The sequence below is a fragment of the Mytilus edulis genome, chromosome 2 (genome assembly GCF_963676685.1).
Source record: "Mytilus edulis chromosome 2, xbMytEdul2.2, whole genome shotgun sequence".
NCBI classification, from domain to species: Eukaryota; Metazoa; Mollusca; class Bivalvia; order Mytilida; family Mytilidae; genus Mytilus; species Mytilus edulis.
The window spans coordinates 97461472-97512651 of record NC_092345.1 but is presented as its reverse complement, the minus strand read 5'-3'; the positions used below and the strand labels follow the sequence as shown (position 1 = coordinate 97512651).

General features: G+C 35.9%; 1 protein-coding gene across 1 annotated transcript; it reads left to right on the top strand.

The window, feature by feature from the left end:
• Positions 1-30550: 30550 nt before the first annotated feature.
• LOC139511108 (platelet binding protein GspB-like) lies at positions 30551-48898 on the top strand. The gene is made up of 7 exons (XM_071297679.1): positions 30551-30624; positions 31215-31234; positions 31641-31933; positions 33102-33243; positions 33988-34026; positions 34413-47726; positions 48750-48898. The coding sequence occupies exons 1-7, from the start codon at positions 30551-30553 to the stop codon at positions 48896-48898; spliced, it is 14031 nt and encodes a 4676-aa protein (XP_071153780.1).
• Positions 48899-51180: the final 2282 nt, after the last annotated feature.

Genomic DNA, 51180 nt, shown 5'->3' with positions numbered 1-51180 from the left:
GTAAATATTACCTTTTTGCACCTGGCCTAATCACTCTTTCCTTATTAAAATTAGTCTCGATCATCCAGACTCTGGTGTAACGAGACTATATTAAAATCAGTTAAAATAAAACATCCAAAAGTTTATTTCAGCTCTCTTCTTTCATTTCCACCCCAGAAAAGCTAAGAAATAAATAAGAAAGGGAAAGAAAAAAAATAAAGAAAAAATACACTATAATTAAAGGGAACTATATTCGTGCGGGAAATAGACATGATTACATTTCCGGATGCGGGAAGCGGGAATATAAAAAAAATTAAAAAATTCTGTTTTGAAAAAAATAGGTGCGGGCGGGTCCGTCGAACAAGGAATCAAATTGGTGTGGCCTTAATAACTTTAGTACAAGTAATAGAAATCTATGAAATTCAAACACAAGGTTTGTGACCAGAGTTTTGTTCAGAGTTTAGGAATTACATGAATTAGGGGCCAATAGGGGCCAATATTAAACTTTGTTTGATTTTATAGAAAATTGAATTATTGGAGTTCTTTGATATGTCAAATCTAACTGTGTATTTAGATTCCTAGTTTTTTGGTCCTGTTTAAATTGGTCTACCTTAAGGTCCAAAGGGTCCAAAATTAAACTTATTTTGATTTTAACAATATTTAAATCCTTGGTGTTCAGATTAATATGCTGAATCTGAATATTTACTTAGATTTTTTTATTATGAGCCCAAATTCAAGTTGATCCAAATCGGGGTCCAAAATTTTACTTTGTTTGATTTCAACAAAAATTGATTATATGGGGCTCTTTGATATGCTGAATCTAACCATTCATTAAGATTTTTGATATTTTGACCCATTATCAAATTGGTCCACATTGAGTTCTAAAAGGTCCAAAATTTAACTTTAATTGATTTCACCAAAAAATGAATTATTGGGGTTCTTTGATCATGTTGATATGCTGCATCTAACCATGTATTGAGATTTTAAATATTGGACCATTTTAGAGGTTAATTGTCAATTTAAAATTTTTAAGTACTTGGACCGCATTCATTCTGTGTCAGAAACCTATGCTGCATCAACTATTGAATCACAATCCAAATTTAAAATTCAGAGTTGTATTGAGCTTGAATGTTGTGTCCATACTTGCCCCAACTGTTCTGGGTTCAACCTGTAGGTTTGTATCAAGCTGAGCCATGCATAGCATTTTTATCTGATTTATATATTAATTTGAAATTTTGACAAGTGAGACACATACAGATTATACTGTTAACAATATTTCAGAGTTTAACGTAGTCAAGCAAAACAAATTTTAAAAGAATAGTTGAATCATGTCTTTGTTGTCAAATGAAAAATTAGTACGAACACAAAGAAAAAGTATGGGAATGTTTGTTTTTTAAATTATTGACCAGGGTGAAAGTCTTTGAAAGTCATGACTGGCAAAAAGTTTGTGAAATGAAATAGCACAAATATTCCATTCTTTTTAAATATAACTGAATATAAAGAAAAACACAAACTGATGTTTTATAATAGTTTTTACCCTTTTTATGTTTTATAGGACAAGAAATATAGAAAAATGATGAAAAATATAAACAGTTACAATAGAAATGAGCGCAAAACAAGATAAACAGAATACAACAAGGCCTAAATGGTAAGACCACTTCTATATACTGTAAATTCAGATTTTTCAGGGAAGGGACAACTTATTGTGATTACAAAAAAAATCTGCATAAAGATCTATATAGTTACATGATATATATATATATATATATGTTTCTGTTATCAAAATATGATTTCTTATTTTTGCGATACTCACCCAGTCACATTATTCGCATTACTAAAAAGTTTCGATAATTTCTGAATTACAGTAATAAAAGAAATTGCCTTTGAATGATGACTCATATAAAAATAAGAAAATGTGGTATAGTAAATGAGTGACTTATCCACCAGAGTTCAATGAAGCGGATGCAAGAAATTAAAGGCCAATCATGGGCCTGCCTTCAATAATGAGAAAACACTTCCTTTATAGGTCATCCATTAAAGATCTCAACATATAAAGATTTAAACAATCCAATTTAGTTCAACATGTTCAAAGTCAATAACAATTAATAAAAAAAAATCATGCCTAATATAAAATATTGTTTGTTTCTTCAATCCTGACCGACCCTGCAAAAATGGCCCTACTCATAAAATTTTATTGTCAAAACTAAGCCAAATATTATTTTATTCATTTCTGATTTTCGGGCTTGCCGGATCATCCGATAATATTCAGGCTTTTGGGAAAAATAAAATTATTTACCTACCTACCTACCCACACCTGGCTTGTCAGAATAGGGATTAGGGAAACAAACAAAATATTAATTTAGGCCTCATGTCTGTGAGCACTCAACCTGACCATAATATAGGACAGTGGTTCAAATATTAACACAACATATGAACATTCTATAACAACTATTGCAAGTGGCTCAACTTTAAATATCACTGCAAGGCACTAAACAACGAATATTAAATCTTGGACACAAAGCACTGAAATAAGAGAACTCATAAACATGACAAGTAAGAATATCAAATGAAAGTTTCTCAAAATGTTCATTAAAACATGATAAAATAAGCTTATTTATATTGCTGTTTTTTCTCCATTTATAACATTTTTTTTTTTATTTTGTGTATTTATAGGTCAGATATCTTGGTTTTTATGATCATCAACAGGTCCTGCAGGTCTATACTGAAGAGGAAACTTAATTGTTAATACTTTTCTACATAATGTGCTAATTGGATTATTAATGTGAAATGAACTCAACTGTGTGTTTTTCTGGAAAAAGAAATAGAAAAAATCCTACAAAATTGCTATAAACAAAATGGAGTACTATCAAAGAACACAATTGTGTAAAATGTAACAACCTACATTCATATTAACTGATGGATTATGGAGAAATTAAGAAAAAAAATAGTATCTTTGTCATGTTTGTTGTCGAAATAAACACCTGCTTTATCAATTCATGTACATGGCTCCATCATATCAAATATACAAAGAAGATGTTTGAAGAACATACGTTGCCAAAATTTATTCAACCAATTGAAGGAAGATGTCTTGTGGATTGAATTATTTATGCACTGAACTGTTATGTAGGGGGTCGAATACACAGCAGCTGAAACAGAAGACAAGTTAATTTGACATGAAAAGTGTTTATTTTATTTAATATGCAAATATGAGCACAATATTAATAACATCACAAATGGTATGATATTCATAGCATTTTGCTTATTATTGTATTGTCTTAAACATGCTAAACAGTCAGCCTTTTGTTTTTGTATGTTCAATACTCACCATGAAAATTTGTATTACAGTATTAAAGTTTTAATTATCTTTTGTATCAATAATTTAGTCTAGGAGAAAATATATTAATACTGTTTGTACTGTTATGAAATTTCAATAGAGGAAAAACATTTCCTTAAGGGAAATTTGATGTTCAGAAATTTCCCTAGAGGAAATTTGAAGATCAATGATTTCCTTAGAGGAAATTTGTTGTCTTGAATTTTCCTCCAAGGAAAAGTGTTTGTCAAAAATTTCCTCACAGGAAAAAGTATTTCCTCCAAGGAAAATTTGAAGCTACAAATTTCCTCACAGGAAAAAGTATTTCCTCCAAGGTAAATTTGAAGCTGCAAATTTCCTCAAAGGAAAAAGAATTTCCTCTAAGGAAATAGAATTTCCTCAAAGGAAATAATTATGCAGCAAATTCCCTAAGGGAAATCTTTTTCCCTTGAGGAAAAAACAATTTCCCTTGAGGAAAAATCTTTTTCCTTCAGGGAAATTTGATTTCCCTTGAGGAAAAGTACTTTTCCTCTGAGGAAATTGTTGAAAAAAGGGGCATAACTTTTTCAACAGTGGTGCTAGATCCAAAAAAATTTAGGACAAATATCAGGGAACCAATACCAACCAAGTTATCAACTTTGTTTTGACTTAACTCCAAAAATTAAGGTGACAACTTTTGCACTCAGCGGAATTGCAAACTTGTCCCGGAGACTGTTTCAACTTTGAACACGGGCCATCTGTATGGCAAGCGGATGAGGAATTCGTTCACTACTTTTAAATATCAAAAAGTAATTTTATGTATCAGGTCAAGATCTATCTTCTATGAAATTTTCAGACAAATCAGACAACCCGTTGTTGGGTTTCTGCCCCTGAATTGGTAATTGAAAGGAAATTTTGGTGACTATCTTGAATATTATTATAGATAGAGATAAACTGTAAACAGTTTTTATGTTCATCAAAGTCAAATCCACAAATAAGTTTAATTACTAAAACGGTCAATTGATCCCATAAGAAGTTTATGCCCTTTGGACATGTTGGAGTCAAATTTTTGTTAGTAATTTTTTTTTAATCTTTTACAAAAGTCTTCTCCTGAAACATCTGAGACAAATTAACCAAATTTTGCCACAATCAGCAATGGGTTTTTAGTGTGTCCGATGACCCTGCCTGCCAACCAACATGGCAGACATGGCTACAAATAGAATTTTATAGGGGGAAATGTAGTTTTTGACTTATATCTCTGAAACTAAAGCAAAGGTATAACAGTTGCATTATTTCATGCATCAATTGTAAACAAGAGAATTAAATGGAATATGGAGATTTTTGGTGTACAAAAAGTGCAAAATAGTATATAAAAAATCTTTATTCTCGACTCCTAGGAGTCGAGATTAAGAATTGAACGATGGACACTAAGGGCGTGAATTTTTCTTGCTACCTGATTGGAAGATATCACGAGACGTGAATGATTAAAATTTATTGATTGGTTAGGACAATCCAAACCAAGTAAATGTCCTTCAATCCCGTAGAGTATCGGATTTGTCGTCTCTATTTTAGCAATTAGATTTTACACAGGTAACTTTTATCTATAAATAGACGAATTTTCTGGAGTAAACAACAACGTTAAACGATACTACAAGTTCATACCGTGTGACCTCACGTGTGTGGTAAAATTTGTTGATTGATGCACGTGGCTATTCTAGTAAATGAATTAATCTACAAAGCGAGAGCTCTTTCCATTTTCATCAGCTAAGAGTCGAATTTAGCACTTTTTGAAAGGCTATCGCTTGTATTGAGGCCCCTCATGGGGGGGGGGGGGGGTCCTAGTAATCACATAATCACCATTTTTTTGCCAATATAATCACATAATCATTAAACATTTGCTTATCTTTAGTAATCAAATAATCATAAACTAAAAATACAGTCCTAGGTAATCAAATAATCATGAAATATTTGGCTTAATAATCAAATAATCATTAAAAAAACGGCCAAGTAATCACATAATCAAAAACCCCATGAGGGCCCTCTGTATTGAGTAGCCTAAAATCCTCAATTGATAGAACTGGTCCTATCCAATTATTTATGATAATGCTATAAGATATAACTTAAATGAGCAGTTTTTGAAATCGAATATCTTTTAAGATCAGTTGATGAAAAAGAATATCCTTTAAATCATTTTCAAGACTTGATTTTGAAACCCGTGTTTATCTAAGTTGCATCTACTAACAAAATATTTGTATTCCTCATCATCTCAGATATGAACTTAAACACAGCCTTTCATCTCATTTCCTCATCAATGAATTTTATGTCAAGATGACATATTTTTAGGACACTCGATTCTGACTATTACAGACGCATCTACTGACAAAATATTATTTTTCCACGAGTTGAATCTCAGATATGTACTCTAACGCAAACTTTTTAATCAGTCACTCATATGTGAAATGTAGGTCAAGATAACCTTATTTTTATTGGGACCCCTTGGTTATTCAAGACGCATCTATGAACAAAATTTCATGAACTACACGTGTATAACTATATCACAGATAGATTGGGAGTCGCGGTGTAGTGGTTAGTGCATCTACTAACACAAATGGTTCCCGGTTCGATCCCCGTTCCGGCTCTCCCTTGACATCATTTGCGAGTGTAGTCTTGAGAAACGATGATAGAATTATGATAGTCCGTCGGAAGGGGACGAAAAATGGCTGACCCGTGTTAAGAGAGAGCCATATCTCTTGCACGTAAAAGACATCCTTGTAGATTTCGAAAAAGAGAAGGCTTACTCCGATAAAAGGCAGCACTCGTACACGCAAAGTAGAAATTGCAATAACTTGTTTCCCAATCCACTATAAACAAATATGTTAAAACTAAATAGATGAACTCTAACTTTATGATGGACAGATGAAACACTAAATCCTTTATCAAACTTCGTTTGACAAAAGATATTAAAATCTTACAGCAAATAAATATCAAAGTATTCCTCTCAGTAAAGGTTGAGAAATCATAGACATAATGTTTTCGTTTCTATTCGCTTTTGGTGAAATTTAAAAGTATCAACAAACAATCATATATTTTTTTTTATATACTCGAAATGCGCATCTGGTGCAAGAAAATTGATACCGTTAATTTTATTAGACCGTTGGTTTTCCCGTTTGAATGGTTTTACACTAGTAATTAAGTGTGTGGCCCTTTATAGCTTGTTGTTCGGTGTGAGCCAAGGCTCCGTCTTGAAGGCCGTACATTGACATATAATGGTTTACTTTTATAAATTTTTATTTGGATGGAGAGTTGAATCATTTGCACTCATACCATATCTTCCTATATCTATCTATAAATAGAAATGTAGCTTTGTATGATATTTAACCATGAATTCTGTTCAAACCAATGCGAAGGGTCAACTTTAACTTACTACCGGTTATGAGAAATATTGATCATTGTTGAATGCCTCGTGGTGACTTGAAGATGAAGGACAACAATTAAAACGTTCTATATTTGGGTTTTACCATGTAATGATATTAATATTGTCTCATGTACATTTACTCCTTATCCCCTTCATTTGGGTATACGACAGACTAAAAAACTGCTTCATACTACAACTCAAAATCAGAAAGCTTCAGACAGTATAGCAAATTATTCTTTCGTAACAACTGACAAATCCTTGACAAAATGTTTTCATTTCAATCTGTTTGGTTGCAGTAAAATTGCAAAGTATTAACAAACGCCAAGTGCCGGAAATTTGACATGAGAGAGGTTTGAAAATCACTTTCAGTTACCTATAAAAACTCCCGAGATCGTTTACATTGAAAGTAAAGATACATGTATCTGTATTATGATTTTTTTTTCTAAATGATGAAAACCGTTTATACTATAATCAAAAAAGAATATAAAATAAGAAACTAACGCAAACTATAAATCATTTCCCATGTTCCGACGAAAAGTTGTTGTAAGAACATGGTACCTTCAAGTTGTTTATATTTCCAAAAATAACTTGGTTTGGGAAATCCCCAATCTAATTAAAAACCGATCTCTCATAGCTCCCGTTTTCTGATATGTCGCGTAATTAAAAACCGATCTCTCATAGCTCCCGTTTTCTGATATGTCGCGTGGGAGATCTAACGAAACCCGCTTTGAGGTCACATGTGAGTGACCTCGTAGGTGTGTCTTTTTCGATCAATGAAATTGAGTCTTCCACGATCTTGGAAGTTTAACGTAAGGTAAAGGGATGTAACTCATTTTATTTACGACAAAATCGTCAGTCAAAATAATTCATAAACTTTTTTGATTGGCTTATTAATAGGTCGTCAACTCATTTGCATATCATTATAAATTCATAACTTTTAGTTCACTCACATGTGACCTCAAAGCCGGTTTCGTTAGATCTCCCACGCGACATATCAGAAACAGGAGCGATGAGAGATCGGTTTTTAATTAGATTGGGAAATCCCCAAATACGGGTCACGCATTATGTGCATAATAAAACAATGAACATTCATTGTTATACATATTTGGCATCTTCTTCTTATATATATAAAGATTAATAAAAAGTGTTTTTTATTTCAATTACCTAAAATCTTTTATTTTCATATACCGCAGAAAAAAAATAATGCAGATCCGCAGAAACTTATGTAACAATCTCAAACCAATATCATATAATGGACCGGCTTAGTGCCGGCCCATAGTTACAATATCACATGAGCGACACTGGCTCCTTGGAGCCACTAGTTAAATAGGTGCTTAAAAGGTTATTTTATAATGATCTGTTAACCGCTTAGGCAATTGAAATTCGGTAAACTGATACACGACTTTTATTTCTCAGTCTATTTGGTACGGGGCGCCGAATGGGACTCTTGTGGTTTTGTACTCAAAATTCAATTTTGTACGGACAAAAGTGACTTTTGTTCAACAAAAATAAGTTCAGTTTAACAAAATTTGTATCATACTACAAATTTAAAATTTTGTCATACAAAATTATCTATCAGCGGACAAAAGTCACTTTTTGTCATGACAAAATTCCTTATTGTTACACAGACTTGAATTTTGTTACCTAATTTGAAAATTGGGCGACAAAAGTCAATTTTGTATTCAAATTAGTTTAGTTTGGTTTCTGTGAACTAATTTGCATACAAAATCGACTTTTGTTACACAAAATTGACAAAAATGAATTTTGTCTCAACAAAATTGACAAAATTGACTTTTGTGTCAACAAAATTCAACAAAATTGACAAAATTGACTTTTGTCTCAACAAAATTGACAAAATTGACTTTTGTCTCAACAAAATTGACAAAATTGACTTTTGTCTCAACAAAATTGATTTTTGTCTCACGAAAGTCAATTTTGTCTCACGAAAGTCAATTTTGTCTCATAAAAGTCAATTTTGTTGTTACAAAATTGAATTTTGTCGTCACAAAAATGAATTTTGTCGTCACAAAAATGAATTTTGTCGTCACAAAAGTGACTTTTGTCTCAACAAAATTGACAGAATTGACTTTTGTCTCAACAAAATTAACAAAATTGACTTTTGTCTCAACAAAATTAACAAAATTGACTTTTGTCTCAACAAAATTGATTTTTGTCTCAACAAAATTGACAGAATTGACTTTTGTCTCAACAAAATTATTAACAAAATTGACTTTTGTCTCAACAAAATTGACAAAATTGAATTTTGTCTCACAAAATTGAATTTTGTCTCACAAAAGTCAATTTTGTCTCACAAAATTGAATCTTACCTCACACAATTGACTTTTGTGATTTAATTTCCATATCAGGTAACAAAAGTCAATTTTGTATGCAAATATGTTTATATTTGTGCATAATGTTTATATTTGCATACCTTTTAGACAAAATTGACTTTTGTCAGGACAAATATGAATTTTGTCTACAAAAATGAATTTTGTCATGACAAAAATGAATTTTGTCTACACAAATGAATTTTGTCATCACAAAATTGAAGTTCTCACAAAACAAGTCTGTAGCACATAGTTTTGTAAGACAAAAATGATTTTGTTATGACAGAATTGAATTTTGTACAAAACCACAAGAGTCCCATTCGGCGCCCCGTATTTGGCGTCTACAATCATAACCATGTTTTTAGCTATACTTGTCACAGGCACTCGTTTCAGAAAAAAAATCCTATATACCTTTATGTTACATAAAGGTATATAAGGGGGGATCTGAGACGAGTGCCTGTGGTACTGATCTACTAATGTGTGGCAATTATTAGGGAACTCGTCCAAGTAACTAATGAAAAGATAACCGCGATATTATCCAACATTAATATCAAATAAGGAGCTGTGGTATAATAGGAAAACAAGACACTATCCAGATTTAAGTACTTTTAGGTCACCGTGTGGTCTTAATCAAGGAGCAAAACCCATACCATATAGTCAGTTATATAAGACCTCGACATGGTAAAATGAGAAACAATAAAACAAAACAACCAACGGTCTGATTTGTTACAAAACATTAAACGAAAAACAAGAGACATCGTCAACGACTATCATTGTATTATACGGAGTATATATCTCCCAGTTGATACGATATTTCAGGGCTTGTATTTCTTATCACAATTTCCTCGATAGAGGGTTGCTGCTCACATGAAAGTTATGAACCAAGAGTTCCAAGTGGTGAAGCTGAAATCATTCCTTCGTAAATTTAACGGACGACATCACGATTTGGTTGACCGTTATGGAATATCTGTTTCACATATGCCGACAGATATTTTCCAATTGTCGTTACTCGTCCCCTTTTCCCCGTAGGTGACCTACCCAATTTAACAGGTTTGTACTTACATGAGCAACACGACGGGTGCCACATGGTGAGCAGTATCTTTTTAACCTTCCGGAGCATCAGAGATAACTCCAAGTTGTGGTGGGGCTCGTATTATTCACTCAGTGTTTAGTTTTCTATGTTGTGTTTTGTGTCCTGTTGTTTGTCTGTTGGACTTATTTTTCTATTCAGGCCAAGACGTTGACAATCTATTTTCGACTTATGAGTTTGAATGCCGTTTTTGTATCATTCGCTTCTCTTCTTCTACTGGTCAATGAATTACATGCTCCGGACTTTCAACAAGAATATGTGGTGGGGTGAACATGCTACATGTATAAACATGCAATCCGCTCCTTACACCACCATGACAGATTCGTGTAGCCCGCAGTAATTTATAAGGAAAGCTCGAAATGTTCATGAGATGGTTATGCCTTCGATTTAATGTACTTGTCAACTATCGATTAGTTCATTAGAATAACTTCTTTGAAGATATACCATGCGGGCCAACAGTGGCCGAGTCTAATTAGTCCATCCATAGTATCACTAGCCTGTCAACACTGCGGTGGTGCGTTAGATCCTCGCAAGTGGTCGATGTGTTCAATTCGTATTTTAATAGACTATAATTGTCTTCTAGACCACTTGCGTCCTCCACCAAAACATACTGGCTACCGCGAAATAGCAAAGAGTGCTATATTAATCCATTACTTTTAACTAATGTTTTGGTTCAGATGGGGTTGGACAATATTTTCAAGCTTAACTTTTATGTTTCTTGAATAATTTATCATTTTCTAGCCTATCAAAATGATATAAATATATCGTACCCCCAATAAAAACATGTTTAACCCCACCATTTGCTGTATATGCCTGTCAAAAGTCAGAAGCATGTACTTTAATGTTTGTCGTTTTTTTGCTTTATATCATATCCCCCCTTCATTTGTTCTACATAAATCAGGCTGTTAGTTTTCTCGTTTGAATTGTTTTGCATTTGTCATTTCGGTACCTTTTATAGTTGAATATGCGGTTTTCCACATTGTTGAAGGTCATACGATGATCTATAGGTGTAAAAAGGTGAAATTTATAAGATGGCGTCGAAACTAATTTTTGTTGTTTCCATTTCACAGAAGAATCGTCTCGAGTAAAACATATTGATAGTAAAAAGCAAGGCTTATAATTCAATACAGCATACTTTACAAGACTCACTTGTGGCGCTCGAATGGAAACACAAAATGGAAGGCCAAATCCTTTAATTACGAAGTCGAACAGCACTCAAAACCAAACATCCCCCAAAAACATTTGCGAATGGTTTTAAAGTGTTTTCAACAATGTCATGAACACTTCAGGAAATGGCGATGGTTTTCAGTCATAAAAGAAGTACAGCTTAATTTTGCCTTCAGTTTTGCTGATATTCACATTTCCCATCAAACCTAAACCAAGAACATGCATTGTTCTACATGCTTCCTTGGGGTAAACTATCTAGAAAATACAAATATGTAGGCACAAGCATTCTATTGTAAACCAATACCCGAAATTTACAAAAAAAGTATTATTATAAAAAAAAAAGTGCCTAACAAGATTTTGTGAGGTAGACGAAATTGACTTTAAAACGATCGTATTGACTTTTGATGTCCAGAAATAGGCAGATCGAACATATTTTGACTTTATTTACTGATTTCTTAAGTTTGGGATTAATTGTAATTAACACTTTTCAATGAGACTGAAAAATGTTTTTTTTTGTTATGATAAATAATTATTTTACCTGCCGTAGTCGTGCGTAAAATATATTTCGGCATTTCTCTTAAAAAATGACTTGTTTAATGGAACAAAACGTCTTATTTGTAAACTTTCTCTTATATCTCCACAATAGGCTTTTAAAAAATAATCTTTCAACTGTGTATTCAGAAAATTTTGTGAAAATAGAAGAAGTGGCAATTCTTACCTTTCATACCTTAACTTTCATTGATAAAACATAATATTGACTCGTCCAGTGTCCAGTTTGAAGGTAATTTTAGTTACCGTACACATTCATGCACGTTCTAATTAATCAATAGTCATGTATGAAAGGCATAAACAAGTTTGAAGGTAAACTAATAACAACTTAATCCAATCAAATTGCCTACGATTCAATAACAATGACCAGTCCACATCATAAAAATGTATAGGGGTAAACTGGGTAGGGAGAAAATGTCAGATATTTTAAGTTCATTATTTTGCAACAACGAATAAAAATTTATTAACCAATAGATTTGCTATAATTTCATAAACATGTCATTCTGTATTGGTATAGTTTTTGGATCTTTTATTTGCGTATTTAAGGCTGTAAAAAGTTTGGCCTTCAAAAGTCAACATAATCATTGACTTTATACAGAAAATTCGCCTTTTTAAAACATTGTATGTATCACGAATAATACGCGACAAAAAAGTAAAATCATTTCTTAAAACACTGCAAAAAAATTCATTCTGATTGATACAGTGGTATTGTCATAAATTACGCTGGAGTGAACAGTGGTACAGCAAACGTCGAATTCCCTCACACAATGTTATCACACACTATAATTTAGATTGTCGTCACATAATCTAGCTATAGAGAAGGGAATTTAAGGTATTCTAATGTAAATAGAGACCTTAAAACCTGTACATTGTGTATTTATTATATTGAGGATGAAATACATTTTATTACATCAGGGGCCTCGGGTGTATTGCCATCGCCTACTTTTCAATTCGCGCAAAGATCAAAGAGATGCATATATAATTAGTTTTTGAATGATAACCGACATTATGGACCCGCGGACCTATATAGTGCAGAATAAAATTCCGTATCACTTCTTTTAAATTCATGTTTTCAATGGATACTCATTTTTTTTTAATTTTTCTTAATGCAAAATTTATAATATGAAAATGTTTTGTCGTTAGAAATATTTGTATTTTAATCAAACGATCTTCAATATCAAAAAATTGTTGTTGCGGATGAATACCACGAGTGCGCAAGAGGGCAAGAGCGAGCGTGTAGAAAATCGAGAGGAAATCAATTCACACATTTATACACAGAAAGGTAATTATATTTCAATTATTTGATTTGGAGTAACCTTTTTAAACCGTTTGTAGCATATATTTGTCTATAATATTAACGTAGCAAAACCAGGAAAATTTAATCTGTCATAATATTAAAATAAATTATCAGGTCACGTCCCCCGCAGCCATTTTGAAAATACCAGCAGATTGGGTAGGAGTAACAAGAACCTGCAAGGCCTTTAAAGATAAGGTTACTATTTGTGTATTTTTTATAACAACAATTTGTTTTTATAAAGATCTCAACAATTTTTTGAGTTAAATTTCTTTTCTTCGTAAATAACAAGTAGATTGATCACTTGGACACACACTTCTTCTTCTTCTCTCCGTATTAGCTTCCTTTATAAGGAACACCAAGGATTATCTCCAAATAAAAGTTTTATTTACACATTAAAATATATGTATGTTATATATATTTTAAAAGTTAATATCCACCAGTATAATACACAGTAAAAGAAAACTCTTTCTATTTACACATAAAATCCGAGTGTCTTTTATATAAAACGTTAAAACACAACTTATACGGTATAAAAACTGTTTGTTTCAGACCGTCAACCATCCATTGCCTCAAGCAACTTTAAGCGTTTGATATACAGTTTATAACACATCTCCCTTGTTTTGGTTTCTATCATATTCATTATCTTGTCGTCTCTTAGTGTTTGTGAGAAATGCCTACAGTCTATAATTAGCCTGATGATATTTGATTTAGATTGAAAGACACTGTGCCAGACTTCAGCTGTTATATGTTCAGTAACATATGTCTTGATTGGTTGAAAGTATGTAATTCTAGTATTTGATAAAATTGGACACTCCAGGAGAAAATGAGAGATATTTTCCTCAGAAAGATTACATAGTTGGCAGACTGAAGAAGGTGCTTGATTGAATTTCGCTCGATCAGAATTCAGAATAAAGGTTCCTGAAACTATTCTAGCTTTAATAATAGCTTTCCGAACTTCGGCTTTTGTCTTGTCAAATATAGTCCATACTGGATGATTTTTGCCAACAAGAAGATGTTCACTATCCATATGTTTTAGAGTTGATTTAGATTCTGCGTCGTCCCTTAGAGTATTTTGCCAGTATGTGTTCAGATGCTTCGTCACAAGAGATTTCCATTTCAATTTTGAGGGAAGAGTTTCTTGGAGAAGATGAATTGGAGGCAGTCCATACTTTAACAGAATTTCTCGAATTTTTGAGAAGAAGCTGTTCGGGTTGTCATAGTTGACCGACATTTGTCTGATGATGATATCATAGCCGTGCGTTGAGGAAGAGATTGAAAATGTCTTAAATTCTTTCTATGAAAAGATTCCAGCTGTGATATATTAGTCTTATTTAGAGGAATGGCTTCCAAACCATAAAGGAGTCTTGGTAGAACGTATGTGTTGTAGATTTTATAAGATGTTACTGGATCTAAGCCGTTTGTTCCATGCACCCCAGAGCCCATTAATGCATACAAAGTTCTTCTTGCGAGCTTTATTCTATTGGCCACATTTATTTCTCCTTCCTTTTTCCAACTTCTAGTTATACCTAAATGAGTTGCTTCTTTTGATATTGTAACCGGAGTATCGTATAGAGTCCAGTCAGCATTTGTAACCTTTCCACATGTAACAATTTTTGTTTTTGTAGGATGAATTTTGTAGTGATGTTGTTTAGAATATCTTTCCGAAACGTTGAGCATAATTTGAAGATTGTCTCTATTTGTTTCAATAAAAGCCATATCATCAGCACATGTAGGAGTACCAACAAAAATATTTCCAGTATTTAAACCTAGAGAGTTTCTTTCTAGTTCTAAAAGTAGGTCTTGTACAAATATTTTGTAGAGATGAGTAGACAAAATCCCACCTTGTCGTACACCTTGGTGGACCGAGAATTTTTCACTAAGATCGCCTTGCCATTTCACTTTTGTTGAGAGATTAGAATATAGATCTTTAATTACCAGCCAAAGGAAAGAAGGAATATTTAAGTCTAATAATTTATCTAGGATAATGTCATGCTGTACCACATCAAAGGCTGATTTAACATCCAAGAAACCCATATAAAATTCATTGTTTTTCCTTGTTTGATCATATTTTGATTCCGATATAATGAAGCTAGAGATGAGAGGATTTAGGCCTTTAGTAAAGCCAAATTGTAAGTTCGTAATGTTTTGCAGATTGAGTTTAGGTAGAATGCAGTATTCGAAAACTTTTCCTATGACTGGGGTTACTGTAATACCACGGTAACTGTTGACATCAGAGGGATCCTTGTCCTTTTTTAAAACGGGGAAGAGAATGCCAGTCTTGAAAGTGCCTGGAGTCTTTAGAGTTTCTATTATGTTATTGAAAAGTTTTGTAAGATAAGGAGCTATTTCATTTTTGGAGAATTTGAGATGTTCAGCACATAATCCAAATTCATCAGGACTTTTATTCATATTTAATTCTTCAATGGCTTTGATTATATCTGCTGATGTAAAATAGTCAGACGGTATTTCCTGGTCTTCGAGTGTTTTCAACATTTCTTTTTGACGAATTTTGCATAAATTTACATATAAATCATCAAATTGTTCCGGTTTAGGGGCACTCAAATCTTCATAATAGTTTGCGAAAGCTTTCCTTTGGTCTTTAGCCAGAAAAAGATATTCATTTTCATCAGTTTTTATACAGTTTATTGCGGATTGGGAGTTATCACCCAAATTTCTTCTGATGAGTCTGTGGAACATCTGTGAGCTAGAGGTGTTCATAATTTTATTATGGATGGTATTTCTGTCGATAGCTTGTTCCATTCGCTGACGTTGACGAAGCTTTTTTTTATGGATTTTTAATTCAAGAGATAAGGGATGGCCAATTGGTTTCCCTAAGTCTGCCCATTTGTTGTAAATAACTTTACACATCCTGAGTAAGACTGTAACTTCAGGGGTAGCTTTCCATTTAGGGCCTTTCAGCTGAGTAATTTTTGACGGAATGGATTGTTGTTGAGCGTTAAGAAGCGAATTTGAGATGATATCTATTTGTTTATCAATGTCCAGTGTTGGAAGATCTTTTTGAAGCAACTCATTCAGGATTGTTTCCCTGTATTTCTCTTCATCTCTTTGCTCCCATAAAACTTTCGTTTTAATGGTTTTCTTTTGATTTGTATTGCGGACAAGAAGAGGTATGCTGATATTTGTATGTAGAATGACTGCACAATGTGCCGAGGTGTTAGCATAGGATTTGTCTAGAATGGAATACTTTTTAGATAAATTATTCCTGTTGGAAAGAATATAATCTATCTGTGACGAACCATGGTGAGCATGATGAAAGAAGGTAGGTTGATTGCCTAGATCTGGTCGAAAAAGAGAAACTTCCTGAACAAATTCCTTCAAAAGTTTATCATGTTTGTTTGTTCTAGTCTGAAGAAGGGAGCCATTAAGATCACCAGCCAGAATTATAATATATTTGGATTGATGTTTTTCAATGATGTCGAAAATTATATCCAGACATTCAGAATATTGGATTTCAGAGTTAGTATTTATTGTAGGCATATATGCATTGATGATACAGAGCATAGGTTCTGTTGCTATTGTAATAGCAATGATTCGTTCATTTCCTACTTCAAGTTTCTTAATTTTGCTTGACCATTGTTTGGGCCACAAGATTGAGACCCCAGCTTGTCCTCTTGGCGCTTTAAAATTTGAAATAGGTTCACTAGTATCATGGCATCTAGTAAAATTATCCAGAGATGGTATTAACTTTGACATAGTTTGTTTTTTGGAATTCCCAGAGAAAGTGTTCTTGGAGGCACACGATTGTATTTTGCAGATCCAGTGTATGTAGGTATTGATGATTTGACTTGATACCTTCAATATTACAAGAAAGAATATTTATAGTCTCGTGGACCTCAGTATTACTCTTTGATCTGGAGGATGTTTGAGAAGGTCTGTTTGACGAAAAGGATGATCAGGGTTCCCTTTAGTATTGACATTAGAATTTGTTTGAGCATCCAAACTTGGCGATACTGGCGAATCCTGAGAGGTAATGTTTATAGAGGAGTGAGAAACTGTTACATCATGATTTGTATTTGTGTATAAGTCTATGGATTCTGAGAGCAGTTGTAAAGATGTCCCTTCTCCTGTACTTGGTGTAGGGAGGAGTGCAGGACGACACGTCGTGGATAATCCCACTATTGGTTGTCCTGACTTCCCTAACCTATCCCTTAGAGGCAATTGTTTAGTTGTAGATAGTTTTCTAGACTTTTGATGAGCAGTATGTTGAACTTGGTTAGTTTGATGAATAGTCCTTTTGTGTTGAGAATGAGAATCCATTACCTGAGAATTGTTTGGCAGATGAGAGGGCTTCCTTTGCGAAGATTGCGAATGAGATTGTTGTTGGGAATTCTTCACACACGGAACTATTTTCTGTTTTTTAAGATACTGTTTCGGAATTTTGCTCCTTCTCCGACTTAGTTTGTTGCATTAGTATATGTGAATATGTCCCCTTGACTGGAAAATACGCGGAATTTGTAATGACTTTGACTATGTCTATGTAAGTAATTCTAATATATAATTATTGGTTGAATTTATTGTTTATATAATATTCAGAGAAGACTTTTTCTTTCATCTATAGAGTTGGACTCTTTTTGAGTGTATAAAGACTCTTGCTCGTGAAATCAAGAGTCTTACTTTACACTGAAATGTCAGAATTTGGGTTAATCACATTTACTGAATTACTATAGATATATTGGGAGAAACCTTACAGTTTTGGAGATATAAATATAGATTAACTGTCCTGTTTTTTAAGTCTTCCTTAGCTTGTAGTATTGTATGACATGTATCGCCAAAATTATATGATAATTTGATGACATACTTGTGCTTATCATTCTCTACAGCATTATTTAATTTAAATGTGTAACCATATCCATGTAAAATTTTAGTAACTTATATTAGACATTTGTTCACACATACAAATGTACATGCATATGTGCATATGAGAACTTGAATTGAGCAAATATGATTAGTTATATCTATGAGAAATACAATCAGTTAACTTTATCTATGAGCACCCATGAGATCTTAAATTGAGCAAATATGATCAGTTATATGTTGAGTAAAATTTGAGCTAGATCTACTCAATTGAGTTAGATATATATCAATATTGAGACTAATCTTAATGGTTATTTAAGCACACACGAGCCTATTTATACTCAGTGGCGGATCCAGAACTTTTCATAAGGGGGGGCCCTGTGGTTGACTTAAGGGGGGGCCCACTCCAGTCATGCTTCAGTGATTTCCTATATAATCAACCAAATTTTTCCCATGAAAGGGGGGGCCCGGGCCCCCCAGGGCCCCCCCCCCCCTGGATCCGCCTATGATACTATTGAGAGCAATATTGGGATACTGCATGAGCAAACTAAGCAAATCTTTATTGAGACAAACCTATGAGCGCTATATTTTTAAATTTGTTCTTGACAATTTTTTGTTTATTTTTAAAAAAAATATAGGGACAACAGAGTTGGTGTATGTGGGTTCGATTCCCACCCTAGGCATTCATTTATATTGGCTGGTGCAAAGCGGGCAGTTTAGCTTAGTGGCCCCACACTGACTCTGTTGTTCATATATGTTACTTAAAAAAATTCGGCGGCATCGTTCAGGTCTTGCCATCTTTATTTTTCTATTCGAAAATCAGACACAACAAAACCATTGAATAATTGTGAAAATTATACCACAGATAACTATGGTAAAACTTTAATTGTTTTTGGCATAATTAAACTTGGCTGCCATCCAAGATCTAAAAAGTTTTTATATTGATGAATTATATATATCAGATTTGGATTCTTTTGGTTACAAAACATTTTGGATGGTACATGTAGGTAGCGGCCAAATCTTTATTCCTAAAGGCTTAAAGCTTTCAGGTCTGAAAATTGCCCAAAATCATCACATTTTGACAAATTTGGAACATAAAATGTACTTTTATGAAAAGAACTGATTTATTGAGTGTTAAGACTTTTGAAATAAACCCAAATTACGAACCAAATTGAGAACTTTTTGGAGTTTTATAGTATAGGCTATTTTGGGCAATATTAAGTGAAACTTGTCCTTTGAATCAGTGGTTTCACAATAACCATTACATACTAAGTATCTGTTAGAAGATAGCTCTTTCACAGTACATTGTTAAACTTAAAGATAAATATATACCGACAATGACCAATATTAATGATGGAATGAGATTATACATGTATATATACTGTTTTATATTGTTACATGTACATACATAAATGAAAATTAAAACCAAACTGTTGTCATTATTCATAAAAAAAGAAAAGGGAGGTATGATTGGTATAAATCAGACACAAGCTCTAGACAAAATGATGAAAAAGAAATAAAGCTTATAACCATACAACATTTTTACAATCAGAAAAAAACTATACATAAATCAGTTAGAAATAGCCATGAAATGTCAAATGTTAAACAATATATACAAGAAAACTAATGGCCACATCAATGTACAATCGGGAAATCAAGATATACACCAAAAAATTACAAGGCCTGTTTTACAGGTTTCTTACAAAGGACCGACACATTCATATGGTAGTTGTGTTCTATATGTATAGTGCAAAATGTTCTCATTGCTAAACCACTGGTATCCAAAGTATTAAATCCAGAACAAAGTAAAAAAAACCTAACAGTTGAAAAACTATCCAAATGTTGTGATATTCAATTAACAAAAATACCATCATTAGCAAATGGCTATCTACAAATAATACATTGTAATATTTACAATGAACCATTTAATAATTAAAAACCAATTGTTCAAAGAACAATTGAAGGTCTTTCCACAAGTGAAGATCTATTTTATAATCAAAATATTAAAAATCAATCTAAAATGTCAGTTCCTATGGCTTTATAATATATAAATATGAATTTAAAGCAAAGGTCAAAATCTAGAACGTGCAAATTACCTATGACCTTGACCTCAATTTCAAAGTCATAAACCAAGGATCTCAAATCAAAAGACCCTAGGTCTTTATTATGTATGGTTAATGAGTTATATGACTTTACGCATAATTCTAAATATAAGATGGGCAAAAACTCCTATTTATTGTTTACGCACCCTTTCAACAAAAATTATAAGTAACGGCATGTCGCAACTAACAATTTAGTGAAAATAAGATGTAGATATGTTATAAGGTTTTTAAAATAAGTAAAAATAAGCCAAAAAAAAATTAGAATATGACCTTGACCTTGACCTAATTTTCATTTTTTTTGGACCAAGGATCTCAAATTTAAAGACCCTAGGTCTCTATCACTTATGGTTTACCAGTTAGAAATGCAAATCACTTATATCAAATACATAAGGGGGAATAACTCTCATATAGAGTATCAGGATAGCTTCGGTTAAAACTAAACTCTGAATCCTCAAGATGTAACGAGCAATTTGGTAAAATAAATTTGTTGTAATCTTTTACGGTTGCGAAGGAGTAGTGGCCACAAGAAAAACAGTGTTTGGGGAGATAACTCTTACTGCGCGGTTGTCAGTTTTAAAGCGTATAAACTATACGATATCATATTCCAAATATCTAAGCGACATCTTTTGAAACAACAAAATTACGCAAGAAAAAAAATTAGGCGGAAGAAAAAAAAAATAATAATCAGAACAAAATCAATAGGTCTTTCCAAGGAAAGGTGGAAAGACCTTATTAGAAAACAGAACCTACAATGTACATGTATAGCTGCTAATTTAAAAAAAAATATAATGGATAAATGATTGACTGTGTTACAATAAAACCAAGATACAAATGTAACTCAGTGAAGCTATTTATGAACATTTAAAGAGTTTGTGTTGACTGCAACAAAAATCTAGAATAAGGGATAGTAATCTTGCTGTGTTAACATCCATTTAATTAGCAATTGATCCAAAAGCTAAATGTTTCAGAAAAAAGACCTGGATACTACATGTACAAACATTGTTAATTAATGCCATTTGTAGAGCAGGATCTACTTACCCATCTGGAGCACCTGAGATCACCTGTTTTGGTGGGGTTCGTGTTGCTCAGTCTTTAGTTTTCTATGTTGTTTTTAGTGTACTTTTATTTGTATGCATGTCTTTTTCAGTTTTAGTCATGGAATTGTAAGTTTATTTTCCATTTATGAGTTTGCTGTTCATCTGGTATCTTTAGCCCCAAAGTTTCCCCTGGGTCAATTATTTTTTCGCCACCTCTTTCGCCAAAACAATATATTTTTTAATTAGCCACAATATTACAATTTATCTGTTTTGATATGATTATCTTGAACCTCTTTTTCATAGTTCAGTGAGTGACTATATAGCTACTCGAAGAATTGTTTGCTATGTTGATTCTCTATTATAAATTATACGCTAACGATTTTTGTATGTGTGCATATATATGGTCATAATGCCAATCTAACAGTTCTCATTTGACCAAGTAATCATTGATAATTCACAAAGTTAAGTTTCCTAGTTCAAGTCAGTATCTCAGATATGATAGCATATTATATTTAATATTTGTACTATATTGTATGGTGAACATATCTGTCTGGTAGGTATAATATAAACACCTGTCATTTATCAATAATTCAACACAACTTGAGGTCCTCTGATGTTCAGTACTTCAGTACTTTGATTTTATCATGTCCTTTATATTGAAATTTGCGTGAATGTTTGATAAAACCATATCATGGGCGTAGGCCATCTGTTTATAAACTTTTACAATTATTAAGCACTACTAATGTAAAAGATCTTTGCAACTTAGGAAAAATATATATTTAGAGCGTTGAAGCTCAGAAATGAATGTTTTCAGTAAATTGATTTGTAATAGATGTGTTACATATATTTGCTATTTGGAATTATTTTAATATGTATTCATTTTTTTTTTGTATTTAATACTTCTGTCTGTTTTATAATTATCGTATATCCCTCTGTGATAAGATCAGATTTTGTTTTTAATATATATGATGAAGTCATTGATTATGTTTCTAGCTATCAATATTTAGGATTAGTATTAAATGAATTTTTTAGATTATAAAGTTATGGCAAAGGCAGTTAAAAAGTCAGCAAGTAGGGCATTAGGCCTTCTTATAGTAAAATGTAAAGCACATGGTGGCTTCCAACACAATATTTTCACCAAATGGTTTGACACTTTAGTTTGGTCAGTCATCAATTACGGCTCAGCTATTTGGGGTACAAGTGAGTTCTCCTGCATCTCAGCAGTTCAGAACCGAGCCATGAGATGTTATATGGGAGTTGGAAAGTATACTCCCAATGATGCTGTTTCAGGTGACATAGGTTGGAAGCCTCCATATGTTAAACAGTGGTCAAACATTTTTAGACACTGGGCAAGATGTACAAAAATGGATAAAAACAGGATAAATTATAAAGTATTTATATGGTCAATTAGAAAAAGTAGTTATAAAATTAAAAATTGGAGTTATAAAGTGATTGAAATGTTGAAACTTTACAATATGGACAGATTTTGTAATGTAGATAATTATATGCTGGATAAAAATATAATTCATCAGTTAGAAGTTAATATTTTTGATAAATATAAAACTGAATGGAGTACAAGGCTTGATTCTTATGGTTAATGATATAAGTTAAGTACTTATAAATTGTTTAAATTTTCATACTCTAATGAACAATATTTGTTGCAAAATATACCTATTCGATATCGCAGTGCATATGCGAAATTTAGATGTGGGGTAGCACCTTTAAAAATTGAAACTGGTCGTTACGAAAGATTAGATTTAGATAAAAGATTGTTTCCATTGTGATAATAAAGAAGATGAAAAACATTGTATTGTTAACATGTCCATTATATGAAGATTTAAGGCAGTCGTTATTTATTGATATAATTCAAGAAAATGATATGTTTTTTTACTTTGTCAAATGATGAAAAATTTATATTTTTGTTCAAAAATGAAAATGTTTGTAGTTCTGTTGCCAAAACCTGCAAAAATATTTTATTACGACGAAATAGTATCTTATACTGTTAAAAAAATCAGTTATTTTTATTACGTACATGTATCAGGTTTTATCCTTGGAAGTGCATGGTGATATTGCACTTTTATGTTTTGTATAAATAACAAAACTTATGTTTTAATTCTGTTGTTTTATAATTGTATATAACAGTCTCTCATAGTTCTTTTAAGAATGGCACATGCATTCTAAATTTTATATTGTGTACTTGATATTATACTGTGTTTATACTTGTATGTATGTGGTGAGACTTTAATAAACTTATTGAATTGAATTGAATTGAATTGTAAAACATTTGGTTAATAAAGAATTGAAGTCCATTTGATTTAATATTTAGGGCTTGCACCTTTGATTGTTTCTTGTGGCTTTTGATAAAGCTATTGAACAAAGGATTTCAAGTGATGTTGTACTCATTGATTTATAATAAATTAAAGACAATACCATAGTTTATGTTTGGTTAATTCAATGGCCATAGCAAAGATCTGCATCTTCATTCAAATGAAAAAATATACAGTCCCTTCACAAAGTATTTCCAAGTAAAACTATATCCAATCTTATCGATGGTTTTATGGTAGCGATCTCACCTTGAGTGCAAGAAGTTGTTTATTTTATGCAAGGTCAAACAAAATTCTACAAAACTTTTGAACTTTAGTGGATAGTTGTTTCACTGATTGGCAATCATACCACATCTTCTAATATTTATACATTCACGATAGACATGCACAAATGTTGCTATATAAATGAATCTCCAGGCTTCTGTAAAATATCTGATTTGAAAAAAAGGCATGTTTGTTCTATGTTAAAACAAAAGAGCGTAATTGTTCAATATTTGATGTTTACTTACAAGGTAAAACGAATGTCACATGTGAATTTTTTTTTAAATAATTGAAATTACTTTCCACATTATGAAGAAGAACATTTAACGGGTTAAAATAGAAATCAAAACATAAACTAGAAAATATCTTTCAGAAAAAAAAAGAATTTGTAAATTTCAGTTCACCAAATTTATAATTGATTAAAACATGGTAAATGTCCCAACTTTATTCATCCAAATTTAATCCATTCTCGAGTTTTTTTGGAGACAAGGTTTAAATCGTATTTAATATTCTCGATGCTTGAAAACAGCACCTTAACTAAGGATAGAAAACAAATCACGAATGTTACCAGATTAACACGAATGTCTCCTCATTTTTGATAGAAAAATTTTAACAATTCTAACCTCACTTAGAAAATGTTAGATGAAAATTCCAATCAAGTCAAAAGAAAAATTATCTATTGAATAACGATTGTGTTTGAAGAGCATTGAGGACTCAGTAAAAAATCAAATGATAAAGTCATACCATATAGGACTACGATAATCTGTGCCTAGAACTAGAAAATTCTGTGTATTTTTGCCTAATTCAAAGTTTTTAAAACACTTTATAAAAAAATATCATTGATATTTCATGCCAATAAAGAAATATAAGCCAACATTGTGCCAACAATATGCCAACGTATTAGGTACTTATCTCCCCCTTTATACCACATAATTGAAAATTTATTTTTTTATATTATATCAACGTTCTAACAAAAGAAATGTGCTCTTTGTTCTCTTTATAATATTTAACATTTTTAAATCTGTGTAGTCTTTCAAATGTATTTACCTAAATGATTGAATAATTTTATGCACAAACAAAACATATTTAAAACCAGCCCAAAACAACAAATCCAATTTGAATATATTTTCATTTTTTTCATCTGAAATTAAATCAGCATATCAGTGACATGACTGAACTTTCTTGCTCTCCAATTGACAGTTGTGAAACTACTGTATTTATATAGAGTTGATTTTATGATTTGACTAATAAACATCAAATTCAATGGGCCATTCCAGTTAATGTCTGGGGGATGGATGCTCCTCTCAGAGGGGTATAAAATTTGTACATCTTAGGGGTCAATTTTTTTTTTCATCTGCTTATACGCAAAAATTTCTGAGGGTCTTGCAGCAGTAAATAATTAAAATTAATTACATCTCAGGGGTTACAAAAATACCTATTTCAGATCTTAGAAGTGCTTTGGAATGTAGACAGTTTCGTATCATGCATTATCTGGTATTGTATTTGAAATTCTGGTACAATCCTTGCAATAAAAAGTTCTGATAGGTCAATTTTCCCAATGAAAGCCCATCCACTCAATATGAACAGAAACTCTACATCTGATAGGTCTTAATTTATAGATCTGATAGGTAAATTTTCATGATGTTTTTTCTGAAACATTGTAGGTATGAAAAAAAATTTGCTCATCCATCCCCACCTGTCAGAAATTAACTGGAATGGCCCAATGCATCAACTTTTCATTAAAATGGGTTTATGGTTGACAGACTGTATTTAAAAAAAACATTTGGTAGACATCAACAAAACATCCAAGACATGAGGAAAATATTTTGTCCAGATGTTTGAAATATGTTGTCTGGATATTTTCAATTGACACTGAATAATATCAAAATTATGTTATTTCAATATAAAATTAAGATATTTAAAAAAAATGCTCTTTATACATTCAGAACAAATATTTCCAAAAAAATATGCTATTCACATGAGTAAAGCCAGACATAACACGTCAAAAACATGTTTTGAATGATATTTTAGTGACAGTTTGCAATATATTTTAAAAATATCAATAACATGTTTTTGTGCTACCTGGGTTCCTGCTGTTCCATATGACCGAAATATGCTGGAACTACATTCATCCACGGAGACTTGATTGTGATAGACTAACAAATAAAAACAAAATATAAATGACGACAGAGTTTCACACAAACAATTCAACTCAAATATTATTACTTATACTTTACATACACGTGCTACAAATTCATATTTGAAAACTAGTCATTTGATTGCCTATGAATTTTTGCGCGTGACATGAAAGAAATGTACAATAAGAAGAGACAGTAAATCAGTACTTTGATACAATTCATTGTACAACAACGTGTTCAGAAACAATTCTTTCAAGTTAAATCATTAGCATGCATATTCATCGTTATTTCTGAATAACGATTTACCGGAAAGAAAAATGGGATACGAAAAGAAACAAAGAAGCAGCAGATGTTGATTATGTCAATTGTACAGACACAATTCATTATTATTCCAAGTCAGTTTTTGATTTGTTAATTGTAAGCCCCGTTTAAGACTTGGTTGTTATATATATAACTCTTAAACCATATTGAGGTGCGCACTGTTAACAGGCTTTTAAGGTAAGGTGTTATATGTAGCTTTGGTATTTGAACATTATTTATTGGTTCAAATGATATTAATCCAAAGGTAACTAGTTTTATAAAAAGGTACAGAAACTTGTGGATTTGTCAGCATGCTACATGTATGTCTTTTATTCTCTGAAATCTACGCCTTTTTTTGCTGAGGTACAAATGTACAACTATACAAATATTAATTTCGTTAATTCTTTATCAGGACTTAACTTCTTTTATGTGCGTCGAATTGTCTTAACAAATGGATTTGATCACATCTCCCTATTTTTTTTCAACAAATTAGTCTACAACGATAGAGTTATGACTTTCGAATCTGAATATCAAAATCCGGGACCAGAACCCGTGATCTTTCCTGTCATTTGCCTGGCAAAACATCTTATAATATAAATGATACCCAAGGGTTTATATTGTTATATACAAATTGACATCTCTGGATTTTTTTGCGTCCGGCAGTATATTAATCATCCTCACTGGAGTGAAGCGACCTTTTGTCTCTGTAGGGCGTATAAATACGTAGTCGGAAAGGGGACGTTAACTTCCATGTCCCGTGAAGGTCGAGTGTAACGATTTCTGCATGTAAGACATGTCTGGTAACAACTCTCTAAGGGGTCCGTAGGTGGCTTGTTCCAATGCAAAATGTTTAACTGGTTCGCCGTTCTATCTATAGCTTCGCACTAGTGTAGCGATAAGTGAAAACAACAGGGGTCCAGTTTATGTAAAATGTTTGTCACTATTCAACATTAGTAAACGAGATTTAATTTAAATCACGAGGTATTAAACAGCAGGTAAAAGCAGGTTTATCTTTCGAATTAGAAAATGTTGAATATAATTTTGTGTACATTTTTAAAGATATTTTTCCAACAGCTATGATGAACAGCTGTACATGTACGTTTCTTGACCTTTTGAATTTCATTTAAGCTAACATTTCAAGGCCTCAAGTTGGACTGTTTTATTACCTGGCAATACCTCGCGAAGGCGTCGTTAAAGTAACGTTCGTTCATTCATAATGATTACAGATACACAAAGATGATTTTTTTTATATACTTTATTATCTTTAGCATACGCTGCAATTTAATGAAATCATTATTTAATTTACATTAATTATACGTGTCTTTCACATGTATGCATGAACGATGCATAAACCATTTGTATTTATATATTTTTTTTTTAAATGTTGAATTTAATTGAATAGTTAACATTTGAAAATAAAAATGGATGTATTAATTAAATTATACAAAAGGATATATTTCATGCCACATGAAGCCATTCAGTACCAAACCACCAAGGATTTCTATAGTAAGACTATACAAATCCTTGAAACCACATTGACATTTTGTTTTCATAACAAGTATTCGATCATTATCGATAATTATAGAATAAATATAATTACAAAGGTGCTTTACAGATAATAAATAAAGAAAAAAATATGTTTTTAATTAGTGTTTTCTTGGTCAAACCAGAGATATATGAATTGTGAATTTTTTCCGCGACTTTTTATCCTGCCACTGCCTGTCCTAAATTCACCGATTACACTGGAATCTTTACAAAATAAAGAAGAAAATATCTGCATTAGAAAAAACCCCAGTCATTAGATGTGTTTAACATTAAAACACTTACGGATTTATTGTTGTTTTTAATTCTTTTATTTTTTCTATTCAAAATCTATTGTTTAAATCTAAAGTATACTTCGGTTAATTTAATGATAAAAGATTCAAAAATTGATTGTTTCTTGAGGTAAAGAAAAATGTTTGTCCCCGCCCCCTAAAAACATAGTCTCCGATGATTGGTCAATGCGTAAGTGGGGGCTCAAATTTGGAGACGGAGGCCCTACTGCCATAAACAATAGAACAGAAAATGGATAGTATATTTGATATGTACGACCGGGGACTATTATCATATTAGTATAATTTATGCATTAAATATCTATGTCTACCATAATATACTAGCAATGCACATGTGACAACACCCCTTCTAATCTTTAGTTGCATATGCTAAGTCCTTAGTGTCCTAATAGGTCCTTATAGCAGACTGAGTGTTTAGAGGCATTTATAAATTTTACATTTTTTTCGTGTGACTTCTTTTGGAAAATTAATAAAATATTTAAAGTAGCATTTTTACAAACTTTGACATTTATCTTATTAGATTTGTGACATTTTCCTACCACATTTTTATCAGTTTACCAATATGTCATTCATAAACTATATATAGATTCAGAGACATATATAAAACGTCATGGGTCCAACTTGATATTATATTTGTATGATTTCATATCTTGTCTAATACCAAGGAATTGTATATCAAAATCTGAGACATATATACACATGTGTATATGTCTCTGTCTAAATTAATAATTCCTTGCTATTACTAAGATATCGGACTCGGTTTACAAAATTGTACACAGGATGTACATGTATATTAGCTGGTTCATGTGTTGTGTTGTGTAATGTAATGAGTTTGTTATCCCGCCAGGAGGTCGCTAGAATACCCGGATCAGTGACTTTGACACGACAGACTGTCTGATTTTTTTTATCTATCTAGTGTTTTTTTTTTTTTATCAAATATGCAAACACGTAAAAATCACCATTAAACGGCAAGTAATAACTTAAATAAGGATCCGATTGACGATATCGACTATGTTACCTTATTTGAAGATCTTGTCTTGTTGATATTTGTTGCTATTTCTCTATCTATAGTTTTCAAGTTGTAAGGAAATATCTACAACATGGAATTAAATTAATCAATTGCTGACAATAATCCCTAAGAAGTCGTCTGACCGTTTTTATTGTTTACCTGAACGTTTCTGTCACGTCATCGTTTCTCCAACTTTTACGGGTTTCCACATAATAGAGTTGTAACACGTGAATTGTATCCCTATGTTATTCACAAATATTTTCTATGACTTCATATAATTATTGAAAAAAGTCATCCAGCCAGACCTTTACACGTCAATATCTTATGCAATAGAATTAAGTTTTTAATTTGAAATTCTTCAAATAAGACGCGAAACAGTACATAAAAGTGTCGTACCTTCTACAAAACTCACTTTTCTAGAACAGGTTTTAATTTATTTCTTTTTCGTATTTTTTTCATTATTATATAATTTGTTGTATCGCTTCAACCTCCAGGCCAAGATATATTTTTACTTTTTCCCGCCCTTTATCTCTGTCGTGCATATGATAAAAAAATGTATTTATAAAAAATATATATTGTACACACAAAAGTTTACTCCAACTTCTTACGTTTAATTGATAACAGTATTTTTTACAATAATAAGAGTAGAACACTCATAAACAATGTATTTTCAGGACATTTGAAATAATACATAATAATCAAAATTTCAGTTTCGACATCACAAACAGCTAATTGCTGACAAAAAGACAAAAAGACAAAAACAAAAAAATGGACTCTCTGATATATAATTTTGAAGTGACAAAAAACCTTGGAACGAACAAACATAGAAGTTAAAAAATCAATTCCCTTACAAACGTGGGAAGAAATAACGCAATAAGAGATCAGATTAACTAGTAGGATGTGACAGATAAGAATATCAGAATAACTAGTAGGATGTGACATGTGACAGATAACTAGTAGGATGTTACATGTGACAGATAACTAGTAGGATGTGACAGATAAGACAGAAGTTCGAGTTCAGTTTAAAATAATAAAAGTCCAGTGGAATCTCGATTTTTTTTCCAGCGACAGCAGAGTGTTGTGAATAAAGTACCATGCAGACAAACTTACCATCAATAATAGCCAATAGATGACAAGTAAAGGTACCTTAGAAAGGAGGTGACATGTATTTGACGGAAGCAGTCTTAACAAACAGATAAAGGATGTCATAAAACGTTAGAGGGCGTTGTCTGAAGTAAAGTTTTGGTGAAGACATGTGATTACTTTTTGACTTTTGTCAGCGATATCATCTTTTGATTCAGATTTTAGAATTTTGTATGAGTGTATAAAAAAAAACAAAAAAAAGGCAAAAAATTGCGTTGGGTAAGCTTTCAAGTTCATTTTGACAGAGTTTAAAATGTTGTATAACGAGTTGTTAGCTTATTATAGTTTGTATATTTCCAGTATATATATTATACATACTTATTTATAATGCATTACAGGAAATCACGCTCATTGTCAAATGTTTGTAGATGAAACAAAGTAGATATAATCAAAGATTCGTCTAGGTAAGTAAAATATATGGTAAGTATACTATAGTATGATTTGGGTCTGTGTATTGGGTTTTGTATTTCAGGGAAATGGTTCCGACTACAGTCAGCACAGTCAGGCTGATGAAAAATGCTACTTATCGCTATCACCAAGACAACAAAAAGTAAGTATTACAAAAAGTAAGTATCAACATTGGTGAATTATGTAGAATGTTTGATATAGTTTTGTTAACATTTTATTTCAAGCTGCCTGGTAACCTGGTGAGTATTATCTTTACTAACACATTATATTTTTTCCACTGCTTCGTTGGATACTGTAAGTATGAATATCATTAATTACTGTTCACGTTAATGACTTTTATCAGTGTAACTGTATGTAGATTAATATATCGAAATATACCTATGAGAAAACGGATAAGAATGAAAATTGTACTGTTTACCAGAGCCTCACACTCATTTTGATCAATATAATAAACATGCAAATTTCATTTTATTATTCCGGATTCTCATATCTTATTTTTAGGCCTCCATTCATGTTTTTTCTTCGGCCATTCATTCATTTTATTTAATTGGAGGGGGTTCAGGAAACATTTTTCAAACTAATTAATAGCAAAAATTAAAATAAAAAAATCATTAAAAATTCGCTGGAAGACAAAACATGAGTTCAAGCAACACCTGGATATCTTATCATTGTATATATATATATCGCCTATTTGTTATAATATAGACTCTACTCTTTCCCTTGACTTTACAGGTACACAGCAAGTAACTACAGTAGGTACGTATTCCAGATATACAATGAATGCTAATTCAGGAATCATTGGTGACATCTCCTAACATAAAAAAAGTCTATGTTCATATGTTTTAACCTATTTAAATCGGTATTTTACATTAATTTTGTATCCATAACGTTCTTTATGATGAAAAATTCCTATAAACAGAGAAGTTACCAAGGGGACATTATAAAAAATGCAGGAAATATAAAAAATACTATGACAAACAACAGAAAGCAAACCTTATATAGAAAATAAAAGACTACATGCAACACAAACTTTTGCAAGAAAATACAGCTTTGTGTTACGCAGTACCTTAACTTCTTTCTCTAATTATGTATAACTTAGAATAGATCAAACAAAATAAACAATATATTGATCATCCCTTGTTACGCATTTAATTTTAGAGTTTTGTGAAGACGAAATGAGAAATGTTGGAGCTATTCCTGATCAATATGTAGATTACAGTAGCGAAATCAACCCACAAGTAGATTCCCAAATCAACGGAACTGCATGGACACCTGATTTGAATGATAAAAGCCCAAATGTCACCGTTTACTTTCCCACTACTGCAATCGTCAATGCCATTTTAGTACAAGGCGGTGGAATTAACGATACTTTCTTGGAGAAGTTTACTGTGAAGGTGAAAAATGTAGACGGACAGTGGGAAGATATAAATGATATCAATGGAAATCCTATGGTAAGGACATTGACGGCGTTAGTCCGAGTAGATGTATCTAAGTATGTAACACTAAGATATTTTTTATCAATGCAGAATGATAGTTTTAAAAAATTTAGGAGGGGGCCTTTGATAATATGTTATTGAAAAGCGTGATATATGCAGGGTATCCAGTTTCATATTACAATAACTTGGTTTAAAAAGGCAAGTAAATCCAAAGCAGCCAACGTTTATTAAAAAAAAAACAAAAAAAACGATGTCACAAATTTGAAAACTATATCTTTACTTAGGTTTAATGACCTTGTGCGTAAGTAAAATAAGTTTGATGCAGGCATTTTTTAAATGAACGAAGTAACAAGAATAATTACTCATACATCATGTATAAATGCTATTTCTAGAGCAATGAATAACACATCACATTATCTTATATGTTTAAAGTATGAAATTGACCAAACCAGTTTTTACTAAGTATATTGGTATTAATCCATACTTTCCCTTTTTCGACATGTATATATAGCTTGAAATATTGTTACATGCACGAATATGAATCTTTTTTTAGCTAACATGTCAAAAGGGTCCAAGTGATCTCTTCTCATCAAATTTTACAAAAATCTTCTCTTCTGAAACTACTGGGTCAAATATTACCAAACATGGCCACAATCACCATTTAGGTATCTAGTTTATAAAATTTGTCCAAAGACCAATCATGCCAACCATCAAAGGTTTTTGTTAATCATCTTGAACATGTTGAAACTATGAAAGACAGATAGATTGTCACTTTGAATAACAAATTGATCCGCTAAAACAAAATCTACAATAATTCATAGATTTCCGATATCGCTAGTAGACTCTTGAAAAGAGCAATTAAATGATAACTTTGTTACCTTTTTGTGGTTTTGATAAAAACTAAAGATAAATGTGGTAACTGTAAACAGAAAAAAAATCAACAATTCAACAAAAAAGTGATGTTTGTCATGAATTTTGTTCTACTCTACAGTGTTGGAGAATGTTGATTGTTGAAAATGCCCATAACCTAGGTGAGCGACATAGACTCTTTAGCTCTAGTGGCACCTATAAACTTGTTTATTTCTTTTTTTTTTAATTCCCCTTTTCCATGATTTCCACACGTATGTTTAAAAATTATTTAACATATTGCTATAGTATATTAACATTATTTTCGTAATTTTAGGAGTTTGTAGGCAATACAGATGGAGATAGTGTTGTGACTGTAGACCTACCATCATTAGAACCAGTTGAGGCAATTCAGATCATTCCAGTAGCCCAATCCGAGCCTATTAAACTCCGATTTGATTTAATTGGCTGTCTGATGGGTAAGAGAAATGTTGATCTAATCATATTGTAATTATTTGGTTGGGTATCTTGCTTTTCTTTTAAAGTTCACTTTGCATTTTAAGATTAAAAAGTGTAACACTAATTGTGTTGTGCATTCTACGTCTTCCGTGCTAAAGTTGAAAGTAATATTTTCACCCTTTGAATGTTATTATAAGCAGAAAATGTGTCATTACTTTCTGTTCAAGTATATTATTTGAAATTTATATATCCGCAGATGCATATTGCCGTATTTAATTATATATAGAAAAAAAACCTATAAAAGGCTCGTAACATTGACATTGTATATAAAACCAAATATCTTTTGAAATACTTTTATATTTTTGTAACTTGAGAACTTATATAAAATGTTAAACATAAGCGTTACATTTACCAGTATTTGAAAGACGATTTTCAATAGATTCCCAATTGCATGAGGTTCTGATATGTACTGTGGTACAGATCTGTATACTCTATATAAGCACATTTGTCAATAGATTAAAAATTGTATGTTGAACTGATATGAAGAATATTTTACACTTATAAAGCACACTTGTCAATATAACTTGTTTTACTTTTCTTCCGTGTATGCTAATGTATAACAACATGGCTGCATCTTTCTAAGACTAATTTAGTTTGAATTCGAATACAAGATCCTTTTTTGACAAAAATAATTATAAATCATTTTCTCAACACTCGACGGAAGTTTTTTCGTTGCTTTCAATTATTTATATTTTTAATTGTAGAATCCACTACACAAGGTGTAACGACAGTTCCTACTGCTGGTTAGTATTAGAAGATAAATGATTATGCTGTATTGATCCCCTTAACGGATCTTTTCATTTAAAACAACATTTTTTTTTAATACAGTCGACTCTCGTTATGTCGAAGTCAGCCGGACCAGAGAAATATTTCGAGATACACGTAGTTCGACTCAAACGAACACCGGAAGTTCGACAATCTAAGGGACACAACTCTTGCTTAGCTTGGTAAAGCTAAAATAAATCCGGGTGAATATGGTAAGGGGATCGATATTTTAGTATCAAATCGATGTATTTGTATGTCACAGTATTTAAATTAGTTGATTTTGCTTTATAGGAAACTCATAGTATCTTGTAAAAAACATTCCTAAAAGAATATATCGAAACGTTTTATTTTTGTTCTATTACAGGGGTTACACTTTCTAGTATAGGACCATCAGTAAGTGGAACAACTGTTTCTGCCACTGGACCATCAGCAAGTGTAACAACAGTATCTGTTTCAGAACCAACTGTTACAGGAACAACTATTCCTAGTGTTGGGCCATCCGTCAGTGGAACAACTTTCCCAGGCACAGGACCATCAGTCAGTGGAACAACTGTCCCAGGCACAGGACCATCCATCAGTGGAACAACTATCCCAGGCACAGTACCATCTATTACGGCATCAACTACTCAAAAAGGTGCAGCAGGTGGAACATCTCCACCTAGAATATCATTTGGAACTTCAACAATATCTGGCACAGTACCATCTGTAAGTGGAACAACTATCCCTGGCACAGTATCATCTGTTAGTGGAACAACTGTCTCTGCCACAGGACCATCAGTAAGTGGAACAACTGTTTCTGCCACTGGACCATCAGTTAGTGCAACAACTGTCTCTGCCACAGTACCTGCTGTAAGTGGAACATCTGTCTCAGCCACAGTACCATCAGTTAGCGGAACAACTGTCTCAGCCACTGGACCATCAGTTAGCGGAACAACTGTTTCTGCAACTAGACCATCTGTAAGTGAAACAACTGTATCTGCCACAGGACCATCAGTCAGTGGAACAACTATCCCAGGCACAGGACCATCCATCAGTGGAACAACTATCCCAGGCACAGTACCATCTATTACGGCATCAACTACTCAAAAGGGTGCAGCAGGTGGAACATCTCCACCTAGAATATCATTTGGAACTTCAACAATATCTGGCACAGTACCATCCGTTAGTGGAACAACTGTCTCTGCCACAGGACCATCAGTTAGTGGAACAACTGTTTCTGCCACTGGAACATCAGTAAGTGGAACAACTGTCTCTGCCACAGTACCTGCTATAAGTGGAACAACTGTCTCTGCCACAGTACCATCAGTTAGCGGAACAACTGTTTCAGCCATAGGACCATCAGTTAGCGGAACAACTATTTCAACTACAGGACCATCAGTTAGTGGAACAACTCTCTCTGCCACAGGACCATCTGTAAGTGGATCAACTATCTCTGCCACTGGACCATCAGTTAGTGAAACAACAGTATCTGTTTCAGGACCAACTGTTACAGGAACAACTATTCCTAGTGTTGGACCATCCGTCAGTGCAACAACTTTCCCTGGCACAGGACCATCAGTCAGTGGAACAACTATCCCAGGCACAGGACCATCCATCAGTGGAACAACTATCCCAGGCACAGTACCATCTATTACGGCATCAACTACTCAAAAGGGTGCAGCAGGTGGAACATCTCCACCTAGAATATCATTTGGAACTTCAACAATATCTGGCACAGTACCATCTGTAAGTGGAACAACTATCCCTGGCACAGTACCATCTGTTAGTGGAACAACTGTCTCTGCAACAGGACCATCAGTAAGTGGAACAACTGTCTCTGCCACAGTACCATCAGTTAGCGGAACAACTGTCTCAGCCACAGTACCATCAGTTAGCGGAACAACTGTTTCTGCAACTGGACCATCTGTAAGTGGAACAACTGTCTCTGCCACAGGACCATCAGTAAGTGGAACAACTGTACCTGCCACAGGACCATCAGTAAGTGGAACAACTGTTTCTGCCACTGGACCATCAGTTAGTGGAACAACTGTCTCTGCCACAGTACCTTCTGTGAGTGGAACAACTGTCCCTGCCACAGTACCATCAGTTAGCGGAACAACTGTCTCAGCCACAGGACCATCAGTTAGCGGAACAACTGTTTCTGCAACTGGACCATCTGTAAGTGGAACAACTGTATCTGCTACAGGACCATCAGTCAGTGGAACAACTATACCAGGCACAGGACCATCCATCAGTGGAACAACTATCCCAGGCACAGTACCATCGTTTACGGCATCAACTACTCAAAAGGGTGCAGCAGGTGGAACATCTCCACCTAGAATATCATTTGGAACTTCAACAATATCTGGCACAGTACCATCTGTAAGTGGAACAACTATCCCTGGCACAGTACCATCTGTTAGTGGAACAACTGTCTCTGCCACAGGACCATCAGTAAGTGGAACAACTGTCTCTGCCACAGTACCATCAGTTAGCGGAACAACTGTCTCAGCCACAGTACCATCAGTTAGCGGAACAACTGTTTCTGCAACTGGACCATCTGTAAGTGGAACAACTGTCTCTGCCACAGGACCATCAGTAAGTGGAACAACTGTATCTGCCACAGGACCATCAGTAAGTGGAACAACTGTTTCTGCCACTGGACCATCAGTTAGTGGAACAACTGTCTCTGTCACAGTACCTTCTGTGAGTGGAACAACTGTCTCTGCCACAGTACCATCAGTTAGCGGAACAACTGTCTCAGCCACAGGACCATCAGTTAGCGGAACAACTGTTTCTGCAACTGGACCATCTGTAAGTGGAACAACTGTATCTGCTACAGGACCATCAGTCAGTGGAACAACTATACCAGGCACAGGACCATCCATCAGTGGAACAACTATCCCAGGCACAGTACCATCTATTACGGCATCAACTACTCAAAAGGGTGCAGCAGGTGGAACATCTCCACCTAGAATATCATTTGGAACTTCAACAATATCTGGCACAGTACCATCTATAAGTGGAACAACTATCCCTGGCACAGTACCATCTGTTAGTGGAACAACTGTCTCTGCCACAGGACCATCAGTAAGTGGAACATCTGTCTCTGCCACAGTACCTGCTATAAGTGGAACAACTGTCTCTGCCACAGTACCATCAGTTAGCGGAACAACTGTCTCAGCCACAGGACCATCAGTTAGCGGAACAACTGTTTCTGCAACTGGACCATCTGTAAGTGGAACAACTGTATCTGCCACAGGACCATCAGTGAGTGGAACAACTGTTTTAGCCACAGGACCATCAGTTAGTGGAACAACTCTCTCTGCCACAGTACCATCTGTAAGTGGAACAACTATCCCTGGCACAGTACCATCCGTTAGTGGAACAACTGTCTCATCCACAGGACCATCAGTTAGCGGAACAACTGTTTCTACCCCTGGACCATCAGTTAGTGGAACAACTGTCTCTGCCACAGTACCATCAGTTAGCGGAACAACTGTCTCAGCCACAGGACCATCAGTTAGCGGAACAACTGTTTCTGCAACTGGACCATCTGTGAGTGGAACAACTGTATCTGCCACAGGACCATCAGTTAGTGAAACAACAGTATCTATTTCAGGACCAACTGTTACAGGAACAACTATTCCTAGTGTTGGACCATCCGTCAGTGGAACAACTGTCCCTGGCACAGGACCATCAGTAAGTGGAACAACTATCCCAGGCACAGGACCATCCATCAGTGGAACAACTATCCCAGGCACAGTACCATCTATTACGGCATCAACTACCCAAAAGGGTGCAGCAGGTGGAACATCTCCACCTAGAATATCATTTGGAACTTCAACAATATCTGGCACAGTACCATCTGTAAGTGGAACAACTATCCCTGGCACAGTACCATCCGTTAGTGGAACAACTGTCTCTGCCACAGGACCATCAGTAAGTGGAACAACTGTCTCTGCCACAGGACCATCAGTAAGTGGAACAACTGTTTCTGCCACAGTACCATCAGTTAGCGGAACAACTGTCTCAGCCACAGGACCATCAGTTAGCGGAACAACTGTTTCTGCAACTGGACCATCTGTAAGTGGAACAACTGTATCTGCCACAGGACCATCAGTTAGTGAAACAACAGTATCTGTTTCAGGACCAACTGTTACAGGAACAACTATTCCTAGTGTTGGACCATCCGTCAGTGGAACAACTTTCCCTGGCACAGGACCATCAGTCAGTGGAACAACTATCCCAGGCACAGGACCATCCATCAGTGGAACAACTATCCCAGGCACAGTACCATCTATTACGGCATCAACTACTCAAAAGGGTGCAGCAGGTGGAACATCTCCACCTAGAATATCATTTGGAACTTCAACAATATCTGGCACAGTACCATCTGTAAGTGGAACAACTATCCCTGGCACAGTACCATCTGTTAGTGGAACAACTGTCTCTGCCACAGGACCATCAGTAAGTGGAACAACTGTCTCTGCCACAGTACCATCAGTTAGCGGAACAACTGTCTCAGCCACAGGACCATCAGTTAGCGGAACAACTGTTTCTGCAACTGGACCATCCGTAAGTGGAACAACTGTATCTGCCACAGGACCATCAGTGAGTGGAACAACTGTTTCAGCCACAGGACCATCAGTTAGTGGAACAACTCTTTCTGCCACAGTACCATCTGTAAGTGGAACAACTATCCCTGGCACAGTACCATCCGTTAGTGGAACAACTGTCTCATCCACAGGACCATCAGTAAGTGGAACAACTGTCTCTGCCACAGGACCATCAGTAAGTAGAACAACTGTTTCTACCCCTGGACCATCAGTTAGTGGAACAACTGTCTCTGCCACAGTACCATCAGTTAGCGGAACAACTGTCTCAGCCACAGGACCATCAGTTAGCGGAACAACTGTTTCTGCAACTGGACCATCTGTAAGTGGAACAACTGTATCTGCCACAGGACCATCAGTTAGTGGAACAACTGTATCTGCCACAGGACCATCAGTAAGTGGAACAACTGTTTCTGCCACTGGACCATCAGTTAGTGGAACAACTGTCTCTGCCACAGTACCTGCTGTGAGTGGAACAACTGTCCCTGCCACAGTACCATCAGTTAGCGGAACAACTGTCTCAGCCACAGGACCATCAGTTAGCGGAACAACTGTTTCTGTAACTGGACCATCTGTAAGTGGAACTACTGTTTCTGCTACAGGACCATCAGTCAGTGGAACAACTATCCCAGGCACAGGACCATCCATCAGTGGAACAACTATCCCAGGCACAGTACCATCTATTACGGCATCAACTACTCAAAAGGGTGCAGCAGGTGGAACATCTCCACCTAGAATATCATTTGGAACTTCAACAATATCTGGCACAGTTCCATCTGTAAGTGGAACAACTATCCCTGGCACAGTACCATCTGTTAGTGGAACAACTGTCTCTGCCACAGGACCATCAGTAAGTGGAACAACTGTCTCTGCCACAGTACCATCAGTTAGCGGAACAACTGTCTCAGCCACAGGACCATCAGTTAGCGGAACAACTGTTTCTGCAACTGGACCATCCGTAAGTGGAACAACTGTATCTGCCACAGGACCATCAGTGAGTGGAACAACTGTTTCAGCCACAGGACCATCAGTTAGTGGAACAACTCTTTCTGCAACAGTACCATCTGTAAGTGGAACAACTATCCCTGGCACAGTAGCATCCGTTAGTGGAACAACTGTCTCATCCACAGGACCATCAGTAAGTGGAACAACTGTCTATGCCACAGGACCATCAGTAAGTGGAACAACTGTTTCTACCCCTGGACCATCAGTTAGTGGAACAACTGTCTCTGCCACAGTACCATCAGTTAGCGGAACAACTGTCTCAGCCACAGGACCATCAGTTAGCGGAACAACTGTTTCTGCAACTGGACCATCTGTAAGTGGAACAACTGTATCTGCCACAGGACCATCAGTTAGTGGAACAACTGTATCTGCCACAGGACCATCAGTAAGTGGAACAACTGTTTCTGCCACTGGACCATCAGTTAGTGGAACAACTGTCTCTGCCACAGTACCTGCTGTGAGTGGAACAACTGTCCCTGCCACAGTACCATCAGTTAGCGGAACAACTGTCTCAGCCACAGGACCATCAGTTAGCGGAACAACTGTTTCTGTAACTGGACCATCTGTAAGTGGAACTACTGTTTCTGCTACAGGACCATCAGTCAGTGGAACAACTATCCCAGGCACAGGACCATCCATCAGTGGAACAACTATCCCAGGCACAGTACCATCTATTACGGCATCAACTACTCAAAAGGGTGCAGCAGGTGGAACATCTCCACCTAGAATATCATTTGGAACTTCAACAATATCTGGCACAGTACCATCTGTAAGTGGAACAACTATCCCTGGCACAGTACCATCTGTTAGTGGAACAACTGTCTCTGCCACAGGACCATCAGTAAGTGGAACAACTGTCTCTGCCACAGTACCATCAGTTAGCGGAACAACTGTCTCAGCCACAGGACCATCAGTTAGCGGAACAACTGTTTCTGCAACTGGACCATCCGTAAGTGGAACAACTGTATCTGCCACAGGACCATCAGTGAGTGGAACAACTGTTTCAGCCACAGGACCATCAGTTAGTGGAACAACTCTTTCTGCAACAGTACCATCTGTAAGTGGAACAACTATCCCTGGCACAGTACCATCCGTTAGTGGAACAACTGTCTCATCCACAGGACCATCAGTAAGTGGAACAACTGTCTCTGCCACAGGACCATCAGTAAGTGGAACAACTGTTTCTACCCCTGGACCATCAGTTAGTGGAACAACTGTCTCTGCCACAGTACCATCAGTTAGCGGAACAACTGTCTCAGCCACAGGACCATCAGTTAGCGGAACAACTGTTTCTGCAACTGGACCATCTGTAAGTGGAACAACTGTTTCTGCCACAGGACCATCAGTTAGTGGAACAACTGTATCTGCCACAGGACCATCAGTAAGTGGAACAACTGTTTCTGCCACTGGACCATCAGTTAGTGGAACAACTGTCTCTGCCACAGTACCTGCTGTGAGTGGAACAACTGTCCCTGCCACAGTACCATCAGTTAGCGGAACAACTGTCTCAGCCACAGGACCATCAGTTAGCGGAACAACTGTTTCTGTAACTGGACCATCTGTAAGTGGAACTACTGTTTCTGCTACAGGACCATCAGTCAGTGGAACAACTATCCCAGGCACAGGACCATCCATCAGTGGAACAACTATCCCAGGCACAGTACCATCTATTACGGCATCAACTACTCAAAAGGGTGCAGCAGGCGGAACATCTCCACCTAGAATATCATTTGGAACTTCAACAATATCTGGCACAGTACCATCTGTAAGTGGAACAACTATCCCTGGCACAGTACCATCTGTTAGTGGAACAACTGTCTCTGCCACAGGACCATCAGTAAGTGGAACAACTGTCTCTGCCACAGTACCATCAGTTAGCGGAACAACTGTCTCAGCCACAGGACCATCAGTTAGCGGAACAACTGTTTCTGCAACTGGACCATCTGTAAGTGGAACAACTGTATCTGCCACAGGACCATCAGTTAGTGGAACAACTCTTTCTTTCACAGTACCATCTGTAAGTGGAACAACTATCCCTGGCACAGTACCATCCGTTAGTGGAACAACTGTCTCTGCCACAGGACCATCAGTAAGTGGAACAACTGTCTCTGCCACAGGACCGTCAGTAAGTGGAACAACTGTTTCTACCCCTGGACCATCAGTTAGTGGAACAACTGTCTCTGCCACAGTACCATCAGTTAGCGGAACAACTGTCTCAGCCACAGGACCACCAGTTAGCGGAACAACTGTTTCTGCAACTGGACCATCTGTAAGTGGAACAACTGTGTCTGCCACAGGACCATCAGTTAGTGGAACAACTGTATCTGCCACAGGACCATCAGTAAGTGGAACAACTGTTTCTGCCACTGGACCATCAGTTAGTGGAACAACTGTCTCTGCCACAGTACCTGCTGTGAGTGGAACAACTGTCCCTGCCACAGTACCATCAGTTAGCGGAACAACTGTTTCAGCCACAGGACCATCAGTTAGCGGAACAACTGTTTCTGTAACTGGACCATCTGTAAGTGGAACTACTGTTTCTGCTACAGGACCATCAGTCAGTGGAACAACTATCCCAGGCACAGGACCATCCATCAGTGGAACAACTATCCCAGGCACAGTACCATCTATAACGGCATCAACTACTCAAAAGGGTGCAGCAGGTGGAACATCTCCACCTAGAATATCATTTGGAACTTCAACAATATCTGGCACAGTACCATCTGTAAGTGGAACAACTATCCCTGGCACAGTACCATCTGTTAGTGGAACAACTGTCTCTGCCACAGGACCATCAGTAAGTGGAACAACTGTCTCTGCCACAGTACCTGCTATAAGTGGAACAACTGTCTCTGCCACAGTACCATCAGTTAGCGGAACAACTGTCTCAGCCACAGGACCATCAGTTAGCGGAACAACTGTTTCTGCAACTGGACCATCTGTTAGTGGAACAACTGTATCTGCCACAGGACCATCAGTGAGTGGAACAACTGTTTTAGCCACAGGACCATCAGTTAGTGGAACAACTCTCTCTGCCACAGTACCATCTGTAAGTGGAACAACTATCCCTGGCACAGTACCATCCGTTAGTGGAACAACTGTCTCATCCACAGTACCATCAGTGAGTGGAACAACTGTCTCTGCCACAGGACCATCAGTAAGTGGAACAGCTGTTTCTACCCCTGGACCATCAGTTAGTGGAACAACTGTCTCAGCCACAGGACCATCAGTTAGCGGAACAACTGTTTCTGCAACTGGACCATCTGTGAGTGGAACAACTGTATCTGCCACAGGACCATCAGTTAGTGCAACAACAGTATCTGTTTCAGGACCAACTGTTACAGGAACAACTATTCCTAGTGTTGGACCATCCGTCAGTGGAACAACTGTCCCTGGCACAGGACCATCAGTCAGTGGAACAACTATCCCAGGCACAGTACCATCTATTACGGCATCAACTACCCAAAAGGGTGCAGCAGGTGGAACATCTCCACCTAGAATATCATTTGGAACTTCAACAATATCTGGCACAGTAGCATCTGTAAGTGGAACAACTATCCCTGGCACAGTACCATCCGTTAGTGGAACAACTGTCTCTGCCACAGGACCATCAGTAAGTGGAACAACTGTCTCTGCCACAGGACCATCAGTAAGTGGAACAACTGTTTCTGCCACAGTATCATCAGTTAGCGGAACAACTGTCTCAGCCACAGGACCATCAGTTAGCGGAACAACTGTTCCTGCAACTGGACCATCTGTAAGTGGAACAACTGTATCTGCCACAGGACCATCAGTCAGTGGAACAACTATCCCAGGCACAGGACCATCCATCAGTGGAACAACTATCCCAGGCACAGTACCATCTATTACGGCATCAACTACTCAAAAGGGTGCAGCAGGTGGAACATCTCCTCCTAGAATATCATTTGGAACTTCAACAATATCTGGCACGGTACCACCTGTAAGTGGAACAACTATCCCTGGCACAGTACCATCTGTTAGTGGAACAACTGTCTCTGCCACAGGACCATCAGTAAGTGGAACAACTGTTTCTGCAACTGGACCATCTGTAAGTGAAACAACTGTCTCTGCCACAGGACCATCAGTAAGTGGAACAACTGTATCTGCCACAGGACCATCAGTAAGTGGAACAACTGTTTCTGCCACTGGACCATCAGTTAGTGGAACAACTGTCTCTGCCACAGTACCTGCTGTGAGTGGAACAACTGTCCCTGCCACAGTACCATCAGTAAGCGGAACAACTGTCTCAGCCACAGGACCATCAGTTAGCGGAACAACTGTTTCTGCAACTGGACCATCTGTAAGTGGAACAACTGTATCTGCTACAGGACCATCAGTCAGTGGAACAACTATCCCAGGCACAGTACCATCTATTACGGCATCAACTACTCAAAAGGGTGCAGCAGGTGGAACATCTCCACCTAGAATATCATTTGGAACTTCAACAATATCTGGCACAGTACCATCTGTAAGTGGAACAACTGTATCTGCCACAGGACCATCAGTTAGTGAAACAACAGTATCTGTTTCAGGACCAACTGTTACAGGAACAACTATTCCTAGTGTTGGACCATCCGTCAGTGGAACAACTGTCCCTGGCACAGGACCATCAGTCAGTGGAACAACTATCCCAGGCACAGGACCATCAATCAGTGGAACAACTATCCCAGGCACAGTACCATCTATTACGGCATCAACTACCCAAAAGGGTGCAGCAGGTGGAACATCTCCACCTAGAATATCATTTGGAACTTCAACAATATCTGGCACAGTACCATCTGTAAGTGGAACAACTATCCCTGGCACAGTACCATCCGTTAACGGAACAACTGTCTCTGTCACAGGACCATCAGTAAGTGGAACAACTGTCTCTGCCACAGGACCATCAGTAAGTGGAACAACTGTTTCTGCCACAGTATCATCAGTTAGCGGAACAACTGTCTCAGCCACAGGACCATCAGTTAGCGGAACAACTGTTCCTGCAACTGGACCATCTGTAAGTGGAACAACTGTATCTGCCACAGGACCATCAGTCAGTGGAACAACTATCCCAGGCACAGGACCATCCATCAGTGGAACAACTATCCCAGGCACAGTACCATCTATTACGGCATCAACTACTCAAAAGGGTGCAGCAGGTGGAACATCTCCTCCTAGAATATCATTTGGAACTTCAACAATATCTGGCACGGTACCACCTGTAAGTGGAACAACTATCCCTGGCACAGTACCATCTGTTAGTGGAACAACTGTCTCTGCCACAGGACCATCAGTAAGTGGAACAACTGTTTCTGCAACTGGACCATCTGTAAGTGAAACAACTGTCTCTGCCACAGGACCATCAGTTAGTGGAACAACTGTATCTGCCACAGGACCATCAGTAAGTGGAACAACTGTTTCTGCCACTGGACCATCAGTTAGTGGAACAACTGTCTCTGCCACAGTACCTGCTGTGAGTGGAACAACTGTCCCTGCCACAGTACCATCAGTAAGCGGAACAACTGTCTCAGCCACAGGACCATCAGTTAGCGGAACAACTGTTTCTGCAACTGGACCATCTGTAAGTGGAACAACTGTATCTGCTACAGGACCATCAGTCAGTGGAACAACTATCCCAGGCACAGGACCATCCATCAGTGGAACAACTATCCCAGGCACAGTACCATCTATTACGGCATCAACTACTCAAAAGGGTGCAGCAGGTGGAACATCTCCACCTAGAATATCATTTGGAACTTCAACAATATCTGGCACAGTACCATCTGTAAGTGGAACAACTGTATTTGCCACAGGACCATCAGTTAGTGAAACAACAGTATCTGTTTCAGGACCAACTGTTACAGGAACAACTATTCCTAGTGTTGGACCATCCGTCAGTGGAACAACTGTCCCTGGCACAGGACCATCAGTCAGTGGAACAACTATCCCAGGCACAGGACCATCCATCAGTGGAACAACTATCCCAGGCACAGTACCATCTATTACGGCATCAACTACCCAAAAGGGTGCAGCAGGTGGAACATCTCCACCTAGAATATCATTTGGAACTTCAACAATATCTGGCACAGTACCATCTGTAAGTGGAACAACTATCCCTGGCACAGTACCATCTGTTAGTGGAACAACTGTCTCTGCCACAGGACCATCAGTAAGTGGAACAACTGTCTCTGCCACAGGACCATCAGTAAGTGGAACAACTGTTTCTGCCACAGTATCATCAGTTAGCGGAACAACTGTCTCAGCCACAGGACCATCTGTTAGCGGAACAACTGTTCCTGCAACTGGACCATCTGTAAGTGGAACAACTGTATCTGCCACAGGACCATCAGTCAGTGGAACAACTATCCCAGGCACAGGACCATCCATCAGTGGAACAACTATCCCAGGCACAGTACCATCTATTACGGCATCAACTACTCAAAAGGGTGCAGCAGGTGGAACATCTCCTCCTAGAATATCATTTGGAACTTCAACAATATCTGGCACGGTACCACCTGTAAGTGGAACAACTATCCCTGGCACAGTACCATCTGTTAGTGGAACAACTGTCTCTGCCACAGGACCATCAGTAAGTGGAACAACTGTCTCTGCCACAGTACCATCAGTTAGCGGAACAACTGTCTCAGCCACAGTACCATCAGTAAGTGGAACAACTGTATCTGCCACAGGACCATCAGTAAGTGGAACAACTGTTTCTGCCACTGGACCATCAGTTAGTGGGACAACTGTCTCTGCCACAGTACCTGCTGTGAGTGGAACAACTGTCCCTGCCACAGTACCATCAGTAAGCGGAACAACTGTCTCAGCCACAGGACCATCAGTTAGCGGAACAACTGTTTCTGCAACTGGACCATCTGTAAGTGGAACAACTGTATCTGCTACAGGACCATCAGTCAGTGGAACAACTATCCCAGGCACAGGACCATCCATCAGTGGAACAACTATCCCAGGCACAGTACCATCTATTACGGCATCAACTACTCAAAAGGGTGCAGCAGGTGGAACATCTCCACCTAGAATATCATTTGGAACTTCAACAATATCTGGCACAGTACCATCTGTAAGTGGAACAACTATCCCTGGCACAGTACCATCCGTTAGTGGAACAACTGTCTCTGCCACAGGACCATCAGTAAGTGGAACAACTGTCTCTGCCACAGGACCATCAGTAAGTGGAACAACTGTTTCTGCCACAGTATCATCAGTTAGCGGAACAACTGTCTCAGCCACAGGACCATCAGTTAGCGGAACAACTGTTCCTGCAACTGGACCATCTGTAAGTGGAACAACTGTATCTGCCACAGGACCATCAGTCAGTGGAACAACTATCCCAGGCACAGGACCATCCATCAGTGGAACAACTATCCCAGGCACAGTACCATCTATTACGGCATCAACTACTCAAAAGGGTGCAGCAGGTGGAACATCTCCTCCTAGAATATCATTTGGAACTTCAACAATATCTGGCACAGTACCATCTGTAAGTGGAACAACTATCCCTGGCACAGTACCATCTGTAAGTGGAACAACTGTCTCTGCCACAGGACCATCAGTAAGTGGAACAACTGTTTCTGCCACTGGACCATCAGTAAGTGGAACAACTGTCTCTACCACAGTACCTGCTGTAAGTGGAACAACTGTCTCTGCCACAGTACCATCAGTTAGCGGAATAACTGTCTCAGCCACAGGACCATCAGTTAGCGGAACAACTGTTTCTGCAACTGGACCATCTGTAAGTGGAACAACTGTATCTGCCACAGGACCATCAGTCAGTGGAACAACTATCCCAGGCACAGGACCATCCATCAGTGGAACAACTATCCCAGGTACAGTACCATCTATTACGGCATCAACTACTCAAAAGGGTGCAGCAGGTGGAACATCTCCACCTAGAATATCATTTGGAACTTCAACAACTGTTGCTAGTACTGTTAGTGGAACGACTGTTTCTGTTTCAGGACCATCCCTTACAGGAACAACTGTCCCTAGTACTGGACCATCAATTAGTGGAACGACTGTCTCTGTTTCAGGACCACCCCTTACAGGAACTGTCACTGGTATGTGCCTTATTTTGTTTTGTTTATTAGCATAGTTTTATCAAACGTGTCAATTGCATTTGACAATTAAAAAGGTGAAGCATGTTTCATGGATTAAATGTTATGGTCCGTTAGGACATAACATTGTGTATATTAGTTGAGAAGACTTTATTTATATATATGTATATGGTATACAAATTTTTGCACCTCATGTTTGTGGTAAACCATCTTTTCCACAAGTTTATTGTTCACTGTTTCGTATTAACTTAATATGAAGATTCATTTTGTTACATCTGGTGATCAATTTATATGACAATAGTTAATGACGGTCAATAGGGTTTATGAGCATCCGTTATTCGACCAGTTATTCAAATGCGTTTTTTGTTAAAATATACTTTTTAAATTTTTTGGTCTTTTGAAAAATTTTGTTTGTTCTGTATTTATACGAAGTTACTCTAAATATCAACACAATAATGTTAAATCTGCAAATTTGCTGAAGCAAAGCGTTGTTCTTCCAATGCTGGGATCCCGACTCTTCTGCTATAGGGATATCGAGAACAGTAAATTTTAAAAAATAAAGGATTTTACAAAATCACTAAAATAATTTTGCTCTTTTTTACAGGTGCCCAGAATAAATCTTTTAAATTTTTTTTTACAACAACTACACTCAACAACTTTGTGGTTATTCAGCCTTTGGTTTAAATACTAAGTGAGAAAAAAAATCACCAAACATGACGTACTGTAGAAAAATGGCTTCAGCAAATTTGCTACAAATTAAGAAAAACTTACACACAAAAGTTAAGGCACGTTCGGGCTTGCACTTGCATTTTGAAAAAAACCACCAAAAAACAATATTCTAATCTAAATAAAATAAAAAAAAAAGGTAAAATACATACCGGCCTTGTAATTCTTTCTTCAATAGCTTGTAATAGCAAATAAACTGAAAATGAAATAGAAGAGCATGAAGATTGTATGTCTTATTATATTTGATTGTGTGTGATATCTGATTGTTATTGATTTATTTTATTATTATTATCATATCAGTGTCACCTGGAACATCAGTATCGGTTGGAGCAACAGCAACTGGTACTACTGCAGCGGTAGGAGCAACAGCGACTGGTACCACTGCAGCGGTTGGAGCAACAGCATCTGGTACTACTGCAGCTGTTCAAACACTAACGACAGGTAAATAGTTTTCTTTAATTTGTAATCCAATTTAAATAGACACAGACACGTTAACTTTTATTTCTATAGTAGTCGCTCTTCACTATACTACTACCTGTCTATACATTTATTTTTGGCATTGCACAAGTCATGTCTTCTTTGACTATTAATGACGTTAAAATACTAAATCCCTGTGATGTGTTTTAGTCGATTTTAGTCTCTGGTGCATAATTTTTTTATTATTAATTGGTTTTGGCTTTTAACTAGCTGTCAGTAACTGCGAGTACTCTCAAATCGTATTTTCTTGTTAATTCGACCTGTTGATACTGTTTATAATGCTTTTTTGTTATTTTTTATTTATATGGATCTTGTCTGTACACCAGCTTTGATTATTTGTAATATCTTCAATTTTTCACTTATTCTTACAACATTTGTATAAACTTCAAGATTATAAAAAAACCGGTTTTTTTCTAAAGTGAACATTGATTGGTTAAATATTTCTCAGTCATGTCCTGTGTTTGAATTTGTTTGTAAGCTTTTTGGTCATGAATGTTTGTCTAATATTTAATTAACTGTGCATTTGTATTCAGATATCGCAGATCAAATGTATTCGTTCATTGTTTAATCATACGTTTTTTGATTGAGTTAAGTCTGCCAATTGATATTTTATCGTATGTTTTTTTGTTGTTGTGATGTTATGCTATTGTTTCAGAAAAAGGGAGAAGGTTTGGATCCATTAAAACGTTTAATCCCGCTGCAAATGTTTGCACCTGTCCTAAGTCAGGAATCTGTTGTACAGTAGTTGTCGTTTGTTTATGTAATATATACGTGTTTCTCGTTTCTCGTTTTGTTTATATAGATTAGACCGTTGGTTTTCCCGTTTGAATGGTTTTACAATAGTAATTTTGGGGCCCTTTATAGCTTGTTGTTCGGTGTGAGCCAAGGCTCCGTGTTGAAGGCCGTACTTTAACCTATAATGGTTTACTTTTTAAATTGTTATTTGTATGGAGAGTTGTCTCATTGGCACTCACACCACATCTTCCTATATCTAAATAAGAATTACTTATATAAAGAATTACTTATATATATGTCGTGTACATTTTATTCTTTGAGTTGTATGTGCTTCTACTTTGATCTATTAGGTTAAATCTATAATTCCAATATATGATATTACATTTGCAACTTTTTTTCATGATTTATTTTCGAAATGAATTGTGGAAGGGTTTTATTTTTTATTTTTGCTTTTAACTACTCTGTCACTTTGTACTAGTAGTCAGTATTTAAGTAGCAACAAGCTGTTAAGCTAAATTTGCGCAATGTCTCATGCTAGGTTATGTTGTTACTCTGCGTTCCGTCGTATGTCTGAATAATAATACTAATATAAAAAAGAAGATGTGATATAATTGCCAATGAGACAACTCTCCTCAAGAACCAAAATGACCGTGATAGAAATTAAGAACTATTGGTCACCACACGGTCTTTAACAATGAACAAAGCCCATTCCGCAAAGTCAGATTAAAAAGGCCCTGAAATGGCAAATGTAAAACAATTCAAACGAGAAAACTAACGGCCTTATTCATATACAAAAATGAATGAAAAAAATTGTAACACATTGACAAGCGACAACCATTGAATGACAAGCTTGGTACCGGCACATACATAATTTGGCCAGGGTTAAACATGTTAGCAGGATCACAACCCTCCCCTAACCTGGGACAGTGGTGTAACATTACAACATAGGGAACGAACTATGAAAATCAATTGAAAGAGGCTTAACTCATCCGATGGATACAATCAGCAATACTACACAGAGTGGACATGGCTGGGTACCTGTATATCCCATACAACAACAAAAATAAATACCCACTAAGTACAGAATACACGTTTGAAAAAAAAAAAGAAAAACAAACTTAATATAGATTTCAGAAATACATACTCTCTATGATAAGAAAAAAATTGTAAGGGTTCTACGGAACCCAGTGTCTCGCCCACTTTTTATGTCAATGGCAGGCTCAGCAAAAATGAGTAAAAAAAAAATTAAAATATTCCTTTCGATACTATCTTTTGATTGCAAGTAGCTTCTGTCCATGGTAAAAATCTAGGATAGTTTAAGAAAGTTTTAAAAAAAATTAACCACAGAATGAATGTAAGTCCCTTTATAAGTAAAATACGGAAAAATGTAACAAATTTACTTATGGATAATATCTTAATATCATAAACAAGCTTCTGTCTATTTCTGGTAGAAATCCACGGCAGTTTAAGTAAGTAATTAATTTTTTAAAAACTTTAACCACAGAGCAATGTAATGTGT

Coding starts and splice junctions, on each gene's coding strand:
- LOC139511108 (XM_071297679.1), top strand. CDS start 30,551: ATGGTTCCGACTACAGTCAGCACAGTCAGGCTGATGAAAAATGCTACT. Junction 33,244..33,987: donor TTTAATTGGCTGTCTGATGG/GTAAGAGAAATG, acceptor TTTTAATTGTAG/AATCCACTACACAAGGTGTA. Junction 34,027..34,412: donor AACGACAGTTCCTACTGCTG/GTTAGTATTAGA, acceptor GTTCTATTACAG/GGGTTACACTTTCTAGTATA.